Below are 72089 nucleotides of genomic sequence, written 5' to 3'. Positions count from 1 at the left end.
CTAACTATAACACCGGAATTTCTTTGGTTTTGTACAAGTGAAATGTCCAACTAACTATAACGTTCCTGAAACCTATGGTTTTTTCAGAGAATTTCTATGGTTTTTTAAATGCTAATTTCTAACTATAACGTACCTGAAACCTATGGTTTTTCAGTGAATATATATATATATATATATATACATGTATATATATCTATATCTATTATCTACTGGTGGTCGATAGTAGATAGTTATGGTTAGGACGTTGTTTCTATTCAAAAAGTGTATATTCTTTTCCCAACAACTTTGGCACCAGTTGACGAATCTTCGTGAAATTTTCAAAACGTTGGTCCCGCTCTGGTCAGTTCCTATCCTCAAAGTTTCGGGGTGATTCGCTAAGCGGGGGCAAAGAAAAAAGGGGGGTCCCAAAACGTGTTTTCTCCATGTTAATTTCCATAAGAAATTTTAGACACGACTGCAGCCCGAACTGCTGAACGGAATTACACCAAATTTGGCAAGAAGGTAGCCCTTGGTTCAGAAAGAGACCTTTTTTTTGAATGGTGTAAATATGTTGAGTAGTTTCTGAGAAATTAAAAAAATAGAGGTCGGAAAATCATTTTTCCCATAGGAAACTTTAGACACGGTTACAGCCAAAACTGCTGAACGGAATTACGCCAAATTTGGCAAACAGGTAGTGCTTGGTTTAGAAAGCGCCCTTTTTGTTAAATGATGTAAATCCGTTCAGTAGTTTTTGAGATATTAAAGGAAGAAACCTTTATATATCTGGGCTGGACCTAACTACACAAGCACAAGCTTGGCTCTAATTGGCTGTCAACACTTCAATCCAGGAAGTGTTGGCAGCCATGTTGGTGCAATGCTTTTTAGATCTCACCTTGCGACACAGCACATGCGCTACACAATACACAAACACCACTGCATTGCCCTAAACCCGAAAACACTACCCCAGCACGACCCCCTACACTGCACGAACACCACTGCTCTGCCCTAAACCCTAAAACACTACCCCAGCACGACCCCCTACACTGCACGAACACGACTGCACTGCCCTAAACCCTGAAACACTACCCCAGCACGACCCCCTAGACTGCCTGAACACCACTGCAATGCCCTCAACCCTGAAACACAACCCCAGCGCGACCCCCTACACTGCCGGAACACCACTGCAATGCCCTAAACCCTGAAACACCACACCCAGAAAGACCCCCTACACTGCCCGAATGCCAATGCACTGCCCTAAACCCTGAAACACCACCCCAGCAAGACCTCTAACTGCCCGAACACCACTGCCCTAAACCCTGAAATACCACCCCCTGCAAGACCCCCTACACTGCCCAAACACCACCGCATTAAACCCTGAAACACCACCCCCTGCACGACCCCCTACACTGCCCGAACACCACTGCACTGCCCTAAACCCTAAAACACCACCATCACCACAACCCCCTACACTGCCTGAACACCACTGCACTGCCCTAAACCCTAAAACACCACCCCCAGCATGACTCCCAAACTGCCCGAACACCACTGCCCTAAACCCTGAAACACCACCCCCTGCAAGATCCCCTACACTGCCCGTACACCACTGCACTGCCCTAAACCCTGAAACACCACCCCCTGCACAACCCCCTACACTGCCCGAACACCACTGCACTGCCCTAAACCCTAAAACACCACCATCAGAACGACCCCCTACACTGCCCGAACACCACTGCACTTCCCTAAACCCTAAAATACCACCCCGAGCACGACCCCCTACACTGCCCGAACACCACTGCACTTCCCTAAACCCTAAAATACCACCCCGAGCACGAACCCCTGCACTGCCTGAAAGCCACTGCTCTGCCCTAAACTGTGTAACACCACCCCCCTGCAAGACCCCCTACACTGCTCGAACACCACTGCACTGCCCTAAACCCTGAAACACCACACCCCCTGCAAGACCCCCTACACTGCCCAAACACCACTGCACTGCCCTAAACCCTGAAACACCACCCCTGCACGACCCCCTATACTGCCCGAACGCCACTGCAATGCCCTAAACCCTAAACACCACCCCCAGCAAGACCCCCTACACTGCCCAAACACCACTGCACTGCCCTAAACCCTGAAACACCACCACCCTGCACGACCCCCTACACTGCCCAAACACCACTGCACTGCCCTAAGCCCTGAAACACCACCCGTGCACGACCCCCTACACTGCCCGAACACCACTGCACTGCCCTAAACCCTAAAACACCACCATCAGCACAACACCCTACACTGCCTGAACACCACTGCACTGCCCTAAACCCTATAACACAACCCCCAGCATGACTCCCAAACTGCCCGAACACCACTGCCCTAAACCCTGAAACACCACCCCCTGCAAGATCCACTACACTGCCCGTACACCACTGCACTGCCCTAAACCCTGAAACACCTCCCCCTGCACGATCCCCTACACTACCCGAACACCACTGCACTGCCCTAAACCATAAAACACCACCATCAGAACGACCCCCTACACTGCCCGAACACCACTGCACTTCCCTAAACCCTAAAACACCACGCCCAGCACAACCCCCTACACTGCCCGAACACCCCTGCACTGCCCTAAACCCTAAAACACCACCCCCAGCATGACCCCCTACACTGCCCAAACACCACTGCACTGCCCTAAACTCTAAAACACCACCCCCAGCACGACCCCTACACTACCCGAACACCACTGCACTGCCCTAAACCCTAAATCACCATCCCCAGCATGACTCACTACACTACCCAAACACCACTGCTCTGCCCTAGACCCTAAAACACCACCCCCAGCACAACCCCCTACACTACCCAAAAACCACTGCTCTGCCCTAAACCGTAAAACACCACCCCCAGCACGACTCCCTACACTACCCAAATACCAATGTACTGCCCTAAACCCTAAAACACTACCCCCGCACAACCCCTTACTACACAAACACCAATGCACTGCCCTAAACCCTAAAACATCATCAGCATGACCCCCTACACTGCCTGATCACCACTGCACTGCCCTAAACCCTAAAACACCACCCCCAGCACGACTTCCAAACTGCCCGAACACCACTGCCCTAAACCCCGAAACACCACCCCCTGCAAGGCCCCCTACACTGCCCGAACACCACTGCACTGCCCTAAACCCTGAAACACCACCCCCTACACCACCCCCTACACTGCCCGAACACCACTGCACTGCCCTAAACCCTAGAACACCACCATCAGCGGGACACCCTACACTGCCCAAACAACACTGCACTGCCCTAAACCCTACAACACCACCCCCAGCACGACCCCCTACACTGCCTGAACACCACTACACTGCCCTAAACCCTAAAACACTACCCCAGCACGATCCCCTACACTACCCAAACACCACTGCACTGCCTTAAACCCTAAAACACTACCCCAGCAGAACCCCCTACACTACCCAAACACCACTGCACTACCCTAAACACTAAAACACCACCCCCAGCACGACCCCCTACACTGCTCGAACACCACTGCACTGCCCTAAACCCTAAAACACTGCCCCCAGCAGTGCCCCCTACACTACCCAAACACCACTGCACTACCCTAAACCCTAAAACAGTACCCTCAGCAGTACCCCCTAAACTACCCAAACACCGCTGCACTACCCTAAACCCTAAACCACTGCCCCCAGCACGACCCCCTACACTACCCAAACACCACTGCACTACCCTAAACCCTAAAACACTAACCCCAGCACGATCCCCTACACTACCCAAACACCACTGCACTACCCTAAACCCTAAAACACTCCCCCAGCACGACTCTCTACACTATCCAAACACCACTGCTCTAACCTAAATCCTAAATCTACCCCAGCATGACACCCTACACTACCCAAACACCACTGCACTACCCTAAACCCTAATCTACCCTTAGCACGACCCCCTACACTACCCAAACACCACTGCACTACACTAAACCCTAAAACACTACCCCTAGCACGACCCCCTACACTACCCAAACACCACTGCACTTCCCTAAACCCTAAAACACTCCCCCAGCACAACTCCCTACACTACCCAAACACCACTGCACTACCCTAAACCCTAAATCTACCCCCAGCATGACCCCCTACACTACCCAAACACCACTGCACTACCCTAAATCCTAAATCTACCCCCAGCATGACACGCTACACTACCCAAACACCACTGCACTACCCTAAACCCTAAATCTACCCTCAGCACGACCCCCTATACTACCCAAACACCACTGCACTACCCTAAACCCTAAAACACTACCCCCAGCATGACCCCCTATACTACACCAACACCACTGCACTACCCTAAACCCTAAAACACTACCCCAGCACAACCCCATACACTACCCAAACACCACTGCACTACCCTAAACCCTAAAACACTACCCCCAGCATGACCCCCTACACTACCCAAACACCACTGCACTGCCCTAAACCCTAAAACACTACCCCCAGCACGACCCCCTACACTACACAAACACCACTGCACTACCCAAACCCTGAAACACCACCCCCAGCAAGACCCCCTACTCTGCCCGAGCACCACTGCCCTAAACCCTGAAACACCACCCCCAGCAAGACCCCCTATACTGCGCGAACACTACTGCCCTAAACCCTGAAACATCACCCCATCAAGATCCCCTACAATGTCCGAACACCACTGCACTGCCCTAAACCCTGAAACACAACCCCCTGCACGACCTCCTACACTGCCCGAACACCACTGCACTGACCTAAACCCTGAAACACTAGCCCCAGCATGACCCCCACACTGCTTGAACACTACTGCCCTAAACCCTGAAACATCACCCCATCAAGATCCCCTACAATGTTCGAATACCACTGCACTGCCCTAAACCCTGAAACACCACCCCTGCACGACCTCCTACACTGCCCGAACACCACTGCACTGACCTAAACCCTGAAACACTAGCCCCAGCATGACCCCCTACACTGCCCGAACACCACTGCCCTAAACCCTGAAACACCACCCCCCTGCACGACCCCTACATGCCCGAACACCACTGCCCTAAACCCTGAAACACCACCCCCTGCAAAACCCCCTACACTGCCTGAACACCACTGGACTGCCCTAAAACCTGAAACACCACCCCAGCACGACCCCCTACACTACTCAAACACCACTGCACTACCCTAAACCCTAAGACACTACCCCAGAATGACCCCTACACTACCCAAACACCACTGCACTACCCTAAACCCTAAAACATTACCCCCTGCATGACCCCCTACACTGCCCACACACCATTGCACTGCCCTAAATCCTGAAACACCAACCCCAGCAAGACCCCCTAAACTGCCCGAACACTCCTGCACTAAACCCTGAAACACCACCCCCTGCAAGACCCCCCTACACTGCCCAAACACCACTGCACTACCCTAAACCCTGAAACACCACCCACAGCACGACCCCCAACACTGCCCAAACGCCACTGCACTGCCCTAAACCCTAAAACACCACCATCAGTACGACCCCCTACACTGCCCGTACACCACTGCACTGTCCTAAACCCTAAAACACCAGCCCAGTATGACCCCCTACACTGCCCGAGCACCACTGCCCTAAACCCTGAAGCACCACCCCCAGCAAGACCCCCTACACTGTTCAAACACCACTGCCCTAAACCCTGAAACACCACCCCAGCATGACCCCCTATATTACCCAAACACCACTGCACTACCCTAAACCCTAAAACACTATCACCAGCATGACCCCCTACACTACACAAACACCACTGCACTGCCCTAAACCCTAAAACACTACCGCCAGCATGACCCTCTACACTACACAAACACCACTGCACTACCCTAAACCCTAAATCTACCCTAAGCACGCCCCCTATACTACACAAACACCACTGCACTACCCTAAACCCTAAAACACTCCCTCAGCATGACCCCTACACTCCCCAAACACCACTGCACTACCCTAAACCCTAGAAAAGTAACCACCACCCCATGCCCAATCCCCCTTACCTCTCACTCCTCGTGGTTCCTGCTTCATGTAATCTCTGAGGGGCGGTGCACATAGTTGTGAGGAAACGGAACAGCCTCTGTTTACTTACGACGTGGATCGTCTAAATTTTTTTAGAACTCATGGTCATTTACCATACATACCTTTACAACAAAATTGTAAAGGCATGCGTGGTAAATGACCATGCATTCTAAAAAATGCGTAGTAATGACTTCGCGATGTACAACGCATGCGTGGTAATGCATGTATTGTAATGGTATCGCGAAGTAAAAAAGTTGTTGTAACAGCTATTTACCGATCGAAGCTGGCCCCTGTTCTTCAGTGAGTCATTTATTTGATAAATTAGGAGGAAGGAATGTGTTTTTTTACCGAAAAGTGCATTCTCGGCTGTTGTATTGTGAAAGTGTCCGCGTGGCCTGGTTTCACTTCCGGTGAGAGAATGGAAGAGTCTGTTTGGATCTAAAGGGGTTCTGCTGTTGAACGGGGCCGGCGTGACACGTCATCAGAAAACACAGCTAACAGAAAGTGTTGTCCCCGAAGTGTGGAGCAGTGCCATGAGAGGTCAACTAGTGTGCGTCCCACCTTAGTATGACCGTACTGCGTGACCCATGTGCCGCCTCCAGTGTACGGAAGGCAGAAGCGGCATCCATTGCAAGTCCTCTTGAAGACCGTTGTAGCACTAACTACATTTTGGAACTAGGGCATTTTAACCTTGTTGTTCCTGCCAGATACAAAGAGAAGATCCTGTGTTATTCAGTGCCCTCGTTACCTTTTCTGTGGGTAGTGGTGCTTGTCACTTCGCTGCCCCGCCGGTGCACACGACTGGGCTCCCCACCTCGTGTGCCATCTGCAGGGCCTCTGCCCTCGGATAACTGGTTTCGGTTTCTGGAGTGGCAACATAAACAGTTGCTCCCAAAGGACTAGCCTGAACACTTAGGTGAATATCCCCTGCGCCAGCATTCCGCGGAAATTCTTTCCTATCTCTGCCACGTTGATGTCGATGTCATAATAGCACGGCTCCGCTCGCGACACTGTATGACGTCATAGGAGCCATAAGAGGACCTTGTCGGCGTGCTGACGTCAGTTCCACCCATTTTTTCCATGCCACCGATGTAAACAGGTGGACCGACACATTTTCACATGTATACATAGTATACTAAATATATATATATATATATATATATATATATATATATATATATATATCTATTACCTACTGGCAGTCGCCAGTAGGTAGTTATAGTTAGGACCTATTTTTCATAGGAAATCCGCAACATTCTATTTGGAATAACGTTGGCGCCGATTGACGAATCTTCGCGAAATTTTCCAAACTTTTGGCTAGCTCCGGTTCGCTCCTATCCTGAAAATTTCACGGTGATTCGTCAAACGGGGGCCGAGAAAAAAGGGTGGTCCCAAAACACGTTTTCCCTATGTATTTTCCCATAGGACCTGTTGACGCAGCTACAGCTCGAACTGCTGAACGGAATAACACCAAATTTGGCAAAGAGGTAGTTCTCAGTTCAGACTCGTGCCTTTTGCTTAAATGGTGTAAATCCGTTCAGTAGTTCCTGAGAAAATTTGAGTTAAAAAGATAGATATATCTGGGCGGAGCCTAACCACACATCTCATCGTGAGATCTGATTGGCTGTCAGTACTTCATCCAAGAAGTGTTGGCAGCCATCTTGGGACCAATATACATGATAGCACCTCATTAAAAAGCATTGTTAATAGCAGGTTTTAAGACTTTAGTTACATTATAAATCATTTGTTGATGTTACCATACTCATTTTAGGAATTGGGGTGTGTTATAAGGTGATTTTACCATGTGAAAAAGCCTTCTGCTGTGATATCATGAATCATGTTTGAGAGAAAACTATTTTCTCATGCTCTTCCCACAGAGGTTGGAAGGTGATCTATAAGCTAAACTGAGAGCATATTTTCTGTAAATTCACATTATCTTTCTCAGTCATGTGAGAATGAAGTCTGACATTCTCAGTCAAAAATGTACATCCAACAAGGGCAGAGACTGTCAGTTGATTCCTTTGTGTTCTACTGCAGCTTCCCAGAGTTCTAAAGAACAACTAGAGCACTAACAGTCCTACTTATGACAAACGTATTGCACACCTGAAGCCATCTTGATTGGAATAAAGTGGTAACTCTTAAAACATTTAATTTAAAAAGGAACAAAATGAGGGGGTTCATTTTGCCATAGAAAGTATGATTAGTGCTGCAGAAAGAAAAATTAGGGCACATTTTGAGTGACTTCTCAAATCCTCTTCTATTTCATTAAAAAATTCAGACATGCAGACTGAAACATGCACTTTCAATACCAGCAGCAGACTTCCCTGTTGAGCAGTAGCTTTACTACAGTGATCTAATAAGCAACTAGAGTGCTAACATTCTGAATTTATGGCAAATGTGTCAGACACGTCAAAGCTTCACTAGCGGTGTAAATACATTCCACGTGGATTCATTTTCAGCCTTTTAATGAATATCACGCAAATCGTCATGGTGATAGGTACATACGGTTTGTCCAGCATGTCCTAGGTGTGTCTATAAATATATATTTTTTAAAAACAAAGGCCGGCCCCGGGGGATGGGGTCCCCGGGGCCATAAGTGGCCTGAGAAGGTGGGCAACGCAGTCCCCCTCCTAAAGAATAAACCCGGGTGTTGGGGTCCCCGGGGCCGATTAAGGTCTTGGGAGGGGCCCACGTGGACCCTTCCAAATAAAAAAATTTCAACAAAAAAAATTAGGGTGCAGGCCCTGGGGAATGGGGTCCCCAGGGCCAATAAATTAGAAAAAGAAGGGGGGCCACACAGCCCTCCTTCTTAAAAAAATAAAATAAATAAAAGACCGGCATCGTGCCGGAGGCCACGCCCCCTCCTTGCAGCACTCTGCAAACGCGCCCCCTGGCCAGTTGTAAGTTGGGGAATGAATTCCCCTTCAATACTGAGGGTCCCTGAGGGTCAACTAGCCCAACAGGTATTTCCAGTATGCACCAGGGAGCAGCGTTGCAGACAGGTGTTCTAAGGCCACGCCCCTTTTTACACCTCTATGCAACGCAGCTCTGTGGTGCTTACTGGAGGTACCTAGTGGTCTAGTTTGACCCTAGGGACCCTTAGGATTTAAGGCAACTTAATCTCTCAACTTAGAACGGCCACAGGGTGCGTTTACACAGTGGTGAAGGGAGGGGACGGGGCCTGAGGTGACGTGTGCAAACTCGCCCTGTGGCGCGTTTTAAGTTGGGGAAATAATTCCCTTTCAATCCTGAGGGACCCTGGGGGCCAACTAGCCCACCAGGTGCTTCCAGTAAGCGCCACTGCTCTGCGTTGCAGAGAGGTGGTGCAGGCCATGCCCCTTTTTACACCTCTCTGCAATGGTGCTTACTGGATGTACCTAGTGGGCTATTTTGCCCCTAGGGACCCTCAGGATTCAAGGGGACTTAATCTCCCAACTTAAAACGGCCACAGGGCGTGTTTACACAGTGGGGAAGGGAGGGGACGGGGCCTGAGGTGACGTGTGCAAACACGCCATATGGCGCGTTTTAAGTTGGGGAAATAATTCCCCTTCAATCCTGAGGGCCCCTGGGGGCTAACTAGCCCACCAGGTGCTTCCAGTAAGCGCCACTGAGCTGCGTTGCAGAGAGGTGGTCCAGGCCGTGCACTTTTTACACCTCTCTGCACCGCAGCTCTGTGGCGCTTACTGGAGGTACCTAGTGGGTTAGTTGGACCCTAGGAACCCTCAGGATTCAAATGAACATAATCTCCCAACTAAAAACGGCCACAGGGGGTGTTTACACAGTGGTGAAGGGAGGGGACAGGGCCTGAGTTAACGTGTGCAAACACGCCCTGTGGCGCGTTTTAAGAGGTAGTTTTAATCGTCTGCCCTAATATCTACTAGGGGCTTACAGAGGAGGTCATGCTAATCACAGGGGGACCCCAACGCATAGTGTTCCCTAGTGTATGTAGGTGTTTTCACTGTATTCTGAGTGTCTTTTAACATAGAACTGGCTCTAGGACTGGTTAGTCAGACTCAGTTACCACCAGTATCCGTCTGAAAAAGTTAAGGGTACAGGATGATTTTGCAACAAGGCTTCTTTCTGCTCTTCTGTTTGTTCTTTCTGCACGTTATCCTTCTTCCTGCACTTTTCTTCGTCTTTGAGGACTTCTGTTCCTTCTTTCTGCATTTCTTTTTTCTCTGTCTGTGCCTTTTTTCCTTTTTTCTTCACATGTCCTATCTCTGTAGGCATAGTTAGAAATTATAGTTAGTTCAGCTAACGTCACATGTTACATCACTCATGACATGGTCAGTGACATCACTCATAACATCACTGATGACATCTCGAATGACATCACTGATGACATTATCCTTGTGATAGAGTGGCAGACCTCCTCTCCCCCTAATATAACCTTTGATACACACATTCAAAAATAGAAACTAAATTTTTCAAAACAATGGACATACCAATACCAGTTACAACAACCTATTCAGTAATTCTAAGATCCACATACACATCCACTCATTCACCAACAGTCCTATACAGTCACTCATACATGTACTCACTCATCATATGTACTCATACACCTATACATCCTGTTACACAACGCCACTCATCCATAGAGTTACTCACACACATAGTCATTCATGCTAATAAAGAATCAAACATCCATTTACTTGCATATACAGTTATACACACACCACCACACTTACTTCTACAGAAACTTACACATACTTAGTCTTTTAAACAATCACTTATAGAAACACATACTTATTCATACAGGAACTCTTCCAATCTCTCACTCTCACATGTTCTCACTTATATACACCAATAGTCACATATACTAGTTTAAAACATATGTAGTTACTCATAAAGACACTATTGAGACAGTCATTCACTCACTAACACACCCATGCACACACTCATCCACCCATACAGTCCTGCACACATGCTGTCTTCAACACATACAAACAGTGAGTCACTCATTCATGTACCTATGCACTACGTAATACCCCCCACCGAACCATACAGACACTCAGACACTCATACTGATACTCACAAAACCAACTAATAACCTACATAGACACTCATGTAGCTACTCACCAACCCATGCAGCCACTTATACACAAAGTGAGAGACTGATACAGATATTTACATATTTAAACATTACTCACTAAGCCATGTATTCACTAAGATACACTTAATCAGTCAGTTATACAATCAATTTTTCAAAAACAAATCATCCATTTAGACACTTATATACCCATTTATTCTTCCATCGACCTTGAGATATACATATATAAAACATGTAATTTTCAGAAAAACACACATTCACTGGATGATGTCATCAGTGATGTCATTTGAGATGTCATCAGTGATGTCATGAGTGATGTCACTGACCATGTCATGAGTGATGTAATATGTGACGTCATCAGCAGTGCATTGCAGGCGCGCGAGTTATAGTTAGCTGAACTAACTATAACGGGGGAATTTCAATGGTTTTGTACGAGTGAAAAGTCCAGCTAACGATAACGCCCCTGAAACCTATGGCTTTTTCACCGAATTTTTAAGGTTTTTTAAATGCTAATTCCTAACTATAACGTGCCTGAAACCTATGGTTTTTTCAGTGAATATATATATATATATATATATATATATATATATATATATATATATTCACTGAAAAAACCATAGGTTTCACACATGTTATAGTTAGCGGAAATTTTACTGATAAAAAACCAATGAAATTCCCCCGTTATAGTTAGTGCAGGCAACTATAACTCATGCGACCGCAATCCTCTGCTGATGCTAATACTGTATTTAGACACTTATTTGCCCATGTCTTCTTCCATACATTTTTAGCTATACATATATTACAAATATTTTTTTTTCATAAAGACACATATGTCATCAGCAGAAGATTGCGGTCGCGTGAGTTATAGTTGCCTGCACTAACTATAACGGGGGAATTTCATTGGTTTTTTATCAGTAAAATTTCCGCTAACTATAACATGTGTGAAACCTATGGTTTTTTCAGTGAATTTGCAAGGTTTTTTAAATGCTAATTCCTAACTATAACGTGTGTGAAACCTATGGTTTTTTCAGTGAATTTGTACGGTTTTTTAAATGCTAAGTTACTTTACGCCATTCGTGGCGTGCGCGCCCACTTAACGCAGTTCGTTCCGTGCGCGCACGGTGCGCTTTCTTGCACCGTGCGCGCACAGTGAGCACGCGGTGCGCTTCGCGCACCGCGCGCCCTCTTTACGCAGTTAGTGCCGTGCACGCACGGTGGGCACGCGGTGCGCTACGCGCACCGCGTGCCCACGTTACGCTACATGGGCCATGCACAAATGGTGCCCTTCGGGCACCATTTGCACACGGGGTGGGGAGAGTGTGGATATTTTTTTTTTTTAATATTTTTTTTTTTTATATTTCAGTTTTTCGTACGCCGTATAAGCCATGCACAAATGCTGTCCTACGGACAGCATTTGCACACGGGGTGGGGAGAGTGTGGATAATTTCTTTTTTTTTTAATATTTTTTTACCGTACGCGTACGGTAAGCGTAATCGGCGAAATTAGCGAAAAAATTAAAATTCCGTTTTTGGCCTTGGGGTTCTTTGGGGACTCCCTCAACATTGCTATGTGTGTGGGCGCTGTCTAAACAGCCCCTTACATGTTTTTGTGCTTTGTATTTTCATCATCACTCTCAGTGCGAGAGAGAAAATGGCGGCCGCCGCTTCCTGGTTTCGGCCGATTCTAATGTTTACTAAGATCTAAGAGCCAATCAGAATCGCGCTCGCGCACGCCACCGTACGCGTTTTTTATCAGTAAAATTTCCGCTAACTATAACATGTGTGAAACCTATGGTTTTTTCAGTGAATTTGCAAGGTTTTTTAAATGCTAATTCCTAACTATAACGTGTGTGAAACCTATGGTTTTTTCAGTGAATTTGTACGGTTTTTTAAATGCTAAGTTACTTTACGCCATTCGTGGCGTGCGCGCCCACTTAACGCAGTTCGTTCCGTGCGCGCACCGTGCGAGCACAAAGAGCACGCGGTGCGCTTTGCGCACCGCGCGCCCACTTTACGCAGTTAGTGCCGTGCACGCACGGTGGGCACGCGGTGCGCTACGCGCACCGCGTGCCCACGATACGCTACATGGGCCATGCACAAATGGTGCCCTTCGGGCACCATTTGCACACGGGGTGGGGAGAGTGTGGATAATTTTTTTTTTTAATATTTTTTTTTTTATATTTCAGTTTTTCGTACGCCGTACTCGGCGAAATTAGCGAACAAATAAAAATTCAGTTTTTGGCCTTGGGGGATCTTTGGGGACTCCCTCAACATTGCTATGTGTGTGGGCGCTGTCTAAACAGCCCCTTTACATGTTTTTGTGCTTTGTATTTTCATCATCACTCTCAGTGCGAGAGAGAAAATGGCGGCCGCCGCTTCCTGGTTTCGGCCGATTCGAATGTTTACTAAGATCTAAGAGCCAATCAGAATCGCGCTCGCGCACGCCACCGTACGCGTACGGTAAGCGTACCGTAAGCACACCGTAAGCTGGCTCAGATATATATATTGATTTAAAGGCTATTTTCTCAGAATCTACTGAACAGATTTACACCAAACCTACAAAAGGCACTTCCTTGACCTGAGGACTACCTCTCTGCCAAATTTCTAGTAATTCTGTTCAGCCGTTCGGGCTGTAGCCCTGTCTAAAGGTCCTATGGAAAAATGCATGGGAAAAACGCATTTTGGGACCCCCCTTTTATCTCAGCCCCCGCTTGACGAATCCCCCTGAGACTTTCAGGGTAGGAGCGGAGCGTAGCGCCCCACCTATTATGAAAAATTTGCGAGGATTCGTCGACCGGCGCCAAAATTATTTAAAATAGAATGTTGCGGATTTCCTATGGAAACGTGGTCCTAACTATAACTACCTACTGGCGACCGCCAGTAGGTAATATATATACACAAATGCATAACCAATAAAGGCATAAAGAAATAGCAACAGATCAAGCATTTCTCACTATTAAAACATAAGCATGATTAAGACATATTAAAAACATTCATGCCAAACAGTAAAAGCATCTTTTTGGTAGAAACAGGTGGACAACGGGGAGGCGGGTGGGACAGTGAGGAATCCACAGGCAGATACTGTCTCCACCAGAAAAAGCGCTACCGAAGGTAAGTTACTTGCTCTTCTGATGGATACTTCTGCCTGTTGATTCCTCACCTCTTGAATAGAATCCTCAAGCCGTACCTCACCTGGAGGAGGGTGTCCACCTGACTAGACCAAAAAATCTTGCAAAACAGATCGAGCATAATGGCCATCCCTCCTAACCTCCGAATCCAATAATAATTGAATAATTTTTAGTTCGAATTATATTGAAAATAATACTTTAAAAATACTTTCATTAATACATTGAAACAAACACTTAAAGGAAAACTTTCATTTATAATTAATTTAAAGATATTTCATACTTTACAAAATACGCTGAAGTCGCGACACCAGCGCGACTTTTCAAAATGGCTACCGGAATCCGCGCAACTGGCGTGTAGGGTGCGCGAAGGGTGCACGACTTTGTATAGTTTTCCTAACTAAAAATTATTCAATTAAAAAAAAAAAAATATATATATATATATATATATATATAAATAAAAAAAACATAGGATTGAGGTACATTAGACTTACACGTTTTCATTTAAAAAAAACCTTTGAAATTCAATTGAAAAACAATAGGTTTCAGGCACGTTATAGTTAGAAATTAGCATTTAAACAACTACAGAAATTCACTGAAACAACCATAGGTCTCAGGCACGGTATAGTTAGAAATTAGCATTTAAAAAACCATAGAAATTAACTGAAAAAACCATAGGTTTCAGGAATGTTATAGTTAGTTGGACATTTCACTCGTACAAAACCATAGAAATTCCGGCGTTATAGTTAGTTCAGCTAACTATAATTTGCGCCCCCGCAATGCACATATATATATATATTCACTGAAATAACCATAGGTTTCAGGGACTTTATAGCTGGTTGGACATTTGACTCATATAAAACCAGAGAAATTCGCCTTTTATAGTTCGTTGAGCTAACTATAAATCGCGCGCCTGCAATGCACTGCTGATGACGTGACATATTACATCACTCATGACATGGTCAGTGACATCACTCATGACATCACAGATGACATCTCAAATGACATCACTGATGACAATCATCCAGTGAATGTGTGTTTCTGTAAAGTTTAAATATTTTTCATATATATATATGCCAAGGTCTATTCAAGAATAGGTCGATGTAAAAGTGCCTGAATACATTATTTAGTAGATGCATGACTGACTCTATAAGTCACTGATTGAATGTATGTTACTGAATGCATAGATTAGTGACTAGACTGTGTGAATGTCTCTCTTAGTCTCTCACTTGGTGTGTAAGCAGGTGCCTGGTTTGGGGAGTAGCTACATCAGTATGTATATGTGTTTTTCATTGATTGTATGAGTATCTGTATGGGAGTCTGACTGTCTATGTGGGTGTGTGGGTGGTGTCTGACTGTGTGCATACATGTCTGAATGGCCGATTCACTGGTTCTATAGATTCAAAAGTGCATCTCAGAAGGGCTGTATAGATAGCTGACCGTGTGAACAGGTGTGTTAATTAGTGAATTGATGTCTCAGTTGTATATATGTGAGTAACTATATATGTTTTTACACACTATATGTGAGTGTTGGGGTGTATAATTAACTACGTGAAAGACTGATTACAAGAGTGTCTACATACACAAATGTGTACATGTATTAGTGATTGTATAAGAGAGTAAGTATGTGATAGTATCTATATAAATAAGGAAAGTGATGTGTGTATAAATAAGGCAGGTGTGTATATATCTGCATAGGTGAGTACATGGGTGCATGATTGATTTTTGGCATGACTGAATAGATGGATCAGTAGCACTGTGTAAATGTATATATACGTGTATGAGTGGATATTATACTGATGTAATGATGAGCGACACCATGTATGAGTGACTGTATCAGTATATATCTGGCTCACAATATATAGATAGGAATCAGTGGATGGATATCTAGTATCTGGTATTGGTGTGTCTATGGTTTTCAAAACGGTAGTCTGTATTTTAGAGTGCATCTATCAAAGGTTATATTAAAGTGTGAAGAGGTGTGTCAGACTTTCACGTGGATGATGTCATCAGTGATGTCATCAGTGATGTCATTTGAGATGTCATCAGTGATGTCATGAGTGATGTCACTGACCATGTCATGAGTGATGTAATATGTGATGTCATCAGCAGTGCATTGCAGGCGCGCAAGTTATAGTTAGCTATAACAGGCGAATTTCTCTAGTTTTATATGAGTCAAATGTCCAACTAACTATAACGTCCCTGAAACCTATGTTTTTTTCAGTGAATTTCTAAGGTTTTTTAAATGCTAATTCCTAACTATAACGTCAGTAAAACCTATGGTTTTTTCAGTGAATTTCGAAGGTTTTTTAAATGTTAATTTCATATTTTAATATTTATAAAACCTATATTTTTTCAAATAGTTTTTAATATTTTGCAACTCAATCATCCTTTTTTTAAACTTAACAAATTATGTAATCTTTTAGATCTTCCCCACAAAATATGTATATTTTTTTTTTGGGGGGGAGAAAATTACAGTCCCGGACCGGTAGTCTACCAAGCTCGATTAACACGCGAATCCTATCCACCACATTTAAATGATGCGCATTTCGTATCCGACGGGTTTGTGGCACCGCGTCCCGCGTAACAACATGTACATATGAGGTCGCACCAGCTGCTACTTTGGTATGCGACGGGTACGCACTACCAAGCTGCGTGTTACTTCATGTACGTATAGGGTCACGCCCACTGCGTGTTGCGTATGCGATGAGTGTATGCTGCCACACCCTGTGTTATGTCATAGACATACGATGTCGTGCCGCATATGCCATTCCCTCATTTTTGTGCCTCAAAACTATATCTAAAAAACTTCAAAGTGCATATGAGAGCAAGCGATAATCAAAAATATTTTCAACAGTTATATATTTCTAACTCTAATAAACTTATATTATAATAAATATATTTTCTCAAAATCACATCGGGTGCGGTCTCTTTGCGCACTGGCTGCGCGATTGCCATGTAACAATAAAAAAAAGCAGTTCATTAGTTCATAACATTTCCTATTGTAACAGTTCGAAAACGCCACCCATTTTAGTCAATATCTGTACTACATTTCATGAGACACACCTCTTCTGCTTTGAGAGCTTTGTTCAAAACTTTTTGCAATATACACATATCTTACACTACAAACAACATGCAACCATCATTTTCATCAATATTCATGCTCTGTAAAGTAGCCTTCCACCTATGATACCCATACACCTAAAAGTTACATTACCGAAATTTTCTCCAATACCACAGGTAACATGGTTCAATACGCTGTCCACAACACAACGTAATATAGTACGGCCCAGAGACAGTATCATGCATAGATAATGAAAACACAGACACAGATAGATAGTGGAAGTGGATACGGGCACGTACGCTCGACTCCTTTTTATTACCATGGTGACATATCCAGTGACGTCTGTGCTGGATGTGTGTGCGGTAAGTCTAAACCAGCCTTCAGACAATGGTTGCTGCTAGCATCAACTACAACAGTAATCATTGAATCACACACAGAGATTCAATATTAAATTAATCAATCCTTTTTGCTGCAGTAAGGTAGGGACAGTAGATGTGAAATAATACAGAAATAATTCCATCGTAAAAGAACAAAAACTTGTGGTATACTGACACACAATCAATAGATCTGAAATAATACACAAAAAGATTATATCATAAACACTCCATCAGCTATAGTGCACTCACATAACCACATCAAAAGCATTCAGCATGTGCACAGCCACCGATAATGCGTGCTGTAGACAGCCCGTACTAGGAGCAATATCTGTTGCCATCAACACTGCATCATCTGCAATACCGACTCAATCTGAATTATGAACACTGCTGTCTGCAGTGTAGGCCATAGAGAGCAGTCACAAAGGACCCACAGATACGTAAAGTGACTTCACCTACCCAGTTTTTCGTCAGCGGAGCAACAAAAAAGAGCGTGCAAAGCCTGCAATGATACATATGCATGGTACAGATAGTACACACTGGAGCAATGTCTTTTCCTACAGGACTACCTCATCTACAATAGTGACTCAATCTCAATTGTGAACACTCCTGTCTACAGTGTAGACCAGAGTGAGCGGTCACAAGGGCCCACAGCCACATGGCATTCACTTGAGCTCTACAGTTTGCAATACACAAACTAAAAATAAACGTGTGCAGAGCCTGCAATGATGCATATGAGTGGTGCAGACAGAGCACACTGGAGCAATATCTTTTCCTACAGGACTGCATCATCTACAATACCGACTTAATGTCAAATGTGGACACAGAAGTCTGCAGTATAGGCCAGAGAGAGCGTTCAGCAAGGGCCCACAGCCATGTGGCATTGACCTGGGGAGACGCAGCACTAAGGGGAGAAGGACAAGCGGCGCCTGCAGCGACCATACTCCGCGGGGGCTGTGTGTGTGAATCCGCCCCTCCCACCACCACCTGGAAGCTAAAACTGGGCATTTAAACACCTCGCGCCACCCGCTCCATGGGAGACGCAGCACTGAGGGGAGAAGGACAAGCGGCGCCTACAGCGACCAGGCTGCCGCGGGGGCTGTGTGTGTGAATCCGACCCTCCCACCACCACCTGGAAGCTTCAACTGGGCATTTAAACACCTCGCATCACCCGCTCCACGGGAGACGCAGCACTGAGGGGAGAAGTACAAGCGGCGCCTACAGCGACCAGACTGCCGCGGGGGCTGTGTGTGTGAATCCGCCCCTCCCACCACCACCTGGAAGCTTCAACTGGGCATTTAAAGACCTCGCGCCACCCGCTCCACGGGAGACGCAGCACTGAGGGGAGAAGGACAAGCGGCGCCTACAGCACCAGGCTGCCGCGGGGGCTGTGTGTGTGAATCCGCCCCTCCCACCACCACCTGGAACCAATCACCTGACAGATATATTCGACCTGGACCTCCCACCACGCGGGACGCGCGTGGGACGAGCCGGGCGAAGCCCGGGCAAAGGGCGGGCCCTCTGTGGCCTTCCGAGGGCCGATCGATGCCGGGCTGGGCCATCCCCCTTGGTTGGTTGCTGCACCGAGATTCCAGTAAGTGTTCCGTGACTGTGTGTAGACTTTGGGAGCCAGTGTGTGTTTCCCATGTATTTGGGACTTTGAGTACTTTCGATCAGTACCCCTTGAGACCTACAGCCCATACACCCTTAAGTAGCTGTGGCAACTGTTTGTCCCATAATGACTAAACAAAAGTCAGTTATGGAAAATTACCTAGTTAAAGTCGTAAGCAAGATTAACAGCGACCGGAGAAAATCCTTAGGACGAGATAATCTATCTGACCTGCCCCTGGGACTTTCCAAAGAGGATACTATTGACACTGCTGAGTCTGTGGTCACCGGTTGTAATTCCGAAGTTTTACCCACAGTAGTTTTAGATGTCTGCCCCCCGATTGAAGATCTATTAGTAGCCCCAGAGGATATTCCACAGCAATGCCCGCCGGTCCCGTGTTCAGTGAGGGCATGCAGAAAAGTGACTACTAAACGGGGAGGAAATATTACCCGAAGAAAAGCAGAACCTGCACCTAAGAATACCGTTTGTGACAAGTGGACCCCGACTAAGGACAATACAGTTACTATTAACACCGAGCAATTTGACCTGCTAGTTGGTATTATAGAGAGTAAACTTGAGCTGATTGTCAAACCATTAATTACTAAAATAGATCAATTAACAGCTGAAGTATCTAGACTAGGGAGTGTTCTAGACGGGCATACGATTAAGATGGTTAATCCTAGGCCCCCAGTGAGGGATGGTCCAGGAGTTGAATCTGCCCCTAAGCTAGTTAATGGAAGCGCCTGCTCTGTGAAAGCAGTTACATTAGGTTCACAAGCAGGTAGTCGGGCGATGCAGGCCCAAGCAGCACCAGCAAGTTTGAGTGGAGTGTCGGCTTGTAAGACAATTAGAACCGTGCAGGTGCCTGTAGTGACTGCAAGACCAGTAAGGGAAGCTGTACCCAACAACAATCGATCCGTAGACCTTCCACCTGAGTGTGTACCCTATGTTGTTGTTCTATCCAATGTCCCCTCTCTAGATCTTAGCCAGATCAGAACCACTCCAGAGTCGCAGGACTCATTAAAAAAGAAAACGATTTTCTGGCTAAACAGCCACTGTGGGTTCCCGGTTAAGTTCTCTGACCAAATTATATCAACCAGAAGGGTTAGTTGGATCGGTAATACAAGAAAGTCTTGTAGGGGTGACTGTGTCATCGTTCATTTCCAACACCCCCAGCATGATGCGACGGTCTTGTTAAGAGCAGCCTCCATAACACAGAATGAGACTGATGTAATTGTACGCCCTTTGGGATACTTTTACAATCATCTTAGCAAGACGCCTCATGCTATTAACAGAGATAGAGCCTTCCCTCCTAATCATGCCACCATTAGAGATAGATCATTTCTCCCCAATTACGGATCAGTTTTTGAAATCCCTGTCCAGAACAGATATCAATCCCTGAGTTCCCTAGATCAGAATGATTGACATCAGAAGGCACCTGGACCCCAGTTGGCCACTACCCTGAGTGCCCTGTCTAATCAATCTAGTGTGACAAGGTTAGCCATTAAGGGTCTTCAGGTTAATGACAACCTGGAAATTATTAACAGCGGGTCAATAGTAGCAAATGTCACTGAGAGTAACCAGGAATTGATCAATGATGTAGTCGGGAGTTTGGGTGTGACTGTGATTGAACTACGTGGTGATGGAGATAACTCCAACACTGCCCAAGATGAGCCCAATAGCTGTTCCTTTGGGGGTATCTCCGTCGCCAGCTGGAATATAGCTGGTTGGGTCTCTAAGGGAAACAAACTGGGATGGGAGGCTTTGATTAGATCATACGACATTCTATGTCTCCAAGAAACTTGGTGTACTGTTAAACCAAGTTTCGATGGTTATGTATGTTATAGCCTAGAAGCTTTAGAGTACAGACATGCAAGAGCCAAGGGGGGACTGCTTTTTCTTATATCAGTGGACCTAAAGCTGACGGTTGTAAAACAGAAAACATCTTCCTCAAGAAGCTAATGTGTCTACCTACTTCTGCCCCAACAGAGTTGATTCATAAAGAGGTTGGGGTCGCCTATTTGAGTGACCTTGCTTCACTTAGGCCTTTGTCGCTTTACCAAGCAATTTGGCACAAAGGAAGAGACCGAGTTCAACCAACTTGTTATTAAGGATTGCCTCAAATTAGATTATTGTATGAAAATCCCATGGCTCAAGTATGTTGTTGAGAGCTACCAGGCTATTTTCGGGTTGAACTTGTTGCTAGATTCCTGTCCCCCCCGAGTTCTTGTCAAACATGATATGAAAAAATCTTTTATGTTGTTTAGAACCCGAAAACGTTTAGCTGGGACTGGTCCCCTCACTACTGTTCAACTTAATAACAAATACACTGTAAGTGAGGGTTTCCAGCAGTATCTGAACATGGTAACCCGACCAGCTCACAGATTTGTCTTAACCAGATTAAGGTTAGGAATAGCACATGTCTTGGTGGCCTTCCCCCAACAAAAAAGGTACCCTGTCGGCCCTTGCCCGTGCAATGGACATTCAAAACAAAGCAGCATGCACTTTATGCTTATCTGCACTCTCTTCTTGAATGTAAGGATTACATTTTTAAAACCCATGTTTTTAAAATATGGTATTTCTAATATGGAAGATGCAATGAGATTGCTTTTTAATATGAACTCTCCAGATATATGTTTTTATACTGCCAGTTTTATCTGTAAATCTATTTATTACAGGAGAAGTATGACTTTTTAAATGTGTTTCCATTTCGTCTGTATTTTTTGTATTTCTGCATTTTGCTGTGTGCTTTTATGGTCATCACATGTTATGAACCGAATAAAGCTTCATGAACTGAACTGAACTGACTTGACCTCTACAGTTTGCAATACACGAAGCAAAAAAAATGTGTGCAGAGCGTACAATGATGCGTATGAGTGCTGCAGACAGAGCACTCTGGAGCAATGTCTTTTCCTACAGAACTACCTAATCTACAATAGCGACTCCATCTGAATTCTGAACACTGCTGTCTGCAGTGTAGGCCAGAGAGAGCCGTCAGCAAGAGCCCACAGCCACCTGGCATTCACTTGAGCTCTACAGTTTGCAATACACGAAGAATAAAAACGTGTGTAGATCCTGCAATGATGCATATCAGTGGTGCAGACAGAGCGCACTGGAGCAATGTCTTTTCCTACAGGACTGCATCGTCTATAATACAGACTCAATGTCAAATGTGGACACTGAAGTCTGCAGAATAGGCCAGAGAGAGCGTTCAGCAAGAGCCCACAGCCATGTGGCATTGACTTGACCTCTACAGTTTGCAATACACAAAGCAAAATAAACGTGTGCGGAGACTGCAATGATGCATATCAGTGGTGCAGGCAGAGCACACTAGAGCAGTCTCTTCTCTTACAGGACTACAATAGCAACTCGATCTGAATTGTGAACACTAATGTCTGCATTGTTAATTAAAATCAGTACTCACACACACAACATCAATACTTTTTCTCACTCCCCCTTTACAAAATAAAACAACATAAATTACAGAGAACTCTACAATGAATAAATCAAAACAATTCGAATTGGGATTTCATCTCTCCGCAGTCTACACTATTCACTGTTCCTTTGGACTTCCAAGATAAATTTGGTCATTTCACTAAACCTATAACTGATATAAAAAAACTTCTTGAAGCAAGTATACTAAAACAATATTGTGTATGTTTCAATCAACGTTCCAATTTCTTAACTACTGGATTCTGTAATCAAACAATCACCACGCAATATAAATTGTGAACCCTGCGAACTGAAGTCTACACCAAATCCAGTGGTCATTCACAACTCACAGCCACATACCGTTGGATTCGGAAACACGGAGTTGGTTGTACCTGATCAGAGGGGGTACACAAAAATCATCACAGTCTTTAACTTATGACATCCTCAATCATAGAATCAAGACCCCATTTCACTGTTTGGACCTGCTTTACCGTGGTGTATTCCAGCAATACCAGTCAACTAAGCCCCAAAACCATGTGCAGCACTTAACTACAGAAGCACAGAATCTGATGCACCTCAACAGATGGAGTTGTGTGAAAAACCACCAAGAGGTAATATCGGACATCGTCCATTGTGTGATCAAGACACCATTCCACTGTTGGTACACACTTTAACTTCTGACATCCTCAATCATAGAATTAACACCTCGTTTCACTGTTCGAACATGCTGTACTGCTGTGTACGCCAGCAGCTGCAAGAAACCATGCCTAATAATCATGTGCAGCAGTTAACTACAGAAGCACAGAGTCTAATCCACCTCAACGCAAAATTAAGCAGAATATAATATCAGACATCTTCAATTGTGGAATCAAGACAACATTCCACTGTTGCAACCTAGAGTTGGTTCCACCTGGTCAAAGGGAGTACCTTCATCTCCACTCTCAGATGCAGTTCTAACATAATCCATTATGGCATCAAGACACCGTTCCACTGTTTGGACCCAGAGTTGGTTGCAGCTGGTCAAAGGGAGTACCTCCACCTCCACTCGCAAATGCAGTTCTAACATTGTCCATTGTGGGATCAAGACACCGTTCCACTGTTCGGACCTAGAGTTGGTTGCACCTGATCGGAGGGGGTACCTACATCTCCACTCTCAGATGCAGTTCTAACATCGTCCATTGTGATATCAAGACACCGTTCCACTGTTCGGACCTGCTGTACCGCGGTGTACTCCACCGACTGCAGTCAGCGAACCCCTATAATCATGCGCAGCAGTTAGCTACGGAAGCACAGAGTGTGATGCACCTCAACGGAGGGAGTTCTCTGAAAACTCAGCAGCAGGTAATATCGGACATCGTCCATTATGGGATCAAGACACCGTTCCACTGTTGGGACCTACAGTTGGTTGCAGCTGGTCGAAGGGAGTACCGTCATCTCCACTCTCAGATACAGTTCTAACATCGTCCACTATGGTATCAAAACACCGTTCCACTGTTGGTACCTCTTTGACTACTGTGTTAGTAGTATACAGAGCACTCCATGCTCCTGAGCCGCAGGCTTTGCTCTGTGTGCCTGTGTCGCGGTAGCCAGCGTGGCGGTGTAAGCTGCGCAGACCTGGCAGACACGTTCGCCAATCCGAAAGAGAACCACACCCAAAGAAATGTGCCTTTTATTCATACCCCTATGCTAGCCTTGCGTATGGCGAGCCAGCCCACTTCCCTAAACATTTGGGGGGGGAGGCCCATACGCGCTACCATTCCGTAATCTTCCCCTCTGACTGTACTATCATGGTTGCGTCCACTATCTACTTCACTCAATAGACCATCAGTGTATGTTTAATTAAAACAAATTCCTGTGCGTGCGCTGCATCGCATTTTGCGATGCAGCGCGCGCAACGAAATTCGCTTTATTGATTTAAATGTGTACTTACCTCCGTTCATCCATATTCCGGTGTTTACATTTCCCCACCCTGCCCCTCCCCGCCTCACTGCCCCACCAAACTCCCTCCACGAGCCGCTACTGCCCATTACACTTTGTGAATTGTCACACAATTTTCAACACATGTCACACTCAAGGTCTGGCACACTTTTTTAACACGGTCTCCTACAGCCTTCTAACACGCTTTCAAACTGTTCTTCTTTTAATACCAGACTACATTCAGACATTCTTTCGATTATCTCTGGAATAACAGGAACAGTGCCCATAATTCTCACCCTCTTTACCACCATCCTACTACTAATTCTACTTCTAGAAATGGCTACGCTCTCTATGGTAACAACTATGTCCGACAGAATACGCCTCTACGCCAAGCTACATCAATACTGTAAAAAAATGGAAAAACTTTTCAGAGCCTGCCTCTATCTATTATCGGAGCTAGCTACAACATAACATTTATCTACACTTATGCAATATGCGTACAACCATCGTTTGATTGCAAAACTTGTATGCCTTGCCAACATCCGAGGATATGAATTGGATCGCTTCGCTTTTCTCACACGATGGCAACAATAGCCTCTTGGAACATTACGCATCTCAAGCAGCGGAAGAACTTCTGGACTGGAATCTCCAAGATTTGTAAGAAACTCACATTATTCTTGAATGGATTTTTTTCCATCTTTTTTGACTTTTTCGTTTAAATTTTTTATAATACACTTCAATCCTTCTACTTTGATATAATAACTTTCTAAGTATACTCAGACATTTGAACTCTATCCTCATTATTCCCCCTTACGTCTCCAGTCTAACCAGGAATCGGTGATGTATGGCCTATGCAAATACGCTATTTACTTCCAAAATTAACCTAAACCCGACACCCATTTAGAAACCACGTCTATTCTTTGAGCACACACCTCTCTGCCTGCCTTTTATTCACAAAGCCCTTTCACACAATTTTACTCAAAGTCAGCCTCTGCTCAGAACATCACGATAAAAATGTAAAAAGACGACTTTGTTTAGGAACTGGTTGGCACAGTGTGGTAATCGTAAACTACCTTTATTTTCATTATACAATGTATTTATTCATTTCCAATAGCTATTCTGTAGGTCACATAGAACTGTAACATATAATGTGCAATTCACTGATGCAGGAGCTTCGATTTGACTACAGCAGAAGCAATTGGAGTTTGTCTAAGCTCGATGCCTTAGCTCTCTACACAAGAATGTTTTTATGAAACAGCTGAAGACAATAATATACGGTTTGACTACAAAGGTACCGAATGTGCTTCTCAGAAGCAACATGTTTGTATTCATCCTCAAAGTTCCAATGTAGGTAGAACTAGTACCAATTCTGACACGCACCACATTGAATCTACTGTACAACAGATTGCTAACTATTCTACTGTTGTTAATTTTCTGATACAAAAAAACACTGCCAAGGTACATAAAAAGTTTGATGACTACAATTTGCAATTTCTTTTTTATTACTTTCTTTTCTTAAACGATACATGTACTAATCGTATCCTACCTTTATTTTCTTTATAGAATGTAGAGTCATTCAAGTGTAATAGCTATTGTTTATTTCACATGCAACTGTAACATGTAATATATAATTCGCCGGAGCTTACGTTTGAATACAGCAGAAGTGGTTCAACTTTGCATCAGCTGGATACCCTAGCTCTTGCACCAGTGGGTCCAATTATGGCACTGAAATAAAGACACTTTCTATATAATTTTCAAACTCCATCCCTTTATTACACACAACCACTTTCTTAGACACAACTCATTTTACCATTTTCCTTCTCTGGCATTGCAACATTCTGCATTATATTCCTCACGATTATTCCTTTATTCCTGCTTCCTAAAACACTACATTCCACTCTTCAGACCAATAGGGATGAGTAGTTCATTTCACACTCCCTGTGTAGAATAAACACACACTAACACTACTTACACAGGTATGCTACAGCAACCAGTATCCTACAGCGCCCACATCACATCACTTCACATCAATAAACTTATGACTTACACTCACAGTTTCATCCCCGAGTCTTCATACCGATACCACTAAGTACTTTGCTTCCCACTCCCTCTATTCTCTAAACGCATACTAACACCACCTGCACAGATATGCTACAGCGCCCACTATGCTACAGCACCCAGAGCACATCACTTTACAGCACTCAGCTCACAGTTTAGACACACGGTTTCATCCCAGACTGTACTGGCACCTCACCTCAGCACCATCTCACAGTAGGCAAAACAGCACTTTCACACCAGTAGGGATAAATATTTCGCTTCACACTCCCTCTATAGCACACCCTACCCACCCTACAAACCTCACAGTGCTCCTACCCTCCTCTTTCCCACTTTTTTTTCCCTTTTTTTCCCTTACTCGCTTCAACGGAATCACAAAATGGCGGCCAACACTTCCTAGTTGCAACTGCTCGCACCGCTCGCAGCCAATCACCAGCAAGCTCGTGCTCGTAACGCCTCAGCCAATCAGATGGCAGAATTCCCAAATATCGATATCTGTAAATTTCGATATTTCTCAAAAACTACTGAACGGATTTACACCAAATAAACAAAAGCGTGCTTTCTAGACCAAGACCCTTCTCCCTTCCAAATTTGGGGTAATTCCGTTCACCCGTTCGACCTGTAGCCTTGTCTAAAGTTTCCTATGGAAATTAACATTGAAAAAACACATTTTGGGACCCCCCTTTTTTCTCGCCCGCCCTTGATGAATTACCCCCAAACTTTCAACATAGGAGCTGATCTCAACAAAGAATTAGTTTTGAAAATTTCGCGAAGATTCGTCAATCGGTGCCAAAGTTATTGCGAATAGAATGAACTATAACTACCTACTGGCATAATATTATGTACTGACGGTCACCAGTAGATAGTTATAGTTAGGACCTATTATCCATAGGAAATCCGCAACATTCTATTCCCAATCAGTCTGGCGCTGGTTGACGAAACTTTTGGCCAGCTCCGCTCCGCTCCTACCCTGAAAGTTTTGTGGTGATTCGTCAAGCGGGGGCAGAGAAAAAAGGGGGGTCCCAAAACACGTTTTCCCCATGCAATTTCCCATAGGATCTGTTGACGCAGCTACAGCCTGAACCGCTGAACAGAATGACACCAAATTTGTCAAAGAGGTAGTCCTCAGTTCAGACTCGTGCCTTTTGCATGAATGGTGTGAATCCGTTCAGTAGTTTCTGAGAAAATTAGAGTTAAATGTACATAAATATCTATGGCCGGGGAGGATCCGCGGACCCTACCCGCACCGTAAGCGCACCCTCCCCAAACCGAGCGTGCACCCTCCCGATCGCGCACTGAATGCTAATTGGCTGTCGAGTGTCTGTCTACATTCGAAACCAGGAACTGTTGGCGGCCATTTTCTGCGTCGGTAGAAGCGAGGCTGAAGAAGCAAGGGGAAAAAGTGTGTAAAACATATAAAGGGGGCAGAGTAGAAATACTCTGACCCTCTAGAGGTGCTTAGGGGGTCCCAGAAGGACCCCCTGGGGCCCCCTTTTTTAATTAAAAAAAAAACAGCGAAATGCGCGCACGCCGCAAAAATCCTACCGCGTTGAGTGCGCGGATCCACAGAATTGTTTTGGGAAAAAAGACAAGAAATCATTGGTTGTATGACTACTTTGTACACTGAAAGGTAGGGTGTATATTTCTGTTTTTTAAAGGTATGATTCTTATTGGTTAACAAAAACAGATTGTAAGGAACATTATATATGATAAGCTGATATGTTGAAAAGTGAAGCACACTTCCTCTCTTGTTTAGCAACATTGTGTGCTGAACTTCTGACCTGTGTGCTCTGTGTAGTGTTCCATGTTTCTATGGTAACAGGCAGAAGGCAGATTGGGGGAAGGGTTGAAATGTATTTCATTTGGAAAGGGTTGAAATGTTTAACCAATAGAAATGTGTGTTTGCTTTTGAGTTTATGTGTGAAGGATTGTGATTTGATGTTTACATGCATATGTGTGGAAAATGAAAGTGAAACTTTTCCATTCTTTGTTTTTGCTGAGAGGTGCACAGTGTAGAGAGTCTGTAAAAGAAAATATGGTGAGTGACTGATATACTTCTTAATCTACAAAACAACTTGAAAGATGAGTTATTTAATTGTGAGGGGATGTATGTGGACTATTTTGATTTTAATCAGACTAATGTTTTTCTCCTGCTAAAGTGTAGGGAGTACTTATTTTTCTCTACAATCTTATTGACAGTGTGTGTGCATGTAGAAACCATTCTGTGATAATCATTTGTGTTTTTCATGTGTTTGCAGACAGATAACTGTGCAGTTTTTATATTTTGGTAGAATTAGAAACCAGTCATTGTTTATGAATTTGTGAAATGAGTTATGTTATGTTTCTATACTAAAATGTAGTACTTCTTCTAGATGAAGAAATGTGTTTTGTTATAGTGGTGCAAGGGATAGTGTTGTTTGTCTAGAATCACACAGTGAGTATGTGTGCATTTGGGAACCACTGTGAGAGAAGCATTTGGTAACATTGTGTATTTGCTGACAGATAAATGTTTTAAAATCTGTCTTGTTGTCAAGTTTTAGTAGCATTAGAAGCCAGTCTTTGGTTATGCATTGATAAAATGATTCTTGCTTTGACACTAAAGTGCAGTACTGAAATATGTAGACTGAGTGCAGTTCCCTTACCATTTGCACTGCAGTGAATGAGTTTTGGTAAACTCCTAGGGATAGTGGTGCTTGTCTAGAATCACACTGTGAGTCTGTGTGTATTTGGGAACCACTGTGAGAGAAGCATTTGGTAATATTGTGTATTTGCTGACAGATAACTGTTTTAACCTGTCATGTTGTGAAGTTTTAGGAGCATTAGAAGACAGTTATGGCTTATGCTTTGATTAAATGCGTCAGGCTTTGACACAAAAGTGCAGTCCTGAAATATGTAGGTTGTGTGCAGTTCCCTTACCACTTCCATAGTAGTGAATACGTTTTGGTAAACTCCTAGGGATAGTGGTTGTTGTCTAGAATCACACTGTGAGTCTGTGTGCATTTGGGAACCACTGTGAGAGAAGCATTTGGTAACATCGTGTGTTTGCTGACAGATAACTGTTTTAACCTGTCATGTTGTGAAGTTTTAGTAGCATTAGAAGACAGTTATGGCTTATGCTTTGATTAAATGAGTCAGGCTTTGACAAAAAAGTGCAGTCCTGAAATATGTAGATTGTGTGCAGTTCCCTTACCACTTGCACTGTAGTGAATGAGTTTTGGTAAACTGCTAGGGATAGTGTTGCTTGTCTAGAATCACACTGTGAGTTAGTGTGTATTTGGGAACATCATGTATTTGCTGACAGATAACTGTTTTAAAACCTGTCATGTTTTTTTTTTTGTTTTTTTTTGTGTCCTCATTTTGCCCTCGGAAGGTCACATAAGAGCATTAGGAGAGAAAAAATGAACCGTACTGTCACAGATGAACTGGTAGTGCCATCATGAACCAGAATGGTACTCAATATAGTTCATACTCTCCAAGGATGCGCCTCAAGACACCAACCATAGAGAGCAATATAGCTGCTAATAAGTGCCCAATACAAAATCTGGAAAATCCTGATTTTGAGTAAGTTTAGGGAGGAGAGCCGACCAAGCAGCGTTAATCATTGGACAGTAAAAAAAAAAAAAAAAAAAAGGGGGACACCTAGGCCCAGTTCAAAAGGCGCCAAAAGTCTCGTTTTTCAGGGTTACCCGATCTTGCTAGGTCAATTTTTGAGGTTTGCAGAACTGACATCCGCCAATCTAGCAAGGTGGGAGGTAAAGGATCCTTCCATTTTCTACAGATCTCTCTCCTTGCTAATAAAATGCAATAAAAGAGGAGTTTTTTAACCGGACCTTGGACTTCCAGTGATGTTCCGAATATAGCAAGCAATGCGTTAATTGAGATTTGATACCCCAAAGATGTTGACAACAGAGTACTGATGGAGTCCCAAAAAGGTAGCAAAAATGAACATTCATAGAACATGTGTAAGTCCGAGGCTGCAAGCAGCCCACACTTAGGGCATGCCACAGTGGAGTCAGTAGAAAATTTCGATAAACGCTGTGGGGAATAATACGCCCTGTGTAGCGTAAAAAGATGGTTCCTACGCAGCCATGCCGGCTTCACTGTGTCCCACAAGATCTTATAAGAGGAATACCAAATATTCTCAAGGTCTTTTCCGGAAAAGGAGGAGCTCCATAAAGACTCAGGTAAGACAAACTCCCCATCAACCTCTTCTAATAGCATATTATACCAGAGCGAAATCTCCTTAGGTGCTGGGGGTTTGTCCATCATCAGGGTTAGTATGCTGCTGTCTCCTCCCAATTGGAATCTACTCCTAATCAAGCTCTCAGTATGGGCCCAACTCACTATCTGTAGGTATTTAAATCTCGAAAGACCCCGCCCCACTCTGGCTGATAGATTGTCCCAAGATAACAAAATACCATCGAAAAAAAGATCGCCCCATACCTCCAGTCCAGCCTCTCTCAAAGGTGTTGCCAAGCTGTCGAGGAGCCATGCCGGACTACCCGGCGAGTCCCACAGTGGCGACCTACTTGTGAAATAACCCACTTTTATGGCTCCTCTTAATTTGACCCATGTCTTTATGAAACCCAACATGATCTTCAGCTTAATTTTTTTTTTAAACTTAGGATCCCCAAATTTAAACAAAAAACCCTGCTGGGCTACTCCCTCTCCTCTCAATAAGGCAGCAAACATGCTACCTACTCCCACATTTGTCGGCATCCTGAGCAGCATCCTTGAATGGGAGAGTTGGAAAGCCCATGCGTATAATTGTAGGTCAGGTGCTGCCAGACCCCCCTTTTCTCTACGGCGCCTAATTTTTTTCCATGCTATCCGAGGTATGTGATCGTTCCAAATAAAAGAACTAATGTGGCCTTGCAACTTTGTTAAAATAGAGGGCTCAAAGTATAATGGAACAGTATTGAACAGAAAGGAGATTTTAGGTAAAATAAACATCTTGACCAGATTAGCTCTACCCAGAATGGAGAGAGGGAGTAGAGACCAAGACCTCATGAGCTTTCTACAATCTTTCGCCACGATGTCAAGGTTCAACTGCACAATTTTATCTATATCCTTAACTATGGTGAGTCCTAGATAACGCATAGAGTGGCTTAGCCGAGCCCCTGCCACTGGCTCAGCCCCATTCCACAACATCATCTCCGTTTTTGATGCATTAATCTGGTATCCAAGCATCCTGCCATAGTCATGAGCTAGTGTGATGACCGCGGGGAGTGCCGTGCCCAGATCTGATGAAAAAACGAGAATATCATCCGCGTACAGGGCTACTTTCCTCTCCCATCCCCCATGAATAAAGGGCTTGATATTAACATTGTCCCTCAACCGCTGAGCAAAGGGCTCAATATATAAATCAAATAGGAGAGGGGAGAGGGGGCAGCCCTGCCTGGTACCCCGAGTGATGTTAAAAGGGTCTGACAATTCGCCATTGACCAACAAAGAAGCCGTGGGGTTCCGATACAAAAACCTGTCATGTTGTCAAGTTTTAGTAGGATTAGAAGCCAGTCTTTGCATATGCATTGATTAAATGAGTTAGGCTTTGATACAAAAGTGCAGTCCTGAAATATGTAGATTGTGTGCAGTACCATTAACTCTTCTAGACTAGTAAATGAGTTTTGGTAAACTGCTAGGGATAGTGTTGCTTGTCTAAAATCATACTGTGAGTCTGTGTACATTTGGGTACGGATTGTGAGAGAAGCATTTGGTAACATAGTGTATTTGATGACAGATAACTGTTTTAAAATTGGTCATGTTGTCAAGTTTTAGTAGCTTTAGAAGCTATTCTTTGCTTATGCATTGATAAAATGAGTCAGGGTTTGACACTAAAGTGCAGTACCATGTACTATTCTATTTACTGTGCCAGAACTGAAAATGTAAAAGTTTTACCCAGGCACTAACCTAGTAGTAGTCTGATGATTTAGTCAGTTTCCAAGTCCTCATGTTGTGAACCATACATTACCACATAGATTGTTTCAAATGTCTATGCAGTATGCATACAGTCTTCTAACATACTATACACTTGCCTTTCACATTTTCAATTCGCTAGTCAGTATCCATACACTTCCAGGAAACACCCTGTAACTCCCTTTGCAGTCCTCTAGTGACCCATTCAGCATCATGTACTAATCCATTCACAGTGCGAAAACTCAAACAGTTATAAATTCACCAAGATACTATCTTTGCAGTACTCTAATCATTCAGTCAGTGCCTAAGTATTCATGCACTGAGCCAGGCGTTAGCACATGGACTGCTTCAAACCCCTATCCACTATGTATGCAGTCTTCTAACCACCTAGACACTTGTCTTTCACACTTTCCATTCCCTAGTCAGTATCCGTACAGTCCAGCAAATATCCTGTCACTGCCTTTGCACTCCTCTAGTGACCCATTCAGTACCAAGTACTAATCCATTCCCTGTGCAAAAAGCCTACCACTTATACATTCACCTAGGCACTCTCCTTGCTGTACTCTAATCATTCAGTCAGTACCCAAGTAGTCATGCAGTGAGCCAGGCCTTACCCCATGGACTGCTTTAAATGCCTATTCACTATGCATGCAGGCCTCTAATCACCTACACAGTTGTGTTTCACACCTTCAATTCCCTAGTTAGTATTCATACACTTCTAGCAAACACTCTGTCACTCACCCAGTGTGTCTCCTTATAGTACTGTAATCATTTAGTCAGTTAGCATGTAGTGTTTTAGTGAGGTATTCTTTAGGGCATGAACTGCTTCAAAGTAGTATGCACTATGCATGTAGTGTTTTAACCATCGTCACACTTGTGGTTCAGGGCTATAGTTTCTTAGTCAGTATTTATATAAAATGTGTTTGTACAGTAATGGAATAGTATAAATTTGAAAGTTATTAATATACATTTATTTGTGATTCTTTTTTACAGGAACAGAACAGGAGTGTTTCTCATCTGTTTGCACTCTTCTCGTGCAAGATTGTTTGGATGAAGGGTCCTTAGGTGTTTCATCATACTTGCCGTGCCGCACGAGTATTTTTTGTTAGGATCCCCTCGTAACAGAACTCTGTTGCTGCAAATCTTGCACGTGACAAAGGTGGCATGTGTCTTTGTTTGCCCCTCGAGAAAAGTAGAACATTTCCACATCACTGAAGGAAAACGTTGTGGGCGTGGTGCGTCCTCCAAAAATTCATCCTTAGATTCGGTGAATATTTTAAAGCGACAACATTTACAGTTCTTGTAAGTTAAACTTATAAAATGTTGTTAGCTGTAAGCATTTTATATATCTGTGATTTGTATCTTGTGGAATTTGTTGAGAATAGCATGTTGTTGTTTTTTTAACAATCTTTGTGATTGTTTTTTTTTTGCCCGCTGTTAAGTGATGAGTACGATTGAAATCACTATTTTTAGTGAAATATAATATATTCTGAGAACAGCAAAACAGGCAAACAAATTACTTTGTGGAAATTATGCTGTATTATTACATGTTATAATTTTTTTTCCTTTTCTTTCACAGATACAAATTTTAAAATAAGCAAGTTTTAAGAATTTAGATTGGAATGAAAATGTAAAAAAAATGTGGTCCATTTATTACTCCTATTACTATGAAGGTAAGTTTAACTAAGTCTCAATATGCAGAATGAGGAGGTCTGCAAGAATCTACAAAGTGGAAAAATGTTTCTAAAAACACTCTGTTTATACCCATGTAGTTTTGAAATCTGACCATAATCAGATATCATGTGACCTGCAAAAAAAGAGATTTGAGGGGTTCATAATATTTCCTATTTTAGCTATTGAAGGACCGCAATAATTTCAATCATTCTTCTTTGAACATCTTTGCAGACAAAACTCTGTGCTTGCCTTCTATCATTCGCAAGGAATTTTAAAAACGGAAATATGTCACTTTTTGTAACATAGTTATTGTGTAAGATACTCTTTCATATTTACAAAGAGAGGAAATGGCACTCTGTGCACTTTTTATACTCCATGTAAATACAACCTCATCATGCAGACCACTTTGTTTTGAAAGGGTGTTCTATAAGTGTTGTTGTGCATGATTGCACTGAATACTCATAGAACAAGACACATGCTTAGATTGATCAGAAATCATAAATCTCGATATGTGTGTGAATGCTGCACCATTCTAAAATTGGTGTAGGAAAGCACAACAAGGAGAATTGTTTTCATTTCTCCACATTTTTATATCTTCAATGCAGCTGAAATGTTCAGCATACATTGAAGGAGAAAAATGCATTTTCCCATTGTTTTTGTGCAGGAAGGTGTGTCTTCCTGCAGAAAAACAGACAGCACATGACACAGATATCCTTGCACTGTGGTGCAAGCGTGCCTGTGTCACCACATGGCTGCAGTTTAAGCAGCCGTGCAGACAGAAGCATAGATTTGCAACATATTTATGTACATATGTTGCATCCCTGTGCTTCGGAAGTACTACAGCACACTGCAGTTAAAGAGGTTACTGTGTGATGCTGCAGCACTTCCTCATACTTCTGCACTTATACATTCACCATACGCTACTAATGCATTCATTCAGTCAATTACGTACTACACATACATTCATCTAAACTAACACTAACAAAGAAATTTAGCTCTTTTTTTAAACCAGGAAAGTTAGTTCTTACAAGAACTTTTTTTTCCTTCTTTTATAATTTTTTGGGGGTTTTCTGAACAATTTAATTTTTTTTGTTTTTTCTGCAAAAAAAACAAAAACAAAAAAAAACAGAAGAAACCAAACAATGAACTTCAGGGAACAATAAAAAAACTAGCAAATGTGACTTTCTTGGCGGCGGCAGATCAGATCGATCACCATAGCACAAAGTCGCATTGCACTTAGTGCAGAGCACTTTTAAAAATTGAAATTGAGGACGGATGTCCAAGGTTTGGGCTGATGGATGCACTCTTGATGTGCTCGGCTGCGATGAGGTGGATGGCGCAGGAGCAGGTGTGTTTCTCATCCGTCGGCACTCTTCTCGTGCAAGATTGTTCGGATGAAGGGTCCTCATGGGCTTCATCATACTTGCCGTGCCGCAAGAGTATTTCTTGTTAGGATCCCCTCGCGACAGGACTCTTTTGCAAATCTTGCACGTGACCATGGTGGCATTGGTCTTATTCTGCCCCTCGGGAAAAGTAAAAAATTTCCACACCACTGAAGAAAAACGTTTTTTGGGTGGTGCCTCCACCAAAAATTCATCCTCAGAGGTATGAGGTGATGCAGGTGATGCCTGCTGCCCTGAAGCCATTTTTGTTTCAAAAAAGTTAGAGCTAAGTGTAAACTTAGTCTAAAAAATCTTCTTCTCTCCAAAGAGATGGTGCTCTAAAGAAGGTCAAAGAGAATAATTGAAATGGGTGGGGTCTTTCAATAGTTAGAAGAGGAAGTGTAATGAACCAATCAAATCTCTTTTTTTGCAGGTCACATGGGATCCGCGCACCCTGCGCTTACGCAGCACACACCCAGCGCGCATCCGCGAAATTGAATAGAAAAAAATTATAGGATTAGATGTAAAAATATATTACTTTTAAGACTAGTTTAGAGTTTGTCTTCCATTAATATTCACATGAAATACATACATATGTTTTTTTAAATGTTAAATACTTTGCGGGATCCACGCACCTACTGCATCATAGATGCAGATGACGCATCGCGGAAGCGCATAAACGACGCGTTACGTACATCGAACGTGTCGTGTATAGGCTGGGAGTCGCGTACTGGTCGCATTGCGATCGCGCACTAAACACGTACCCGACGCATACCATGCGCAGATGCTACTGCGTAGGGATCAGGAACGGTGCGCTTAGGGTGCGCGGATCCAAAAACATCGAAAAAAATATATAAAATAAAATTTTGCACATATAGTTAAAAAGATGTTTTGAAAAATATAAAAAGATATGTTTGAAAAACCCATTAAGTTCAAATAATATTTTTAAATTTTTAAAAGAATTAATTGAAAAAATAAGTTTAAAAAATGGAGATAAAAAAGTATTTTAAAAAAAATATAATTAATAAAATTGACACACTGACTTTGAAAAATATACAAATCCAATCAAAATCATTAAACATAATATCTTCAGAGATAAGCTATAGATAGGAATTAGCATTTAAAAAACCTTTGAAATTCACTGAAAAAACCATAGGTTTCATGCACGTTATAGTTGGGAATTGGCATTTAAAAAACCTTTGAAATTCACTGAAAAAAACCAAAGGTTTCAGGGGTGTCATAGTTAGGAATTGGCATTTAAAAAACCTTAGAAATTCACTGAAAAAAACATGGGTTTCAGGGGTGTTCTAGTTAGCTGGACATTTCCCTCGTACAAAACCCTAGAAATTCCTCCGTTATAGTCAGTTCAGCTAACTATAACTCGCTCCCCCGCAATGCACAGCTGATGACGTCACATATTACATCACTCATGACATGGTCAGTGACATCACTGATGACATCACTGATGACATCTCAAATGACATCACTGATGACATCACTGATGACATCATCCATGTGATAAATTAGTGCATCTTCTCACACCCTAATATAACCTTTGATACACCGACTCAAAATTTCAGACGGCCATTTTGAAAATCATAGATAATCCAATACCAATAACTACACACCCACCCATTGACTCTTAGGTCTACATACATCTCCACTCACTTACCTGTGGAGTCACTCATACTTACGGTCACTCCATACAGGACTATCATATGCATTTATACACCTATATAGACACTCACACACCGCCAATCATCCATTGAGGTACTGACACACCTAGTCAGTCATGCAAATAATTAATCACAGTCCAATTTACTCACCTATACGGTTAAACACACTCAAGTTCACTTACTCATAAAAATACTAACAAATTCTGATGCTCTTATACAATTACTGATACAAGCACACACACATCCATACAGCCACTCCCGCAATCACACACTCTCACATATAGATAGTTATATACTCTTACACACATATACACTGCGTTTCACATATGTAGTTACTGACACATGTTCAACTGAGATATACATTCAACCACTAACACACCCTTACATACAGTTACCCAACCATACAGTCCATCACAGTTGCACTCTTAAAACCATGCACCCATAGAATCACCCACTCACACATCTATGCACAGAGTCACACACACCCTACCCACACAAACACTCAGGTACCCATACAGATACTCAGACAACCAATCAATAACCCATATAGACACTCATATAGCTATTCACAAAACCATGCAGCCACTTATACACCAACACACAGACACATACAGACATTCACACAGTGTAGTCACTAGTCTGCAGTAAGATGCATTTAATGACTCACTTATAGAGTCAGTTACGCACCTAGAAAATCATCCATTCACACACTTATACACCCACTCATTCTTCCATAGGCCTTTCACTATAAATATATAAAACATATTTAAACTTTACAGAAACACACAGTCACTCGATGACGTCATCAGTGATGTCATTTGAGATGTCATCAGTGATGTCATCAGTGATGTCACTGACCATGTCATGAGTGATGTAATATGTGACGTCATCAGCTGTGCATTGCGGGGGCGCGAGTTATAGTTAGCTGAACTAACTATAACGGAGGAATTTCTAGGGTTTTGTACAAGGGAAATGTCCAGCTTACTATAACACCCCTTCCCCCTGCAGGGACGCACTCAGAGATCAGCCGAATTCTGCGAGTGGTAGCAGCCTTCTTTATTGAAGAACCGGACATCTCTAGCCAAACAAACAGTCCATGTCCTACGCTTTTTGGAGCAGCTTGCTCCTTGTTCACAGGTTTCATGCTTTGTTGAACAGCAGAAAAGAGTGACTAATTAATATTTTTTCTCTCCGGTGAGTCAGATGATGCAATTCACAAACAGGGAATCCTGGGACTCGTAGTTTCTTCCACTCCATAATTAATTTCTTCAGTGGATTCTGCTGAAATAAACAATTAATAAATGTCAATTCTTGCGCTCAAGTGAGCCGTAGGCAAGAGACTCCAGTCCGATTTCATTTAAAACTGTTCTCCCTGCAATTTCAGTACCGACTGTCAGTACGAAGCAGCCCACGATTTCTTTTAGCGGCGGTGCGATTCCCCCGGCCCGGACTGGCGGGATTAAATAATTTCAACAAGGAGTCCCCCTGCGGGGACACACTCAGAGATCAGCCGAATTCTGCACTAATTAATATGTTCTCTCTCCGGTGAGTCAGATGATGCAAATCACAAACAGGGAATCCTGGGACTCGTAGTTTCTTCCACTCCATAATTAATTCCTTCGGTAGATTCTGTTGAGATAAACAAATAATAAATGTCAATTCTTGCTCTCAAGTGAGCCGCCACAGAGCTGCGTTGCAGAGAAGTGTAAAAAGGGGCGTGACCTCCGAACACCTCTCTGCAACGCAGCTCCCTGGCGCCTACTGGAGGTACCTGGTGGGTTAGTTGGCCCTCAAGGACCCTCAGTATTGAAGGGAAATTAATTCTCCAACTTACAACTCGCCAGGGGGCGCGTTTACACAATGGTGAAGGCAGGGCCTGAGGTGACATGTGTGCAAACACGCCATGTGGTGTGTTTTAAGTTGGGGAATTAATTCCTCCTGAGGCTCCCTGGGGGCCAACTAGCCCATCAGGTACCTCCAGTATGCGCCAGAGAGCTGCGTTGCAGAGTGGTGTTCAGAGGCCACCCCCCTTTTTACAACACTCTGCAACGCAGCTCCGTGGCACTTACTGGAGGTACCTGGTGGGCTAGTTGGCCCCCATGGACCCTCAGGATTGAAGAGGAATTAATTCCCCAACTTAAAATGCGCCACAGGGCGTGTTTGCACACATGTCACCTCAGGCCCCGCCCCCTCCCTTCACCACTGTGCAAACACGCACTCTGCCGCGTTTTAAATTGGGGGATTAACTCCCCTTGAATCCTGAGGGTCCCTGGGGTGTAACTAGCCCACCAGGTACCTCCATTAAGCGCCACAGAACTGCGTTGCAGAGAGGTGTAAAAAGGGGCGTGCCCTCTGAACACCTCTCTGCAATGCAGCTCCCTGGCGCATACTGGAGGTTTCTGGCAGGCTAGTTGGCCCCCAGGGACCCCCAGTATTCAAGGGGAATTAGTTCCCCATCTGCAAACGCGCCGGGCGCGTGCTGCAGGAAGGGGGCGGGGCCTCTGGTGAGATGCCAATCTTTTATTTTATTTTATGTTTTTTAAGAAAGGGGGCTGTGTGGCCCCTCTTCTTTTCTTGGTTTACTAGCCCTGGGGACCCCATCTCCAGGGCCTGAACCCAATTTTATTTTTTGTTTTAAAATAATTTGGGAGGGCGCCGCGTGGCTCCCCTCCCGAGGCCATAATTGGCCCCACGGACCCCATCCCCCGGGGCATGGCCATTTTTTTTAGTCATTTTTTATTTGGACGGGGGCTGCCTTGCCCCCCTCCTCAGGCCATTTATGGCCCCGGGGACCCCATCCCCCATGGCTGGCCTTTGTTTTTTTTAAAAATAATTTTAAAAATACATTTTTGAGGAGGGGGCCATGTGGCCCCCCTCCTGGACCATTTCTAGCCCCATCCCCACCCCTTGGCCCTCTCCGTTGGGGACGTGGGGGGGTCCCCAATCCCCCCACGGTCCCGCCAGCTCCCCGTCTCCTGCGGGAGCCGGCATTGCTTTTCCACATGGGGAGCTGCTAAGATGCAGCTCCCTGTGTGGAAAAGCAATCAGCTTTGATTTTTGGAAGAGAGAGCAGGTTTCCTTCTCTCTCTTCCAAAAACTGAAGCAGTTTGCTATGGCAAGGCAGGAGCCGCGAGGCTCCCACCCTGCCATAGCAAATAGCAGTGTCCCAGGAGGGTACCACGGGACACTGCAGGAGTTGGCCCTGGGGGGTGGCGGTCCCTAGGGTATGACAGGGCTCCAGGAGGCTGGCCGCATGGACCCCCTCCCAACATTTACCAAGCCCCGGGAGGAGGTGGTCCCCGGGGCTTGGGGGTCCTTAACGGACCCCCAAATTTAAATAATTAGGCCCCGGGGAGGTGTGTGGTGGCTCGAGCCCCCCACACAGGTTATGTTTTTTTTATTTATAAAAAATACAAGCCCCGGGGGTGGCGGTCCTCTGGGCTTGCAGGCGACCGTGAGCCCCCCACCCATTTAATTTATAGGCCCCGGGGGCTGCGGTCCCCGGGGCTGGGGGGGCCGTGAGCCCCCACAAAATATATTTGAAAAGCTCCGGGGGGTTGGAGGGCCCCTGGCCAGTGTGGGGGGGATTGAGGCCCCCCCACTTTTTTTACTCTGCTGCCGGGAACTGGCCCACCTGGGGCCTAAAGAGTAACGAAGCGCGGAAGCCCGCGCTTCGTTTTTTAAAAAATTTTGGCCGAAATTCGCGCTGGGTGCGCAAATCTCACCGATTTGTTTTATAAAATAATGCTTTTTTGGGCTGTGGGTGTCCATGTGGAACCCCCTGAGCAGGCCTAGGGGCTCAGGGTGTTTCTACCCTGCCCCCTTTTCTCGTTTTTCTCTTTTCTTGTGCCTCGGTTCTACCGAGGCACAAGATGCCTGCCAACACTTCCTGGTTTGGAGTGCTGACAGCCAATTAGCATTCAGCATGTGATCGGGATGGTGCGCGGATCCTGCGTGGCCATAGATATCGAAACTTTTTTAATTTTCATTTTCTCAGCAACTACTGAATGGATTTACACCATTTAACAAAAATGGTTCTTTCTGAACCAAGGGCTACCTTTTTGCCAAATTTGGTGTACTTCCGTTCAGCAGTTCAGGCTGTTGCCGTGTCTAAAGTTTCCTATGGGAAATTGCATGGGGAAAACATGTTTTGGGACCCCGCTTTTTTCTCGGCCTCCGCTTGACGAATCACCCCGAAACTTTCAAGATAGGAGCAGACCGGAGCGGGCCACGAGTTTTGAGAATTTCGTGAAGATTCGTCAATCGGCGCCAATGTTATTGGGAATAGAATGTTGCGATTTTCCTATGGATAATAGGTCCTAACTATAACTATCTACTGGCGTCCGCCAGAAGATAAAATATATATATGTTGAATTGTATATCCATGATAATAACATTCAGACTAAAGTACATCGCAAGAGTACAGCTGGCAATGCTGTACTCCATGCTCAAAGCTCCCATCCATATCATTTGCTTAAAAGCATTCCCTATGGTGAGTTCCTCCGCATCAAGCGAATTTGTAGCACAGAATTTGATTGTAGTAGATGCCAGGAAGAATCACTCCAGAGATTTTTAGCTCGTGGGTACAATAGAAAGGATCTGGAATCTGCACTAGCTAAAGCCAACACCATAAACCGCAACGAATATCTTGAGTCGGTTACCAGGACGACTACCCATAAATCTATCTCCAGTACTAACAGTGTTTGTAATGAGCCTAACTCTATTCGTTTCATTACCACTTTTAGTAACCAGGACAAGGATTTAAGAAAACTGATTTATAAAAACTGGCCCATAGTGAAAACCGATCTTACTATGTCACAATTAGTGCCTGATTTACCTCAGATTACTTTCAGGAGAGCACCCTCTATGAGGGATGCCCTGGTGAGAACGAGTCCTGAGGTCACTAATACCAATAAGTGGTTGTCTAATCGGAAGAGTTTCTTTAAGTGCAGTTCGTGCCGAGCGTGCAAGTTTGGTATAAATACTTGTGAATTCATGAGTGCATTTGATCAGATTCCCATTACTCGCAAGGGTTTCTTTACGTGTAAAACTGATCATGCAGTTTATATACTTGAATGCTCCTGTAAATTAAAGTATATTGGAAGCACTAAATTACAGGCATCAGCACAGATTTTACAACATTTACGAGCTATTGTCAACTCTGACCCAAGCTACCCTGTTGCCCGTCATTTTAAATTAGTTCACCAGAACAATTTGAACGATTTAAAGTACTTTGTGATCGATGCAGTACCTAAACTACCAAGAGGGGGCAACAGGGAAAAGCGTCTCAGACAATTAGAAACCCAATACATACTTTTATTAGACACCAAGATTCCGAATGGCCTTAACACAGGGGAAGACTTGCATAATTTCCTATAAATATGGTTCATAGGTAAAAAGAATTTTCTTCTCTGTGCTAGCTGATGACTCAGTCTCTTCACATAATCTTTTATTGCACTTTTGGTACTAGTCCTCCTGGTGATTTGATCTTATCATTCTTAAACCTTTACTCGGACTGTGGTTTTTACCTAACTGTACCCCTTTTGGGTTGTTTTTAGGTTTTTACTATGGTCTTCTTGTTATAGGTTTTGTTGAATGAATTTTTAAGTGCTTCCATTTGTACTCTACTAGGTAACCCCAGTCTTAGTGAGGTTTCTACTCAGTACGTTACCTACTCTATTTGGTTATAAACCCCTATCCTGTTTCCCTATTATTCTTGCTGCTAGAATGTTATGCTATTTGCACATGTTATGCTACATTTGCACTGATGCACTTGCACTTTATCTCCTGTACAGTTGTTTTTATCAGGTATTGTTCGCTGTATGGCCAAATGAATAGTTTATGAATGTTCTTTTAATTAGGCAAAACCAAAGGAAATGATGGACGGAGTGTTGAACATTGCAAGCACTCACCCCCAGTCAACTGATCTGGGTTTAATCCATCACCATTCTTTAGCCCACTCTGCCACCCCAGTTCAGACATGGCCATATGCAAATCAGTCTGACCCTGGGCCTCATGGGAATAGTCCAGCCCGAACTGCCAAGCCATGTCTTCCCTGGACTGGAAACAAGCATCCTAGGACCGGTTTCTGGCATTTCAGCCGTCTTCAGCCAGGCTTGCTTGAATCCAGTGGCAAAGTGAGCAAGGGACTCACGTCTGAGCATACCCTGCCAACTTATGGCGAACAAAGCAAAACCAAAGGAAATGATGGACGGAGTGTTGAACATTGCAAGCACTCACCCCAGTCAACTGATCTGGGTTTAATCCATCACCATTCTTTAGCCCACTCTGCCACCCCAGTTCAGACATGGCCATATGCAAATCAGTCTGACCCTGTGCCTCATGGGAACAGTCCAGCCCGAACTGCCAAGCCATGTCTTCCCTGGACCGGAAACAAGCATCCTAGGACCGGTTTCTGGCATTTCAGCCGTCTTCAGCCAGGCTTGCTTGAATCCAGTGGCAAAGTGAGCAAGGGACTCACGTCTGAGCATACCCTGCCAACTTATGGCGAACAAAGCAAAACCAAAGGAAATGATGGACGGAGTGTTGAACATTGCAAGCACTCACCCCCAGTCAACTGATCTGGGTTTAATCCATCACCATTCTTTAGCCCACTCTGCCACCCCAGTTCAGACATGGCCATATGCAAATCAGTCTGACCGTGTGCCTCATGGGAACAGTCCAGCCCGAACTGCCAAGCCATGTCTTCCCTGGACCGGAAACAAGCATCCTAGGACCGGTTTCTGGCATTTCAGCCGTCTTCAGCCAGGCTTGCTTGAATCCAGTGGCAAAGTGAGCAAGGGACTCACGTCTGAGCATACCCTGCCAACTTATGGCGAACAAAGCAAAACCAAAGGAAATGATGGACGGAGTGTTGAACATTGCAAGCACTCACCCCCAGTCAACTGATCTGGGTTTAATCCATCACCATTCTTTAGCCCACTCTGCCACCCCAGTTCAGACATGGCCATATGCAAATCAGTCTGACCCTGTGCCTCATGGGAACAGTCCAGCCCGAACTGCCAAGCCATGTCTTCCCTGGACCGGAAACAAGCATCCTAGGACCGGTTTCTGGCATTTCAGCCGTCTTCAGCCAGGCTTGCTTGAATCCAGTGGCAAAGTGAGCAAGGGACTCACGTCTGAGCATACCCTGCCAACTTATGGCGAACAAAGCAAAACCAAAGGAAATGATGGACGGAGTGTTGAACATTGCAAGCACTCACCCCCAGTCAACTGATCTGGGTTTAATCCATCACCATTCTTTAGCCCACTCTGCCACCCCAGTTCAGACATGGCCATATGCAAATCAGTCTGACCCTGTGCCTCATGGGAACAGTCCAGCCCGAACTGCCAAGCCATGTCTTCCCTGGACCGGAAACAAGCATCCTAGGACCGGTTTCTGGCATTTCAGCCGTCTTCAGCCAGGCTTGCTTGAATCCAGTGGCAAAGTGAGCAAGGGACTCACGTCTGAGCATACCCTGCCAACTTATGGCGAACAAAGCAAAACCAAAGGAAATGATGGACGGAGTGTTGAACATTGCAAGCACTCACCCCCAGTCAACTGATCTGGGTTTAATCCATCACCATTCTTTAGCCCACTCTGCCACCCCAGTTCAGACATGGCCATATGCAAATCAGTCCGACCCTGTGCCGCATGGGAACAGTCCAGCCCGAACTGCCAAGCCATGTCTTCCCTGGACCGGAAACAAGCATCCTAGGACCGGTTTCTGGCATTTCAGCCGTCTTCAGCCAGGCTTGCTTGAATCCAGTGGCAAAGTGAGCAAGGGACTCACGTCTGAGCATACCCTGCCAACTTATGGCGAACAAAGCAAAACCAAAGGAAATGATGGACGGAGTGTTGAACATTGCAAGCACTCACCCCCAGTCAACTGATCTGGGTTTAATCCATCACCATTCTTTAGCCCACTCTGCCACCCCAGTTCAGACATGGCCATATGCAAATCAGTCTGACCCTGTGCCTCATGGGAACAGTCCAGCCCGAACTGCCAAGCCATGTCTTCCCTGGACCGGAAACAAGCATCCTAGGACCGGTTTCTGGCATTTCAGCCGTCTTCAGCCAGGCTTGCTTGAATCCAGTGGCAAAGTGAGCAAGAGACTCACGTCTGAGCATACCCTGCCAACTTATGGCGAACAAAGCAAAACCAAAGGAAATGATGGACGGAGTGTTGAACATTGCAAGCACTCACCCCCAGTCAACTGATCTGGGTTTAATCCATCACCATTCTTTAGCCCACTCTGCCACCTCAGTTCAGACATGGCCATATGCAAATCAGTCTGACCGTGGGCCTCATGGGAACAGTCCAGCCCGAACTGCCAAGCCATGTCTTCTCTGGACCGGAAACAAGCATCCTAGGACCGGTTTCTGGCATTTCAGCCGTCTTCAGCCAGGCTTGCTTGAATCCAGTGGCAAAGTGAGCAAGGGACTCACGTCTGAGCATACCCTGCCAACTTATGGCGAACAAAGCAAAACCAAAGGAAATGATGGACGGAGTGTTGAACATTGCAAGCACTCACCCCCAGTCAACTGATCTGGGTTTAATCCATCACCATTCTTTAGCCCACTCTGCCACCCCAGTTCAGACATGGCCATATGCAAATCAGTCTGACCCTGTGCCTCATGGGAACAGTCCAGCCCGAACTGCCAAGCCATGTCTTCCCTGGACCGGAAACAAGCATCCTAGGACCGGTTTCTGGCATTTCAGCCGTCTTCAGCCAGGCTTGCTTGAATCCAGTGGCAAAGTGAGCAAGGGACTCACGTCTGAGCATACCCTGCCCACTTATGGCGAACAAAGCAAAACCAAAGGAAATGATGGACGGAGTGTTGAACATTGCAAGCACTCACCCCCAGTCAACTGATCTGGGTTTAATCTATCACCATTCTTTAGCCCACTCTGCCACCCCAGTTCAGACATGGCCATATGCAAATCAGTCTGACCCTGTGCCTCATGGGAACAGTCCAGCCCGAACTGCCAAGCCATGTCTTCCCTGGACCGGAAACAAGCATCCTAGGACCGGTTTCTGGCATTTCAGCCGTCTTCAGCCAGGCTTGCTTGAATCCAGTGGCAAAGTGAGCAAGGGACTCACGTCTGAGCATACCCTGCCAACTTATGGCGAACAAAGCAAAACCAAAGGAAATGATGGACGGAGTGTTGAACATTGCAAGCACTCACCCCCAGTCAACTGATCTGGGTTTAATCCATCACCATTCTTTAGCCCACTCTGCCACCCCAGTTCAGACATGGCCATATGCAAATCAGTCTGACCCTGTGCCTCATGGGAACAGTCCAGCCCGAACTGCCAAGCCATGTCTTCCCTGGACCGGAAACAAGCATCCTAGGACCGGTTTCTGGCATTTCAGCCGTCTTCCGCCAGGCTTGCTTGAATCCAGTGGCAAAGTGAGCAAGGGACTCACGTCTGAGCATACCCTGCCAACTTATGGCGAACAAAGCAAAACCAAAGGAAATGATGGACGGAGTGTTGAACATTGCAAGCACTCACCCCCAGTCAACTGATCTGGGTTTAATCCATCACCATTCTTTAGCCCACTCTGCCACCCCAGTTCAGACATGGCCATATGCAAATCAGTCTGACCCTGTGCCTCATGGGAACAGTCCAGCCCGAACTGCCAAGCCATGTCTTCCCTGGACCGGAAACAAGCATCCTAGGACCGGTTTCTGGCATTTCAGCCGTCTTCAGCCAGGCTTGCTTGAATCCAGTGGCAAAGTGAGCAAGGGACTCACGTCTGAGCATGCCCTGCCAACTTATGGCGAACAAAGCAAAACCAAAGGAAATGATGGACGGAGTGTTGAACATTGCAAGCACTCACCCCCAGTCAACTGATCTGGGTTTAATCCATCACCATTCTTTAGCCCACTCTGCCACCCCAGTTCAGACATGGCCATATGCAAATCAGTCTGACCCTGTGCCTCATGGGAACAGTCCAGCCCGAACTGCCAAGCCATGTCTTCCCTGGACCGGAAACAAGCATCCTAGGACCGGTTTCTGGCATTTCAGCCGTCTTCAGCCAGGCTTGCTTGAATCCAGTGGCAAAGTGAGCAAGGGACTCACGTCTGAGCATACCCTGCCAACTTATGGCGAACAAAGCAAAACCAAAGGAAATGATGGACGGAGTGTTGAACATTGCAAGCACTCACCCCCAGTCAACTGATCTGGGTTTAATCCATCACCATTCTTTAGCCCACTCTGCCACCCCAGTTCAGACATGGCCATATGCAAATCAGTCTGACCCTGTGCCTCATGGGAACAGTCCAGCCCGAACTGCCAAGCCATGTCTTCCCTGGACCGGAAACAAGCATCCTAGGACCGGTTTCTGGCATTTCAGCCGTCTTCAGCCAGGCTTGCTTGAATCCAGTGGCAAAGTGAGCAAGGGACTCACGTCTGAGCATACCCTGCCAACTTATGGCGAACAAAGCAAAACCAAAGGAAATGATGGACGGAGTGTTGAACATTGCAAGCACTCACCCCCAGTCAACTGATCTGGGTTTAATCCATCACCATTCTTTAGCCCACTCTGCCACCCCAGTTCAGACATGGCCATATGCAAATCAGTCTGACCCTGTGCCTCATGGGAACAGTCCAGCCCGAACTGCCAAGCCATGTCTTCCCTGGACCGGAAACAAGCATCCTAGGACCGGTCTCTGGCATTTCAGCCGTCTTCAGCCAGGCTTGCTTGAATCCAGTGGCAAAGTGAGCAAGGGACTCACGTCTGAGCATACCCTGCCAACTTATGGCGAACAAAGCAAAACCAAAGGAAATGATGGACGGAGTGTTGAACATTGCAAGCACTCACCCCCAGTCAACTGATCTGGGTTTAATCCATCACCATTCTTTAGCCCACTCTGCCACCCCAGTTCAGACATGGCCATATGCAAATCAGTCTGACCCTGTGCCTCATGGGAACAGTCCAGCCCGAACTGCCAAGCCATGTCTTCCCTGGACCGGAAACAAGCATCCTAGGACCGGTTTCTGGCATTTCAGCCGTCTTCAGCCAGGCTTGCTTGAATCCAGTGGCAAAGTGAGCAAGGGACTCACATCTGAGCATACCCTGCCAACTTATGGCGAACAAAGCAAAACCAAAGGAAATGATGGACGGAGTGTTGAACATTGCAAGCACTCACCCCCAGTCAACCCCCCAGTTTAATTAGGTCAGAATCTCATATTTGCTGCATTTGCAACATTTTGACCTCTGCCATATATGCTTTGCGATATTTGCACAGATGCACTTGCACTTTATCTTATATACAGTTGAGCAACTATATTAGGTCAGAATCCAATATTTGTTGCATTTGCAACATTTTGACCTTTGCCATATATACTTTGCGATATTTGCACAGATGCACTTGCACTTTATCTCATATAAAGTTGAGCAACTATATTGGTTTTATTATCATGATTGCAAATGTGTATATATGTGTATATTTATATCAATGTGTAATTATGAGCAAGTTTGAGATGGAAACGAAATGAATGGGTTTATAGCTAATTGTTTACATTGAATTTATTTCAATTGTGTCATGTGATTTGAAGGTTATACTTTGAGATGGTGTTCCGCGATGACCTCTCTGTATTTAATTAATTATTCTATTATGTGTATCGACAGTTTTCATTGGGGTGTCCCTCCCGTTTGTAAAGAAGCCATATCCAATTTCATTGGTTATATTCTGTGTCACAAAGGAGTTGGTTTAAGGAAATGCGTGCATAATATGAATCGGGGTCTATCGAATTTTTTACCACTATGGCAGTATTGGCTTCAATATTGGACATTTATCCTGAAAATATGTAGAGTCATAGTATCTTTTCCATTTTTACCCTGTTTTATCTTGAAGTTTGTTGTTTTGTATGCTGCAATTCCATTGGTTTAAACGAGAGGGATGTTACTTCATTGCACTATATCTTTCATGATTGGTTCCTTACGTGTCATGTGATCAAGGCCGTGGTAACGCGGCCGAAACGCGTCATGCCGATCGACTTGGAACAATAAACCTGCACTAACTATATTCTACAGCGTGCTATGGTCTGTACCCGTTTCCACTTACTTGCTGGAGTTTGGGAACTTTTCTTTTCATATATATATATATATCTTCACTGAAAAAACCATATGTTTCTGGCACGTTATAGTTAGGAATTAGCATTTAAAAAACCTTAGAAATTCACTGAAAAAACCATAGGTTTCAGGGGCGTTATAGTTAGCTGGACATTTCCCTCGTACAAAACCCTAGAAATTCCCCTGTTATAGTTAGTTCAGCTAACTATAACTCGCGCCCCCGCAATACACTGCTGATGACGTCACATATTACATCACTCATGACATGGTCAGTGACATCACTGATGATATCACTGATGACATCTCAAATGACATCACTGATGACATCACTGGTGACGTCATCCATGTGACAAATTAGTGCACCTTCTCACACCCTAATATAACCTTTGATACACAGACTCAAAATTTCAAACTGCCATTTTGACAACCATAGATACTCCAATACCAATAACTACACACCCACTCATTGACTTTTAGGTCTACATACATGTCCACTCACTCACCTGTACAGTCACTCATACTTACAGTCACTCTGTGCATTTATACACCTATATAGACACTCACACACCGCCAATCATCCATTGAGGTACTGACACATCTAGTCAGTCATGCAAATAATTAATCACAGTCCAATTTACTCACCTATACAGTTAAACACACTCAAGTTCACTTACTCATAAAAATACTAACAAATTCTGTGTCTTCCTGCAGAAAAACAAACAGCACATGACACAGATATCCTTGCACTATGGCGCATACAGCCACTCCCAAAATCACACACTCTCACATATAGATAGTTATATACTCTTACACACATATACACTGCGTTTCACATATGTAATTACTGACACATGTACAACTGAGATATACATTCAATCACTAACACACCCTTACATACAGTCACCCAACCATACAGTCCATCACAGATGCACTCTTAAAACCATGCACCCACTGAATCACCCACTCACACATCTAGTCACAGAGTCACACACACCCTACCCACACAAACACTCAGGCACCCATACAGATACTCAGACAACCAATCAATAACCCATATAGACACTCATATAGCTATTCACAAAACCATGAAGCCACTTATACACCAACACACAGACACATACAGACATTCACACAGTTTAGTCACTAGTCTGCAGTAAGATACATTTAATGACTCACTTATAGAGTCAGTTACGCACCTAGAAAATCATCCATTCACACACTTGTACACCCACTTATTCTTCAACAGGCCTTTCCCTATATCTATTAAACATATTAAAACTGTTCAGAAACACATACTCAATGGATGATGTCATCAGTGATGTCATCAGTGATGTCATTTGAGATGTCATCAGTGATGCAATCAGTGATGTCGCTGACCATGTCATGAGTGATGTAATATGTGTCGTCATCAGCAGTGCATTGCGGGGGCGCGAGTTATAGTTAGCTGAACTAACTATAACAGGGGAATTGCTAGGGTTTTGTACGAGGGAAATGTCCAGCTGACTAAACCGCCCCGGAAACCTATGTTTTTTTCAGTGAATTTCTAAGGTTTTTTAAATGCTAATTCCTAACTATAACGTGCCTGAAACCTATAGTTTTTTGAGTGAATTTCAAAGGTTTTTTAAATGCTAATTCCTATCTATAACTCATCTCTAAAGATATCATGAAAAGCATTCTTTTTTAAAAGTAGGGTGCACATTAGTTTTGTGGAAAAGCATCTTTGTGATTGGTTAAGAAAAAGCAGTTTCAACGTGGAGTACATATCATAGGATAAAATTTGCTCAGCTCAACCACACCTGCTACTTGCATTTGGAAGGCACTGTTCGAACTTAACCTCTTCTGTGCCCATGACGAGATAGTCTCGTCATGGAGCACGGTCGCGCTGTGCCCATGACAAGACTATCTCGTAATGAAACCCACTCGCGTGGGAAACGCCCGGCACAGGAGGGGGAAAGGGCGTGGCACAGAAGGGGTTAAAACAATCGTGAACTTTTAACCTGCACGTGTCGTTAAATGTTCAAGAAAATGTTGCAAAAAAATATCGTTAATTTTTTACAAATTGATGAACTTTTAACCTGCACATGTTGTAGAATGTTCTAGAAAGTGTGTTGATAGAATACGTTGCACTTCTGACTTCTATGTGTTGTTGAATATTAAAAAAACGGTTCATATGGAAAATTAAAAAGAAACCAATAGAGAAGTTTTGAAACCTAAAAGAATCAAGGAACTATTCTAATTTATTCTTTACATATATTTATGTGTGGAGCAACACAATTATAGACACAACAGCACCAGGAAGAGGAAGAAGCAGGGAGTGGGGGAGATGGGCAGAATTGCACACATGCACAATTAAGTACAACACACATATAGACTAACAATGGCCAAAATGAAACACACCAACAAGGAGCACAAGTCACACAACCCGCCAACATCACACCACTGAACGAGCATAGAAGGGAAAACCACGCTGCATTCATACAGGATGTGTACAAAGGCCAGTCGTTGGTGTTGTGGGATGTCTGCGACCGTGGTCATCATGGATGAGATGCCCAGCATGTGGCACATGGTCGAGTTCACTGTGTGTTATGTTGCCAAACGGCTGCTCCTCCCTCCCACGAGCCCCCACACTTTTGTACGGTGCACTGTTGTATCTCGTGCACTCGTACGGCACACCATTGTAATGCCTATTTGCGCGTGTCCTGCTACATTCCAACTACTCCATCACAGTGCCGTTTGGAGGTGGTGCATGCCACTTTACAAAATCGACTGCTGCGACTCTTGTAGCAGGCCACACTAGAACACAGAGACACACTTACTGCACTTCCTGAACACGAACATGTCTGAGACACCCCGTTCCCCTTGCTGGATAGGCACACCCCTGCACTGACCTGTGAACCCCAGACCAGCACACGCCAGTTGTGCATGCAGGAGGATGCGTGCGTAGCTACACGTCCAGGCTCACTGCCAATGCTGAGGTGACAGCACACTGATGTTGCAGGGCTCGTGCCTATCATGCTAAGACAATGACCACACGGACACACTTGCTAAGATGTGGGTTTGGGGGGCATTGGCGGTCCTGGAGTTGTTGAGATGAGTCTTCTGGCCCTCATGGGTATCCCTGTATCATGCTCATTGACTCTATGGCACCTGTGGGTGTTCTGGTGTGGCTCTTGGCTGTGTTCCCTTTCATGGTGCAGGTAGTTGTCCTGCTTAACACCAGCAGGAAGCAGGTGTAAAATCCCTGGTGCTAATGTGTCTTATCGCCGGAATTTGTTTCGCATTGCAATTGGTGTGAAAGTTGTGATGTGATTTTTTTCGTGTGCAGAACAATATACGACTGAGCAGTGTATCTCGTCAAGATCCAGCACCTGACGCACTATTCCCAATCAATATAAATACAATGAGATTTCTTAATAAATGTTGTGTGTACACTGTAAGTGCAGCCAATACCTCAGTGCAATTCAATACAGGATTTTAGTATTTAGAATAAATCGGAAAGGTGCACCTCGTGTCTTTTTGCACGGGAACGGCTAGTCTCCATTTCATTATCAGCACTTTAACGGAAGTTAAGTTGAGATAAATCTAACACATTATTCATAAGTTGGTGCAAACTGCAGATATCACCAGTATTCCAGCGATAAGTGCCCCAAAATTTAACACCATGGTGGACTCCATCAAATAACAGTAATAAAAACAAGAAAGAGTCACACAGCAGTTAAGAGAACAACCAAAAACGTTATTCATTTTTTTTTCAAACTTTATTTTTTATAATCATAAATATGTAAACGACAAACTATTTTCAAACTTTATTTTTTTATTAACATATATATGAACGATAAACTAATAAACAAAATGTATCAAAAATAATACAAAACAACAATGCGGAACACTCCTGTGGGGACCATGGATGTCGACGACAGACCTGGAAAATCAGAAAGATTGTTAAAAAAACAACAACATGGTATTCTCAACAAAATACCACAAGAAACAAATCACAGATATATAAAATGCATACAGCTCACAAAATTTTATAAGTTTTTTCTTACAAAAATTGTAAATGTTGCCGCTTTAAAATATTTACCGAATCTGAGGACATTTTTTTGCAGAAGGCACCACGCCCACAACGTTTTACTTCAGTGGTGAGGAAATTTTTTACTTTTCCCAAGGGACAAACAAAGACCAATGCCACCTTGGTCACGTGCAAGATTTGCAAAAGAGTTCTGTCACAAGGGGATCCCAACAAGAAATACTCGTACGGCACGGCAAGTATGATGAAACACCTAAGGACCCTTCATCCGAACAATCTTGCACGAGAAGAGTGCAAACAGATGAGAAACACTCCTATTCTGTATCTGTAAAAAAGAATAACAAATAAATGTATATTAATAACTTTCAAAGTTATACTATTCCATTACTGTACAAACACATTTTATATAAATACTGACTAAGAAACTATGTCCCTGAACCACAAGTGTGACGATGGTTAAAACACTACATGCATAGTGCATACTACTTTGAAGCAGTTCATGCCCTAAAGCCTACCTCACTAAAACTCTACATGCTAACTGACTAAATGATTACAGTACTATAAGGAGACACACTGGGTGAGTGACAGGGTGTTTGCTAGAAGAGTATGAATACTAACTAGGGAATTGAAGGTGTGAAACACAACTGTGTAGGTGATTAGAGGATTGCATCCATACTGCATAGGCATTTAAAGCAGTCCATGTGCTAAGGCCTGGCTCACTGCATGACTACTTGGGTACTGACTGAATGATTAGAGTACAGCAAGGAAAGTGCCTAGGTGAATTTATAAGTGCTAGGCTTTTCGCACAGGGAATAGATTAGTACATGGTACTGAATGGGTCACTAGAGGAGTGCAAAGGCAGTGACAAGATGTTTGCTGGACTGTATGGATACTGACTAGGAAATTGAAAGTGTGAAAGACAAGTGTCTAGGTGGTTAGAAGACTGCATGCATAGTGGATAGGGGTTTGAAGCAGTCCATGTGCTCAGGCCTGGCTCAGTGCATGAATACTTAGGCACTGACTGAATGATTAGAGTACTGCAAAGATAGTATCTTGGTGAATTTATAAGTGTTTGAGTTTTCGCACAGTGAATGGATTAGTACATGATGCTGAATGGGTCACTGGAAGACTGCAAAGGGAGTGACAGGGTGTTTCCTGGAAGTTTATGGATACTGACTAGGGAATTGAAGGTGTGAAAGACAATTGTGTAGGTGGTTAGAGGACTGCATGCATAGTGGATAGGGGTTTGAAGCAGTCCATATACTAAGGTCTGGGTCACTGGATGAGTACTTGGGTACTGACTGAATGATTAGAGTACTGCAAGGTGAGTGCATGGGTGAATTTATTAGGGTTTGGCGCAGTGAATGGATTAGTACATGATGCTGAATGGGTCACTAAAGGAGTGCAACGGGAGTGACAGGGTGTTTGCTGGAAGTGAATGGATACTGACTGGGGAATTGAAGGTGTGAAAGACAAGTGTGTAGGTGGTTAGAGGACTGCATGCATAGTGGATAGGGGTTTGAAGAAGTCCATGTGCTAAGACCTGGCTCAGTGCATGAATACTTAGGCAGTGACTGAATCATTAGAGTACTGGAAAGAGAGTGTCTTGGTGAATTTATAAGTGTTTGGGTTTTGGCACAGTGAATGGATTAGTACATGCTGTTGAATGGGTCTCTAGAGGACTGTAAAGGGAGTGACAGGGTGTTTCCTGGAAGTGTATGGATACTGACTAGGGAATTTATGGTGTTAAAGACAAGTGTATAGTATGTTAGAACACTACATGCATACTGCATAGACATTTGAAGCAATCTATTTGGTACTTAGAAACTGACTAAATAATCAGACTACTTCTAGAACAGTGCTTAGGTAAAACTTTTAAATTTTCAGTTCTGCCACAGTGAACAGAATAGTACATGGTACTGCACCTTAGTGTCAAACCCTGACTCATTTTATCAATGCATAAGCAAAGACTAGCTTCTAATGCTACTAAAACTTGACAAAATGACAGGTTTTAAAAGAGTTATCTGCTAAAAAATACACGATGTCACCAAATGCTTCTCTCACAATCCTTACCCAAATGCACACAGACTCACAGTGTGATTTTAGACAATCAACACTATCCTAGGAGTTTACCAAAACTCATTCACTAGTCTAGAAGAGTTAATGGTACTGAACACAATCTACATATTTAAGTACAGCACATCAGTGTCAAATTATGACTCATTTAATCAATGCATAAGCAAAGACTGGATTCTAATGCTACTAAAACTTCACAACATGACAGGTTTTAAAAAAGTTATCTGTCAGCAAATACATGATGTAACCAAATGCTTCTCTCACACTGATCCCAAATACACACTAACTCACACTGTGATTCTAGACAAGCACCACTATCCCTAGGAGTTTACCAAAACTCATTCACTACAGTGAAAGTGGTAAGGGAACTGCACACAATCTACATATTTCAGGACTGCACTTTTCTGTCAAAGCCTGACTCATTTAATCAAATCATAAGCCATAACTGTCTTCTAATGCTACTAAAACTTCATAACATGACAGGTTAAAACAGTTATCTGTCAGCAAATACACAATGTTACCAAATGCTTCTCTCACAGTGGTTCCCAAATGCACACAGACTCACTGTGTGATTCTAGACAAACAACACTATACCTTGCACTATACCAAAACACATTTCTTCATCTAGAAGTAGTACTACATTTTAGTATAGAAACATAACATAACTCATTTCACAAATTCATAAACAATGACTGGTTTCTAATTCTACCAAAATATAAAAACAGCACAGTTATCTGTCTGCAAACACATGAAAAACACAAATGCTTATCACAGAATGGTTTCTACATGCACACACACTGTCAATAAGATTGTAGAGAAAAATAAGTACTCCCTACACTTTAGCAGGAGAAAAACATTAGTCTGATTAAAATCAAAATAGTCTACATACATCCCCTCAAAATTAAATAACTCATCTTTCAAGTTGTTTTGTAGATTAAGAAGTATATCAGTCACTCACCATATTTTCTTTTACAGACTCTCTACACTGTGCACCTCTCAGCAAAAACAAAGAATGGAAAAGTTTCACTTTCATTTTCCACACATATACATGTAAACATCAAATCACAATCCTTCACAAATAAACTCAAAAGCAAACACACATTTCTATTGGTTAAACATTTCAACCCTTTCCAACTGAAAGACATTTCAACCCTTCTCCCAATCTGCCTTCTGCCTGTTACCATAGAAACAGGTCATGGAACACTGCACTAAGCACACAGGTCAGAAGTTCAGCACACAATGTTCCTACACAAGAGAGGAAGTGTGCTTCACTTTTCAACATATCAGCTAATTAAATATAATGTTCCTTACAATCTGTTTTTGTTAACCAATAAGAATCATACCTTTAAAAAACAGAAATATACATCCTACCTTTCAGTTTACAAAGTAGTCATACAACCAATGATTTCTTGTCTTTTTAAAAAAAAAATCCGTGGATCAGCGTACCCAACGCGATAGCATGCACGCACTGTGCGCGCATTTCGCCGTTTTTTTTTTAAAAAAAGGGGGCCCCAGGGAGTCCTTCTGGGACCCCTAAGCACCTCTAGAGGGTCAGAGTATTTCCACTCTGCCCCCTTTATATGTTTTACACACTTAGTCCCCTTGCTTCTTTAGCCTCGCTTCTACCGAGGCAGAAAATGGCTGCCAACAGTTCCCGGTTTCAAATGTAGAGAGACACTCGACAGCCAATTAGTATTCAGCGCGCGATCGGGAGGGTGCGCGCTCGGTTCGGGGAGGGTGCGCGTACGGTGCGTGTACGGTCCGCGGATCCTCCGCGGCCATAGATATTTATGTTCTTTTAACTCTAATTTTCTCAGGAACTACTGAACGGATACACCATGTATGCAAAAGGCACGAGTCTGAACTGAGTACTACCTCTTTGCCAAATTTGGTGTCATTCCGTTCAGCGGTTCGGGCTGTAGCTGCGACAACAGATCCTATGGGAAATTGCATGGGGGAAAATGCGTTTGGGACCCCCTTTTTTCTCAGCCCCCGCTTGACGAATCACCACAAAACTTTCAGGGTAGGAGCGGAGCGGAGCTGGCCAAAAGTGTGGAAAATTTCGCGAAGATTCGTCAACCGGCGCCAGACATATTGGGAATAGAATGTTGCGGAATTCCTATGGAAAATAGGTCCTAACTATAACTACCTACTGGCGACCGCCAGTAGGTAATATATATATCTATATATATAGATATATATATCTCAAGGAGAAGGATTGCCAGGCCCGGTTTCAAAGTAGTTCATGCCATTTTATTCAAATCTGCCACTCAACTCCTTGTGCTTTTTGGCTTTGTTATGCCCTGATCACAGGTAGGTAACATAAAGTTTAATTGCAAGTGCTGCTTTCACAGTCATGTGACTTTCAACTGGCACTACAGATTCCAGAATGCACCGATGTCACTTGTGCAAACGTAGGCAGTATAATGTTTTGCTGCATAGCATTCTTGGCCATCGTCGCACTGTTATAATTGCATCCTGGAAGGTGAAATGTCTGACTGCACAAAATGTATCCCAGAGTAGCAGCAAATAACACCGAAATGGCGAGATGCTTGAAACTGTCCAAGTGAGGTGTGTCCTCACTTTTCACCCTTACCCACCTCTACTGCCAGAAAATACCAAGGCAGTCCAGCTGGTCTGGCATAGGGTGAGCGGGTCATGCCCCCAAAGGTGTACAAAGCGGTACAAAAGGGGGTGGTGATGGACGGAGCATCAGAACCAATCAAACACTCACACCCAGTCAACAGATCTGGGTTTGAACCATCACCGTTTTTTAGCCCACTCTGCCACCCCAGTTCAGACATGGCCATATGCAAATCAGTCTGACCCTGTGCCTCATGGGAACAGTCCAGCCCGAACTGCCAAGCCATGCCTTCCCTGGACCGGAAACAAGCTTCCTAGGACCGGTTTCTGGCATTTCAGCCGTCTTCAGCCAGGCTTGCTTGATTCCAGTGGCAAAGTGAGCAAGGGACTCACGTCTGAGCATACCCTGCCAACTTATGGCGAACAAAGCGGTACAAAAGGGGGTGGTGATGGACGGAGCATCAGAACCAATCAAACACTCACACCCAGTCAACAGATCTGGGTTTGAACCATCACCGTTTTTTAGCCCACTCTGCCACCCCAGTTCAGACATGGCCATATGCAAATCAGTCTGACCCTGTGCCTCATGGGAACAGTCCAGCCCGAACTGCCAAGCCATGCCTTCCCTGGACCGGAAACAAGCTTCCTAGGACCGGTTTCTGGCATTTCAGCCGTCTTCAGCCAGGCTTGCTTGATTCCAGTGGCAAAGTGAGCAAGGGACTCACGTCTGAGCATACCCTGCCAACTTATGGCGAACAAAGCGGTACAAAAGGGGGTGGTGATGGACGGAGCATCAGAACCAATCAAACACTCACACCCAGTCAACAGATCTGGGTTTGAACCATCACCGTTTTTTAGCCCACTCTGCCACCCCAGTTCAGACATGGCCATATGCAAATCAGTCTGACCCTGTGCCTCATGGGAACAGTCCAGCCCGAACTGCCAAGCCATGCCTTCCCTGGACCGGAAACAAGCTTCCTAGGACCGGTTTCTGGCATTTCAGCCGTCTTCAGCCAGGCTTGCTTGATTCCAGTGGCAAAGTGAGCAAGGGACTCACGTCTGAGCATACCCTGCCAACTTATGGCGAACAAAGCGGTACAAAAGGGGGTGGTGATGGACGGAGCATCAGAACCAATCAAACACTCACACCCAGTCAACAGATCTGGGTTTGAACCATCACCGTTTTTTAGCCCACTCTGCCACCCCAGTTCAGACATGGCCATATGCAAATCAGTCTGACCCTGTGCCTCATGGGAACAGTCCAGCCCGAACTGCCAAGCCATGCCTTCCCTGGACCGGAAACAAGCTTCCTAGGACCGGTTTCTGGCATTTCAGCCGTCTTCAGCCAGGCTTGCTTGATTCCAGTGGCAAAGTGAGCAAGGGACTCACGTCTGAGCATACCCTGCCAACTTATGGCGAACAAAGCGGTACAAAAGGGGGTGGTGATGGACGGAGCATCAGAACCAATCAAACACTCACACCCAGTCAACAGATCTGGGTTTGAACCATCACCGTTTTTTAGCCCACTCTGCCACCCCAGTTCAGACATGGCCATATGCAAATCAGTCTGACCCTGTGCCTCATGGGAACAGTCCAGCCCGAACTGCCAAGCCATGCCTTCCCTGGACCGGAAACAAGCTTCCTAGGACCGGTTTCTGGCATTTCAGCCGTCTTCAGCCAGGCTTGCTTGGTTCCAGTGGCAAAGTGAGCAAGGGACTCACGTCTGAGCATACCCTGCCAACTTATGGCGAACAAAGCGGTACAAAAGGGGGTGGTGATGGACGGAGCATCAGAACCAATCAAACACTCACACCCAGTCAACAGATCTGGGTTTGAACCATCACCGTTTTTTAGCCCACTCTGCCACCCCAGTTCAGACATGGCCATATGCAAATCAGTCTGACCCTGTGCCTCATGGGAACAGTCCAGCCCGAACTGCCAAGCCATGCCTTCCCTGGACCGGAAACAAGCTTCCTAGGACCGGTTTCTGGCATTTCAGCCGTCTTCAGCCAGGCTTGCTTGATTCCAGTGGCAAAGTGAGCAAGGGACTCACGTCTGAGCATACCCTGCCAACTTATGGCGAACAAAGCGGTACAAAAGGGGGTGGTGATGGACGGAGCATCAGAACCAATCAAACACTCACACCCAGTCAACAGATCTGGGTTTGAACCATCACCGTTTTTTAGCCCACTCTGCCACCCCAGTTCAGACATGGCCATATGCAAATCAGTCTGACCCTGTGCCTTCATGGGAACAGTCCAGCCCGAACTGCCAAGCCATGCCTTCCCTGGACCGGAAACAAGCTTCCTAGGACCGGTTTCTGGCAGAGTGGGCTAAAGAACGGTGATGGATCAAACCCAGATCTGTTGACTGGGTGTGAGTGTTTGATTGGTTCTGATGCTCCGTCCATCACCACCCCCTTTTGTACCGCTTTGTTCACCATAAGTTGGCAGGGTATGCTCAGACGTGAGTCCCTTGCTCACTTTGCCACTGGATTCAAGCAAGCCTGGCTGAAGATGGCTGAAATGCCAGAAACCGGTCCTAGGAAGCTTGTTTCCGGTCCAGGGAAGGCATGGCTTGGCAGTTCGGGCTGGACTGTTCCCATGAGGCACAGGGTCAGACTGATTTGCATATGGCCATGTCTGAACTGGGGTGGCAGAGTGGGCTAAAGAACGGTGATGGATCAAACCCAGATCTGTTGACTGGGTGTGAGTGTTTGATTGGTTCTGATGCTCCGTCCATCACCACCCCCTTTTGTACCGCTTTGTTCACCATAAGTTGGCAGGGTATGCTCAGACGTGAGTCCCTTGCTCACTTTGCCACTGGATTCAAGCAAGCCTGGCTGAAGATGGCTGAAATGCCAGAAACCGGTCCTAGGAAGCTTGTTTCCGGTCCAGGGAAGGCATGGCTTGGCAGTTCGGGCTGGACTGTTCCCATGAGGCACAGGGTCAGACTGATTTGCATATGGCCATGTCTGAACTGGGGTGGCAGAGTGGGCTAAAGAACGGTGATGGATCAAACCCAGATCTGTTGACTGGGTGTGAGTGTTTGATTGGTTCTGATGCTCCGTCCATCACCACCCCCTTTTGTACCGCTTTGTTCACCATAAGTTGGCAGGGTATGCTCAGACGTGAGTCCCTTGCTCACTTTGCCACTGGATTCAAGCAAGCCTGGCTGAAGATGGCTGAAATGCCAGAAACCGGTCCTAGGAAGCTTGTTTCCGGTCCAGGGAAGGCATGGCTTGGCAGTTCGGGCTGGACTGTTCCCATGAGGCACAGGGTCAGACTGATTTGCATATGGCCATGTCTGAACTGGGGTGGCAGAGTGGGCTAAAGAACGGTGATGGATCAAACCCAGATCTGTTGACTGGGTGTGAGTGTTTGATTGGTTCTGATGCTCCGTCCATCACCACCCCCTTTTGTACCGCTTTGTTCACCATAAGTTGGCAGGGTATGCTCAGACGTGAGTCCCTTGCTCACTTTGCCACTGGATTCAAGCAAGCCTGGCTGAAGATGGCTGAAATGCCAGAAACCGGTCCTAGGAAGCTTGTTTCCGGTCCAGGGAAGGCATGGCTTGGCAGTTCGGGCTGGACTGTTCCCACGAGGCACAGGGTCAGACTGATTTGCATATGGCCATGTCTGAACTGGGGTGGCAGAGTGGGCTAAAGAACGGTGATGGATCAAACCCAGATCTGTTGACTGGGTGTGAGTGTTTGATTGGTTCTGATGCTCCGTCCATCACCACCCCCTTTTGTACCGCTTTGTTCACCATAAGTTGGCAGGGTATGCTCAGACGTGAGTCCCTTGCTCACTTTGCCACTGGATTCAAGCAAGCCTGGCTGAAGATGGCTGAAATGCCAGAAACCGGTCCTAGGAAGCTTGTTTCCGGTCCAGGGAAGGCATGGCTTGGCAGTTCGGGCTGGACTGTTCCCATGAGGCACAGGGTCAGACTGATTTGCATATGGCCATGTCTGAACTGGGGTGGCAGAGTGGGCTAAAGAACGGTGATGGATCAAACCCAGATCTGTTGACTGGGTGTGAGTGTTTGATTGGTTCTGATGCTCCGTCCATCACCACCCCCTTTTGTACCGCTTTGTTCACCATAAGTTGGCAGGGTATGCTCAGACGTGAGTCCCTTGCTCACTTTGCCACTGGATTCAAGCAAGCCTGGCTGAAGATGGCTGAAATGCCAGAAACCGGTCCTAGGAAGCTTGTTTCCGGTCCAGGGAAGGCATGGCTTGGCAGTTCGGGCTGGACTGTTCCCATGAGGCACAGGGTCAGACTGATTTGCATATGGCCATGTCTGAACTGGGGTGGCAGAGTGGGCTAAAGAACGGTGATGGATCAAACCCAGATCTGTTGACTGGGTGTGAGTGTTTGATTGGTTCTGATGCTCCGTCCATCACCACCCCCTTTTGTACCGCTTTGTTCACCATAAGTTGGCAGGGTATGCTCAGACGTGAGTCCCTTGCTCACTTTGCCACTGGATTCAAGCAAGCCTGGCTGAAGATGGCTGAAATGCCAGAAACCGGTCCTAGGAAGCTTGTTTCCGGTCCAGGGAAGGCATGGCTTGGCAGTTCGGGCCGGACTGTTCCCATGAGGCACAGGGTCAGACTGATTTGCATATGGCCATGTCTGAACTGGGGTGGCAGAGTGGGCTAAAGAACGGTGATGGATCAAACCCAGATCTGTTGACTGGGTGTGAGTGTTTGATTGGTTCTGATGCTCCGTCCATCACCACCCCCTTTTGTACCGCTTTGTTCACCATAAGTTGGCAGGGTATGCTCAGACGTGAGTCCCTTGCTCAGTTTGCCACTGGATTCAAGCAAGCCTGGCTGAAGATGGCTGAAATGCCAGAAACCGGTCCTAGGAAGCTTGTTTCCGGTCCAGGGAAGGCATGGCTTGGCAGTTCGGGCTGGACTGTTCCCATGAGGCACAGGGTCAGACTGATTTGCATATGGCCATGTCTGAACTGGGGTGGCAGAGTGGGCTAAAGAACGGTGATGGATCAAACCCAGATCTGTTGACTGGGTGTGAGTGTTTGATTGGTTCTGATGCTCCGTCCATCACCACCCCCTTTTGTACCGCTTTGTTCACCATAAGTTGGCAGGGTATGCTCAGACGTGAGTCCCTTGCTCACTTTGCCACTGGATTCAAGCAAGCCTGGCTGAAGATGGCTGAAATGCCAGAAACCGGTCCTAGGAAGCTTGTTTCCGGTCCAGGGAAGGCATGGCTTGGCAGTTCGGGCTGGACTGTTCCCATGAGGCACAGGGTCAGACTGATTTGCATATGGCCATGTCTGAACTGGGGTGGCAGAGTGGGCTAAAGAACGGTGATGGATCAAACCCAGATCTGTTGACTGGGTGTGAGTGTTTGATTGGTTCTGATGCTCCGTCCATCACCACCCCCTTTTGTACCGCTTTGTTCACCATAAGTTGGCAGGGTATGCTCAGACGTGAGTCCCTTGCTCACTTTGCCACTGGATTCAAGCAAGCCTGGCTGAAGATGGCTGAAATGCCAGAAACCGGTCCTAGGAAGCTTGTTTCCGGTCCAGGGAAGGCATGGCTTGGCAGTTCGGGCTGGACTGTTCCCATGAGGCACAGGGTCAGACTGATTTGCATATGGCCATGTCTGAACTGGGGTGGCAGAGTGGGCTAAAGAACGGTGATGGATCAAACCCAGATCTGTTGACTGGGTGTGAGTGTTTGATTGGTTCTGATGCTCCGTCCATCACCACCCCCTTTTGTACCGCTTTGTTCACCATAAGTTGGCAGGGTATGCTCAGACGTGAGTCCCTTGCTCACTTTGCCACTGGATTCAAGCAAGCCTGGCTGAAGATGGCTGAAATGCCAGAAACCGGTCCTAGGAAGCTTGTTTCCGGTCCAGGGAAGGCATGGCTTGGCAGTTCGGGCTGGACTGTTCCCATGAGGCACAGGGTCAGACTGATTTGCATATGGCCATGTCTGAACTGGGGTGGCAGAGTGGGCTAAAGAACGGTGATGGATCAAACCCAGATCTGTTGACTGGGTGTGAGTGTTTGATTGGTTCTGATGCTCCGTCCATCACCACCCCCTTTTGTACCGCTTTGTTCACCATAAGTTGGCAGGGTATGCTCAGACGTGAGTCCCTTGCTCACTTTGCCACTGGATTCAAGCAAGCCTGGCTGAAGATGGCTGAAATGCCAGAAACCGGTCCTAGGAAGCTTGTTTCCGGTCCAGGGAAGGCATGGCTTGGCAGTTCGGGCTGGACTGTTCCCATGAGGCACAGGGTCAGACTGATTTGCATATGGCCATGTCTGAACTGGGGTGGCAGAGTGGGCTAAAGAACGGTGATGGATCAAACCCAGATCTGTTGACTGGGTGTGAGTGTTTGATTGGTTCTGATGCTCCGTCCATCACCACCCCCTTTTGTACCGCTTTGTTCACCATAAGTTGGCAGGGTATGCTCAGACGTGAGTCCCTTGCTCACTTTGCCACTGGATTCAAGCAAGCCTGGCTGAAGATGGCTGAAATGCCAGAAACCGGTCATAGGAAGCTTGTTTCCGGTCCAGGGAAGGCATGGCTTGGCAGTTCGGGCTGGACTGTTCCCATGAGGCACAGGGTCAGACTGATTTGCATATGGCCATGTCTGAACTGGGGTGGCAGAGTGGGCTAAAGAACGGTGATGGATCAAACCCAGATCTGTTGACTGGGTGTGAGTGTTTGATTGGTTCTGATGCTCCGTCCATCACCACCCCCTTTTGTACCGCTTTGTTCACCATAAGTTGGCAGGGTATGCTCAGACGTGAGTCCCTTGCTCACTTTGCCACTGGATTCAAGCAAGCCTGGCTGAAGATGGCTGAAATGCCAGAAACCGGTCCTAGGAAGCTTGTTTCCGGTCCAGGGAAGGCATGGCTTGGCAGTTCGGGCTGGACTGTTCCCATGAGGCACAGGGTCAGACTGATTTGCATATGGCCATGTCTGAACTGGGGTGGCAGAGTGGGCTAAAGAACGGTGATGGATCAAACCCAGATCTGTTGACTGGGTGTGAGTGTTTGATTGGTTCTGATGCTCCATCCATCACCACCCCCTTTTGTACCGCTTTGTTCACCATAAGTTGGCAGGGTATGCTCAGACGTGAGTCCCTTGCTCACTTTGCCACTGGATTCAAGCAAGCCTGGCTGAAGATGGCTGAAATGCCAGAAACCGGTCCTAGGAAGCTTGTTTCCGGTCCAGGGAAGGCATGGCTTGGCAGTTCGGGCTGGACTGTTCCCATGAGGCACAGGGTCAGACTGATTTGCATATGGCCATGTCTGAACTGGGGTGGCAGAGTGGGCTAAAGAACGGTGATGGATCAAACCCAGATCTGTTGACTGGGTGTGAGTGTTTGATTGGTTCTGATGCTCCGTCCATCACCACCCCCTTTTGTACCGCTTTGTTCACCATAAGTTGGCAGGGTATGCTCAGACGTGAGTCCCTTGCTCACTTTGCCACTGGATTCAAGCAAGCCTGGCTGAAGATGGCTGAAATGCCAGAAACCGGTCCTAGGAAGCTTGTTTCCGGTCCAGGGAAGGCATGGCTTGGCAGTTCGGGCTGGACTGTTCCCATGAGGCACAGGGTCAGACTGATTTGCATATGGCCATGTCTGAACTGGGGTGGCAGAGTGGGCTAAAGAACGGTGATGGATCAAACCCAGATCTGTTGACTGGGTGTGAGTGTTTGATTGGTTCTGATGCTCCGTCCATCACCACCCCCTTTTGTACCGCTTTGTTCACCATAAGTTGGCAGGGTATGCTCAGACGTGAGTCCCTTGCTCACTTTGCCACTGGATTCAAGCAAGCCTGGCTGAAGATGGCTGAAATGCCAGAAACCGGTCCTAGGAAGCTTGTTTCCGGTCCAGGGAAGGCATGGCTTGGCAGTTCGGGCTGGACTGTTCCCATGAGGCACAGGGTCAGACTGATTTGCATATGGCCATGTCTGAACTGGGGTGGCAGAGTGGGCTAAAGAACGGTGATGGATCAAACCCAGATCTGTTGACTGGGTGTGAGTGTTTGATTGGTTCTGATGCTCCGTCCATCACCACCCCCTTTTGTACCGCTTTGTTCACCATAAGTTGGCAGGGTATGCTCAGACGTGAGTCCCTTGCTCACTTTGCCACTGGATTCAAGCAAGCCTGGCTGAAGATGGCTGAAATGCCAGAAACCGGTCCTAGGAAGCTTGTTTCCGGTCCAGGGAAGGCATGGCTTGGCAGTTCGGGCTGGACTGTTCCCATGAGGCACAGGGTCAGACTGATTTGCATATGGCCATGTCTGAACTGGGGTGGCAGAGTGGGCTAAAGAACGGTGATGGATCAAACCCAGATCTGTTGACTGGGTGTGAGTGTTTGATTGGTTCTGATGCTCCGTCCATCACCACCCCCTTTTGTACCGCTTTGTTCACCATAAGTTGGCAGGGTATGCTCAGACGTGAGTCCCTTGCTCACTTTGCCACTGGATTCAAGCAAGCCTGGCTGAAGATGGCTGAAATGCCAGAAACCGGTCCTAGGAAGCTTGTTTCCGGTCCAGGGAAGGCATGGCTTGGCAGTTCGGGCTGGACTGTTCCCATGAGGCACAGGGTCAGACTGATTTGCATATGGCCATGTCTGAACTGGGGTGGCAGAGTGGGCTAAAGAACGGTGATGGATCAAACCCAGATCTGTTGACTGGGTGTGAGTGTTTGATTGGTTCTGATGCTCCGTCCATCACCACCCCCTTTTGTACCGCTTTGTTCACCATAAGTTGGCAGGGTATGCTCAGACGTGAGTCCCTTGCTCACTTTGCCACTGGATTCAAGCAAGCCTGGCTGAAGATGGCTGAAATGCCAGAAACCGGTCCTAGGAAGCTTGTTTCCGGTCCAGGGAAGGCATGGCTTGGCAGTTCGGGCTGGACTGTTCCCATGAGGCACAGGGTCAGACTGATTTGCATATGGCCATGTCTGAACTGGGGTGGCAGAGTGGGCTAAAGAACGGTGATGGATCAAACCCAGATCTGTTGACTGGGTGTGAGTGTTTGATTGGTTCTGATGCTCCGTCCATCACCACCCCCTTTTGTACCGCTTTGTTCACCATAAGTTGGCAGGGTATGCTCAGATGTGAGTCCCTTGCTCACTTTGCCACTGGATTCAAGCAAGCCTGGCTGAAGATGGCTGAAATGCCAGAAACCGGTCCTAGGAAGCTTGTTTCCGGTCCAGGGAAGGCATGGCTTGGCAGTTCGGGCTGGACTGTTCCCATGAGGCACAGGGTCAGACTGATTTGCATATGGCCATGTCTGAACTGGGGTGGCAGAGTGGGCTAAAGAACGGTGATGGATCAAACCCAGATCTGTTGACTGGGTGTGAGTGTTTGATTGGTTCTGATGCTCCGTCCATCACCACCCCCTTTTGTACCGCTTTGTTCACCCAAAGGTGTAGGCAGCACCACAAAAAAAGTTCCATTCTGGGGGCCCCCAACCCTGCAGAGCGACTCTGGTGGCAACGGGAATGGAGAATCCCATCATAAATATCCAAGAGAAGGATTTCCAAGCCCGGTTTCAAAGTAGTTCAAGCCATTTTATTCAAATCTGCCACTCAAGTCACTCGTGCAATCGTAGGCAGTATGATGTTTTGCTACATAGCATTCTTAGCCATCGTCGCACTGTTATAATTGCATCCTGGAAGGTGAAATGTCTGAGTGCACAAAATGTATCCCAGAGTAGCAGCAAATAACTCCTCCAAAATGGCGCGATGCTTGAAAGTGTCCAAGTGAGGTGTGCCCTCACTTTTCTCCCTTACCCACCTCTACTGCTATATATATATATATATATATATACATTTAAAAAACCTTAGAAATTCACTAAAAAAACATAGGTTTCAGGGACGTTATAGTTAGTTGAATATTTGACTCATATAAAATCAGAGAAATTTGTCTGTTATAGTTAGTTGAGCTAACTATAATTCACGCGCCCGCAATGCACTGCTGATGATGTCACATATTACATCACTCATGACATGGTCAGTGACATCACTAATGACATCACTCATGACATCACTCTTGACATCATCCAGTGAATGTGTGTTTCTATAAAATGTAAATATGTTTTATATATATATGCCAAGGTGTATTGAAGAATGAATGCATTTACAAGTGCCTGAAGGAATTATTTTGTATGTGTGTGACTGACTGTATAAGTGAGTGATTGAACGTGGCTTGCTGAATGCATGGGTTAGTGACTAAACTGTGTAAAAGTCTGTATTAGTCTCTTCATTGGTGTGTAAGCAACTGCATGGATTGCTGAATACCTACATGAGTGTCTATATAGGTTATTGATTTGTTGTCTGAGTATCTGTATGGGTCCCTGAGTGTCTGTGTGGGTGGGTGGGTGTAAGAGTCTGTGCATAGATGTCTGAGTGGGTGATTCAGTGGTTGTATGGATTAAAAGGTGCATCTGGAAAGGGCTGTATGGGTGAGTTAGTGTGTCTATGGGTGTGTTGGTGAGTGAATAAATGTCTCAGTGGTATATCTGTGACTAACTACATATGTTTTAAGCCACAATATGTGAGTGTTGGAGTATATAAATGAGTATACGTGAGACTAAGTTATTTCAAGAGTGGGTGTATAAATAAGTGACTCCTTCTATCAGTGATTGTATAAGACAGTAAATATGTGTTAGTATCTGTATAAATAAGTGATGTGGTATGTCTAAAAATAACGAAGTTGGTGTGTATAACTGTATACATGATTAAATGGGTATGTGATTCATTCTTTGCATTACTGACTAGGCATGTGAGTAACTCTATGGATGAGTGGAAGCGTGTGACTGCATGTATAGATGTATGAGTGCATATTAGAGTCCTCTATTGATGAGTAACTACATGTATAAGTGACTGGATGTGTGTGTAGACCTAGGAAATAGTGAGTGCTATGTAGTATATGTCATTCTTCTGTGTATGGTTTCAAAAATAGTAGTCAGCATTTTAGAATGGGTGTATCAAAGTTTATATTAGAGCATCAGTATATGCATCAGATTGTCAAGTGGATGATGTCATGAATGATGTCATGAGTGATGCCATTTGAGATGTCATCAGTGATGTCATCAGTGATGTCACTGACCATGTCATGAGTGATGTAATATCTGACATCATCAGCAGTGCATTGCGGTCGCGCGAGTTATAGTTAGCTCAACTAACTATAACAGGCGAATTTCTCTGGTTTTATATGAGTCAAATGTTCAACTAACTATAACGTCCCTGAAACCTCCCAAAACACGTGCTACACTAATCTAAATTGAACACTCTGCGAGGTCAAAACTACAAAAGAAACACACATAAGTACACTTCCTGGCCAGGCAGGAACTGAACAACGCCCAAGTCCCTGGAATAATTATTCACACCGCTACGCTGGTCTGGTGTACGCAAGACCAGCCCACTTTGCGTACGTATAAATAGGATAACCACGACACCACACGTCCCTCTTCTTCCATACTACCTCAAATGATTTGCCGCATCCACCTCGCATATCACAATGCACAATAAAAAAAAGAAATGGATCCATGAGGTGTACTCGATCCTGGCAATCAACACGGGCTCTAAATTGTGAGCCCTACTGCGCGTCGTCTACGAAAGGGATCCATGAGGTGTACACTCTCCTGCAATCAACACTCCATCTGAATTGTGAGCACTGCTGCCCGTAGTGTTTGCTCACACAACAATGACAGCAAGTAAGCAGATCGGCCTGGGTGCACAGGGCCTCCAATTGAGCGTGCTGCGGTGAGAGGGGTGGTATGCTTCAGCCTAGCTGCGCAGGTCCAAACAAACAATATTGCCATGTGATATGATGTGATCTTTGACCTCATTCAGTCACATCTCTGTCTCATTTTAAAGACCTGCTGGACTGTACTGTAGGCCCGTCTTAGTTTAGCGTGGGCCATCGTCCTCCTTATGAGGGTAGCGGGATTCATCTGGGCTGGAATTCCAGCATGGGGGACCTCGACAGTGCCAGCGAAATGTTCCTCTCCCAAAACAAGGGGCTGGGAGAGTTTTAATAATAAACTTCACTCATACTCTCTATGCTGGCCTTCTAGTCTGGCTAGTGTTGTTTATTCTACCCTTGCAGAGCTGTTGCAGAACAGACAACAAGCAACAACATTTTGCGCAGTGAACTTAGCCCTGTTACAGAATGTTTAAGGTCCTGATAATATGCCTATGAAGAAGTGTAAATGTTAGCAAAAGCCTTTTCAGAGAATATTATCTCATATAGGCCCGCAAGCAAATGTGTGTCAAGAGTCATTGTTTACAAAAGATGTCAGCTTTAAAAGTGAATGTGTAAAATCGTGGTGTTCTGTCCCCAGGTCCTATGAAACCACACAACACTCACTTCTAGTTTGAAAGGAGACTAAAAAGCTTCATAAAAATATATGCTAAAATATAGATCACTAAAGCTAAAAAAGTCATCAAAGGACAATCTACTTTGGTAGTAAAATCAGAATGAATGCCAAAATGCAATCAAAATAAGGACCTAAAAAAGGCGCATTAAAAGGTTATATGTAAAACCAAGTTTGCGGTTAAAAACAATGCCGAAGTAAAAAAAAAATCCATTCTCGAAACTGCCTGTTTGTTTAAATGTTCAGAGAAGTAGATGAATTAATACTGTTCCCAGCTGCTGCAGACCATGTTTCTGTTGGCACCCTTCTCACAAGTTCCAATGGACAAACATGTTCAAATCCAGCCCCTTCAGCAGCTGCTGAAGATGTGACAACCATTAGTGCATCTGCAGAGGATGAGCCAGGATCTGAAAATTCAGGTGCAGACACATCAAAAAAAGGCTCATAATATGAGTTTTGTAGCAATGGCAATTACACAGGACAACTTTTCAGGTGAGTTTTCAACAAACCCACCAGCAGTTCTATGTCCGTAGATTGGAACAGTTGCATTTAATGCATGTATCCAGGGAACACTTGAAAGTGCACAACAGACAGTGGAACACAGGCTGCACGCAACAGTGTAACCAGATAGGCCAAAAGGACAAGAACCAGTTATCATTAGGTTTCTGAAGCAAGGGTGTGCCAAAATACTGTACAATCCTTTCACAACACAGTAGCACATGAGTCAGTGTTATCCCCATTTGGGTGCATGACCAGACATCCATTGCAGAGCAGATAAAATAAAGCTAATATCCCATCAATGAGGAACAGGACAAGCGGGAAGCCTGCAAAAATGCTTCCACGTACGGAGTGTATGAAAAATGGAATCACTCCACAGTCAGTCTGAAAGACACTAAAAAACCCAGAGTCAATCGTTTAAAAAAGTGTACTATTCCCTCAGTATTTGAGGCCTTAAAAATGCTGTGCGCAAGCTTCCCAAAACGGCGTAAGAGGTTAGTGCATAGTAACAACTGTATCTCCGAATAAGACTGTGCAACTTAGCAATCAAACATCTCCTGTGCAGATGTTAAGGCAACTTCCTTCTGGACCATTAAGGCTTTCAGTCTTAAACCATCAAAGTTCACATTTGAAATTGGAATTGAAGGGCAAATTGGCACTTCCCTAACTGTACGGGCAGGTGGATAAGGCACTTGTGTACAACAGGTCACGATCTCAGAAACCGTCACCAGATATGGTACACCTGGTTTCATCCCACAGCAACCTTGGTGGCTCAACATCAAAAACCTTTCATTTGAAAGCAATCTAAATGCCGGATGAGTTACAGCCACCGGGGAGCCCTTCTGACAACAGGTTAAGTTTGCCTTCTATGCATTACATTCTCCATGGAGTATGACCTCCCTGCAAACTAATAAATGGCCTAAAGTGTTCTCGCAGTCTGGCTGCTAAGAAAAACCTCAGTAACCCCATTTCTACACCTACAAATTCCCATGGTTTTTCACGGACTGGCAAGATGGCCGATCGGACGCTCTGAGACAGAGCTACGCCGACCGAAACCAAAGTCCTGCATAATCCTCACAGCAAATTACTCATCCTGCATTCCAAAATACACTAAAGTACCTTTCTGACATC

The sequence above is a fragment of the Triturus cristatus genome, chromosome 8 (assembly GCF_964204655.1).
Source record: "Triturus cristatus chromosome 8, aTriCri1.1, whole genome shotgun sequence".
In the NCBI taxonomy this organism is placed as follows: Eukaryota; Metazoa; Chordata; class Amphibia; order Caudata; family Salamandridae; genus Triturus; species Triturus cristatus.
The sequence above is the reverse complement of the archived record's forward strand: the minus strand, read 5'-3'. Positions refer to the sequence as shown.